The 72,089-nt window shown below is 46.5% G+C and overlaps 2 long non-coding RNA genes across 2 annotated transcripts; both read right to left on the bottom strand.

The window, feature by feature from the left end:
• Window positions 1-21,935: 21,935 nt before the first annotated feature.
• On the bottom strand, window positions 21,936-42,269 carry LOC116437459. The gene is made up of 3 exons (XR_004237310.1): window positions 42,259-42,269; window positions 29,742-29,747; window positions 21,936-22,337 (listed from the first exon to the last, which is right to left on the bottom strand). It is a non-coding gene; the product is annotated as an uncharacterized LOC116437459 (long non-coding RNA).
• A 14,437-nt stretch (window positions 42,270-56,706) lies between these two features.
• LOC116437437 lies at window positions 56,707-62,682 on the bottom strand. The gene is made up of 2 exons (XR_004237300.1): window positions 62,027-62,682; window positions 56,707-56,875 (listed from the first exon to the last, which is right to left on the bottom strand). It is a non-coding gene; the product is annotated as an uncharacterized LOC116437437 (long non-coding RNA).
• Between the last annotated feature and the right edge of the window lie 9,407 nt (window positions 62,683-72,089).

The raw sequence follows: 72,089 nt of genomic DNA, 5'->3' as shown, positions 1-72,089 counted from the left end.
GTCCGACTCGATCCTGTCAGGGGTGCCATGTCTCCACAGGACTTGCTTTTCCAGGCCCAGGATGGTGTTCCGGGCTGTAGCATGAGGCACAGGGTAGGTCTCCAGCCATCCAGTTGTCGCTTCAACCATGGTCAACACGTAGCGCTTGCCTTGGCGGGTTTGGGGAAGGGTGATGTAATCAACCTGCCAGGCTTCCCCATACCTGTACTTTGACCATCGTCCACCGTACCACAGAGGCTTCACCCGCTTGGCCTGTTTGATTGCAGCACAGGTCTCACAACTGTGGATGACCTGTGAGATGCTGTCCATGGAAAGGTCCACCCCTCGGTCACGGGCCCATCGGTATGTTGCATCTCTCCCCTGATGACCAGAGGCATCATGGGCCCAACGAGCTAGGAGTAATTCTCCCTTGTGCTGCCAGTTCAGATCCACCTGTGATACTTTCACCTTGGCAGCTCGGTCCACCTGCTCGTTGTTGCGATGTTCTTCATTAGCCCGACTCTTGGGTACGTGCGCATCCACGTGTCGAACCTTCACGGTCAGCTTCTCTACGCGGGCGGCGGTGTCCTGCCAAATCTCAGCGGCTCAGATGGGTTTCCCTCTGCGCTGCCAGTTGGCCTTTCTCCAGCGAGCCAGCCAACCCCACAGAGCATTGGCTACCATCCATGAGTCGGTGTAGAGATAGAGCCTCGGCCACTTCTCTCGTTCAGCAATATCCAAAGCCAGCTGGACGGCTTTAAGCTCTGCAACCTGACTCGATCCACCTTGTCCCTCGGTAGCTTGTGCAACTCGTTGTGTGGGGCTCCATACTGCAGCTTTCCACTTCCGGTTAGCGCCTACAATTCGGCAGGAACCATCAGTGAAGAGGGCATAACGTCTTTCAGTCTCCGGTAGCTCATTATATGGTGGGGCTTCCTCAGCACGAGTCACTTGCTCTTCCTCTTCTTCAGAGGATAATCCAAAAGTCTCACCTTCAGGCCAGTTTGTTATAATTTCTAGAATCCCAGGGCGATTCGGGTTTCCAATACGGGCACGCTGTGTGATGAGGGTGATCCATTTGCTCCATGTGGTGTCGGTGGCATGATGCGTGGAAGGAACCTTTCCCTTGAACATCCAACCCAGCACCGGTAGTCGGGGTGCCAGAAGCAACTGTGCTTCAGTGCCGATTACCTCTGAGGCAGCTTGGGCTCCTTCATAGGCTGCCAAGATTTCCTTCTCTGTGGGAGTGTAGTTGGCTTCAGACCCTCTGTAGCTTTGGCTCCAGAATCCCAGTGGTCGGCCACGAGTCTCACCAGACACCTTCTGCCAAAGGCTCCAGGACAGACCATTGTTCCCGGCTGCAGAGTAGAGCACGTTCTTCACCTCTGGTCCTGTCCTGACTGGGCCAAGGGCTACTGCATGCGCGATTTCCTGCTTGATCTGGGCAAAGGCTTGCTGCTGTTCGGGGCCCCAGTGGAAATCGTTCTTCTTGCGGGTAACCAGGTAGAGAGGGCTCACGATCTGGCTGTACTCGGGAATGTGCATCCTCCAGAAACCTATGGCGCCTAGGAAAGCTTGTGTTTCCTTCTTGCTGGTCGGTGGAGACATCGCAGTGATCTTATTGATGACCTCGGTGGGAATCTGACGTCGTCCATCTTGCCACTTTACTCCCAGGAACTGGATCTCTCGGGCAGGTCCCTTGACTTTGCTCCTTTTGATGGCAAATCCAGCTTCTAGGAGAATCTGGATGATTTTCTCTCCTTTCTCAAACACTTCCTTTGCTGTGTTTCCCCACAATGATGTCATCGATGTATTGCAGATGTTCTGGAGCCTCACCCTTTTCCAATGCAGTCTGGATCAGTCCGTGGCAAATGGTGGGACTGTGTTTCCACCCCTGGGGCAGACGGTTCCAGGTGTATTGCACACCCTTCCAGGTAAAAGCAAACTGGGGCCTGCATTCTGCTGCCAAAGGAATGGAGAAGAAGGCATTGGCAATGTCAGTAGTGGAGTACCACTTCGCTGCTTTGGACTCCAGCTCGTACTGAAGTTCCAACATGTCCGGCACAGCGGCACTCAATGGTGGCGTCACCTCATTCAGGCCACGGTAGTCCACCGTCAGCCTCCATTCTCCACTGGACTTACGCACTGGCCATATAGGGCTGTTGAAAGGTGAATGGGCCTTGCTGACCACCCCTTGGCTCTCCAGTTTGCGAATCATCTCATGGATGGGAACCACAGAGTCTCTGTCGGTGCGGTATTGCCGGCGGTGCACTGTTGCTGTGGTGATTGGCACCTGTTGTTCTGCAACTCTTAGCAGTCCCACGGCAGAGGGGTCATCTGAGCGGCCAGGCAATGTACTCAGTTGTCTGATATCTTCTGTCTCCACAGCAGCTATCCCAAAAGCCCAACGATGTCCTTTTGGGTCCTTGAAATATCCATTTCTGAGATAGTCTATGCCGAGAATGCACGGGGCCTCCGGGCCAGTCACGATGGGGTGTTTCTGCCACTCGTTCCCAGTTAAACTCACTTCAGCTTCTAGTACAGTCAGCTGCTGGGATCCTCCTGTCACCCCAGAAATAGAAATGGGTTCTGCTCCCACATACCTTGATGGCATCAGAGTACATTGAGCACCGGTGTCAACCAAAGCCATGTATTTTTGTGGGTCAGATGTGCCAGGCCATCGGACCCACACAGTCCAAAAGACCCGATTGTCCCTTTCCTCTACCTGGCTAGAGGCAGGGCCCCTCTATTCCTGGTCATGTTGCATGTTGCTCCCTTCCGGTGAATACGTTCCTGAGGTCCCTTCAAGAGGATCGGTCATATTATCATTCCGGTACCGTCTGGAGTTCTGTGTGCGGGAGACCGGAGCAATATTGACTCTAGATGCGCTTCTTGTGGTAGTTGTCCCTCTTTTTAGTTCACGTACCTGAGCTGCTAAGGAGGAGGTGGGTTTTCCATGCCACTTACTCATGTCTTCTCCATGTTCCTGAAGGAAAAACCAGAGGTTACCTCGTGGGGTGTATCCTCTCTCCCTGGTTGGGGGACGCCAGCTCCTAATGGCAGAGACTCTTGTTGGTTCTGGCGAGATCGGGTAAATGTCTGCCTTAAGTTCCTTTTTCAATTTCTGATGGCCTTCTTCAATCAAGCTCCTGACTTGCTCAGCCAAAAGACTTGTTTCCACGGATGAGACATGGGTGCGAAACAGGGTTGTGACGGTGTCCTTGTAAATCCTCAGTTCGTTCACCAAGACGCCCACCCTGTCCTCGCCTTCCCTCCATTGCAGCTTTGCCAGGTAAAGGGAGTATATCTCTGGTCCAAGGCATGCGAACCTCAACCACATCTGTGCCGTGCACTGGACGCCATCTGGGCTCTTAGGAAATCTCTCGTCTTCTGAGAAAATGATCTCCAGCACAGCCAATTCCCTCAGACACCGGATACCTTGTTCCATTGTGCTCCATTTTCCTTGGTGCACCTGGAGGTCTTCTTTACAAAGGTACCTGTCCCTTACACTTGTAAGCAATCGCCGCCAGAGGCTGAGAGCTTCTTGGGTTCTCCCGATCCCCTGGTCAATGACCACATCCCGGGACAGAGATCCCAGTTGCCTGGCCTCACTTCCGTCCAGAATGGTGTCATTGGCTGCAGCGTCCCAGATGCGGAGCAGCCAGGTCAGGATAGACACGTTTGTCTGGCGGGTGAATTCCCTCCGCAGGTCACGCAGCTCACCCAGGGATAGTGACCGAGTGATGATCTCCGGCTCTGCCTCTTCTGCTGGGTGCGAAGGTCCTGCTGCATCCTCGTCAGTCACTATGCGGACTGATTTGCTTTTTGATTTCTTCTTCTGCACGGGGGCAACTGCAATCGGTTTAGGCTGTTCTGGTTCAGTGATGGTTTGCATGGGGACGCTGACAGTGCTTTTGGTTCCCTTCTCCTCTGTGTCAGTCTGCGTGGACGTGGACGCTGTTGTCCTCTGTCTGGGTTCTTTCTCCTCTGTGTCAGTCTGCGTAGGCATGGTGTTTGTTGCTCTGCTCTTTTTCCCTCCCTCATCCTGAGGATGCTGTGCCATAGCTCTGATTCTAAGCATGGTGTACATGGTGCAGGCTGTACAGAGAAGACAAAGCAGAACTGACAGCAAGTTTATGCCGTCTTTGACATCCAGAGGGAATTCAATATTTTCAAAAACTGCTGTGCCTGGCCTGAAAGGCTGGAAGAAACCACTCTCTACTCCTCCCACCAGGGGCTGGGTGCGATTGCTGAGGAGATCCCAGACATAGGAGCCCAGCCTAGGACAGCCAAACAAAACTGAGTATATACTCTGAATGGTATTCATCGCCTCGCAGGTTATTATGCTGTAGACATAATAAACCATTAAAGCAATTCTCATACCATTCCCTGGTTTTAACAGGAGTAATACTACAGGCAGGTAGTTCCCCATGTGAGGAAAAATATAGAGAGCAAGATACAGTACCCACGTAGACAAGCTGAGCACCATGGTGAATAGGTTTCCGTTAACACAAAATTGTAATTCTGACTTTCTCTCAGAGCTGCCCCACATTGGGTGCCAAATTATGTACTAGTTTGAAAACAAACCAAGTCAGAATAACAATTTAATGGGGAAGTTAAAGAAAAGGAAAGAAAAAAACTAAAAGAAAACACTGGTTCAAACTGACAGAGTCAAGATACAACCTGAGTCCCTGTTAGGCAGGGTGGTGGTAGCAGTCTGGTAGAATGGTGGCTGCAGTCCTCTGAAGCGGTGATCCTGTAGAAAAAAGGGTCTGCTCTTCCTCAGAAGGTCCAGTGGTGGCTGTGTAGCTCCTGTCCTCTGGAAATCCAGTGGAAAGGCGTTGTCTCTGGTGTTCAGCCTCAGCTTATATCCACGATGGGATGCTTGGTTCCTCCCTCTGGGTGGAGCATCTCACAATGGAGTAATGAGTCATGAGGCCAAGTGTTGATTAGGCTCATTAACAGAAGATAGTCCGGAGGGAGTTATCTCTGAGTCATGCGGCAGGACAATGATGGGCAATTAACAGCAAGATAGTCTGGGGGGAGGAGGCCAGGAAACACTGCCCCACCTGATTTCAACACCTCATGAGGATGGTGATAGAATACACTGCAACCCAGGACAGGCTGGATATGCAAGACAAGGAAGGAGTAGGCAGGGCAAGGCAAAGCAAGGGAGTGATATGCAAGGCAAGGCAAGGGATGGTCAGGCATAGCAGGGGAATGCAACTTTGGGTAGGCAAGGCAAGGCAAGGCAAATGAGGGGTAACCAAGGGAAGGCCAGGAAGTTGTAGGCTAGGAAAAGCAAGGCGGGGGAGAAGAAGGTGTTACAATCCACCCCAATCACAGAGGAGCAAAGAAAACTTTCTGTGAATAAGGCGGGATGACCTCTGAGGCTCGAAATATTCCCCAAAACAAGATAAAAACCACACAAGGTTAAATGTTGATACTAAAAAATGGATATATTTTATTTAAGAGTAAAAGAGGAAAAGAGAAAGAAAAGTAAAGTTAGAAAAAGCTAAGATTACTTTAAAAAGCATAGGATAGCTCACCACCACACTGTTGCTACCTTTTTTGCTGCTGAAATGGGGGGGGGGGACGACAAAGCAGTTTGTGCCATTTTTTCTTTTCTTCTGCCGTTTGAAGCATCTTATCTGCCTTTTCCAATCTTGGGAGCAGCTTGGCTGGAATGCTGCTGCCCATCCTCAAAAATGCAGGTGCGGTGCTAGATCCCTGCAGTCAAAGCCTCAGTCCACTCATGGTACTCTCACCACAGAATGCAGGAGCAGGGATGGGAGGGGTTTTCACAGCTCAGTCATGACTTTGGTCCAAGGATGCAGGATTGGGGAATATTCCTCAAGCTGGAGGTGTCTGCTCCCAGAGGCCCCAAGGTGTCTCACAGCAGGCAATGGGGGGGGGGGAGGCAAAGGTCAGAGATTCTGCCCTTCTTTTTCCCCTCCACACTTTTGCACGGCTTTTGCCTTCCTTTATATGGGCCTCAAGGCAGGTTGCTAACGGTCCATTCCACATGTTTTCAGGTGTTCAAAAGAGATTATGATACGCAGACATAATGATGAAGCACTTTTTGAAGCCCTTCCCTTGTTATCAGGTTCTTATATCCCACACCATGATCCAACATTATTTCGTGTGACATCAATTTACCTTTCTTCAGTGGTGGTGATATGAATATAGTGAACAGAGTGAGAGAAGGAAACGAGCAAATATTTTATCATGCATTTAACCAGGCCAATGCCAACAATTAGGAATATTACTGTATCCCGCAGCCATAGGGAGGAGGAGAGAAGATCCAACAGGCAGGAATTGTGCAGCAAGATTGATTTATTTAATTATTTTACAAACTCTTTTATAGACTTTTTTCTTCATAGTCTTATTGGACAAAGGGTCAGCCACCCCCTGGGTGGATTGGCTAGAAATCCTAAACATCCATTGTCAAAATATTTTTTTACTGTACCATAATCATAGTTCTACAAGGTCACAGGTGTTCATAGTTTATAGAACTTCTGCTAATCTCTTCATGAGAGAGAAAATTATCCCACGGGCTTAGAAAGAAGCAAGAAAATTCTTGCTAGCAGCAATATTGTATCCACATAGGAATACAATTCCAATGACAACTGTTATTCCAATTTGGGCTAACCATTTTCCCCATCCTGTGAGTCCTAAAGACTCAAGGATGGTAGTGACTCATGAACCATCAAACACTTCTCGCAGTTGCATTGCATGAAACAAATTTCTAGTATGATTACTTATTTCTTTCATCTTAGCTTGCGCCTCCTCAGTGGAGGTAGAGCATTATGAATTATTATACTGTATTCAGTCTCTGTCAAATTTAACATTCCACAAACTCCTTGTTCCTTTAACATTATCATATATAGGGATAATCTATTTTTGAAAGTCATTTTAGTAGTTTGCTGGACTTGGGTGTTTAATTCTGCAAATTCATGTAGTGTCCAATTGCTTAATACACTTAATGTCTGGGTAATATCTTCTAATACAATTTGGAGTCTTTTTAAGGAGACAAAGGAGGCAAAGAAATGTTCCAGGAATAGGGATATTTTTTGTCCAGTGGTGTAGTAATCTGGAAAGTAGATTCCCTTAATTGCCCATTCTGGTCTTTGTGTTGCCTCTGAAGAGGGAACACTGTGATAGTGGCATTCTTTGGACACTTTAGTGAAAGACACATCTGGGGCAAAGGGAGGTAATCCCAATTCCACACCTAAGTCCAGCATGCTGTTCTAATGACAAATGTGAATAAAATTTCCCATTAGAGCATCCCCAAGCCATTCCAAGAAGGGCTACATACTTTTCAGTTTTACAATTAGTTTAATCTGCATAATCAAGGATGGTGATTTTTGGCTTAGTATTTATCGGGGTACCATGGACTGGGTAATGGGTATAGGTTGGGATAACAGGTGTTGGTGTAAGGAAAGAGTTAAACAAAGACCAGTGCTGGCAGCAGCAGCAGCATCTCTCTGGACAGCTTGTACCTGAGACAGAGCTGGACAAATGAGTTTCTACTTGTACTACCACATAAGAACAGGACCCTTTTCTTACTCTACTGGCCATGTCTTTTGAGAGAACAATAGAAGATGTCAAGAGGACAGATTTACTGTAGAACTGTGATTAAGTCTGTAAGCTGTAACCAAAAAAAAAAGCTCTTAGGAGTAGAGATATATATATACTGATGCTTCCAAATAAAACCTCAGAATCACCCGCATCTCTTTGCTGGTGTATCTCATCCCTTCAGGTATCACAGGTATAAGGAACTCTGCATTGGTTCAGAAGATATTTGTAGGTGGAGTTACAGGAACCATCTTGATTTCTCTATCCTTTTGAGGGGTATCCCCAACAAGTACTCATATCTCTTATTAATGTTCAAATTCTAAGTGAAAACCACCTTTCTGGAGGATTTCCAGGTCCTTCTTTGCATGTTATAACCTTTGACCAATTGAACAGAGGTATTACTGCACGCCTGGGCCTAGGGTATATCACCGTGTCCCGCAGCCATAGGGAGGAGGAGGAGAGAAGATCCAGCAGGCAGGAATTGTGCAGCAAGATTGATTTATTAAATTATTTTACAAACTCTTTTATAGACTTTTTTCTTCATAGTCTAATTGGACAAAGGTTCAGCCACCCCTTGGGGTGATTGGCTAAAATCCTAAAACATCCATTGTCAAAATATTTTTCTACTATACCATAAACAAGACTTTTCAAGGTTGCAGATGGCTTGGTTGTTTACATTCCCTGATACCTCTTCTGCGTGAGAGAAAAGAAGTCTTTTACGGACTTAGAAAATAGCAAGAAAATCCTTGCTAGCAGCATTTTTGTATCTACACAGAGGACCATCTTCTACTTGAGGCATGGTAAATTTGAATTCTGTAAATTTGGCTTTAAGAAATGTTTGTACAGACCATGCCCACCTTAAGTTTTGTCAGTCAGTTGGAATTATATTCGTTATGTTAGGAAGTTGCACACACCAGGAGGGACCAAAAACTGTAGCATAATTACTTTAGTATACATCTGGTGTGTATAACGGGTCAAATAGTGTATCCCACGAATAAATAAGGCAGGGTTGCCTGACATTATAATCCTCAAAGGTTATTGTCTCAGGACCAAATTTACCTTTACTTGATTTGATGGCTGGATGAAGGGATTCAGTTTGAGATAAGATGGTTACATTTATATTTGAATGCATAGTTTTACAATATTTATGGTGTAACAACCATTCACAAGGTGTATCAGAAGGTGGGTTATAAGTCTGGTAAACATCATGCACTATAGGGCTCCATTTGTCTTGTCCACTGTTCAGGTGGGGGTAATGGAGCTGTCACACTAGCCCTATTAAGAACAAAAGATAAATTCAATGGTATCATAAAAAAACCACAATCCTTGTTCAGCAGACTCAGGTAAAGTTACTCATACACCTTGATCACTATGATTCCATAGTTTTGCAAACCCTTTAACTAGTTTCCAGGCAAGGTTCCTTTGATTCTCGTCTTTAACAGTTTGCTCTGCTGAGGACATGCACAAGGTAAATAATCATACAAACATAGCTAACATGTTATAACCACAGTTACCAGTAAACTGAAGCATAGTCCAAATCTGAGGTTTTTCATTCACAGTTCTGAATGCTTTTTCTCCATTGAACAGTTACCTGTAAAAGAAAAGAAAAAGTCTGTCCAGCCCCTTTTAGGGCTAACATTAAAATGTAGGAACAATCCATCATGAACTTATTTTGTGTTCCTTGCCATAAGAACCATTTGCTTTCCAGGCGTACATGTTTAAGGGAGTAGCAAGTACCATGGGTACAGCTCCTACAGTAAGCAGTTCTGCCAATACAGGTTGTCCTGGGAAGGGAGATGGTTTTTGATTACCTGTAGGTTTTGATGTTGCTGGTATTAAAGAGGGAGGCTGTGGATAAAAAGCTGTGAGTCTGGGACATCCATTTGCTCCCCATCAGTCATTTACTATTTTTACAGCATCCTATAGTCATTCAGTCCAATTAGAATTCTGAGGTTTCAGAAATTGCTAAAGCAGGCCATTTGTCCTCTCAACTATGCCATTTGCTCTCTCAGTTATGCCATTTGCTTGTGGATAATAGGGTGTGTGAAATATCCACTGGATTCCTTCTTCTTTGGCCCATGCCTGGACAATGGTAGCTGTGAAATGCGACCCGTTGTCCGACTGGATAGCTACAGGTTTTGGAAAGAAACTGAACCACAATTTAAGAGCTTCTAATGTGTTTGTACTAGTTGCCCAAGGGAAGGCTTCTGCTTGTACTAGTCCTGATCTAACTTCTACTCCTACTAACACATTGTTTTCCTTCAGACTTTTGAAATGGTCCAATATAGTCTACTTGCCATGTGTCCCACAGTCCTTTCCTGTCTCTGATATGCAAGGGGGGTTGTTCTAAAGGGTGATGCTCTAGTCAGGTTCTGCACTACTTGCATGAAGATATGCAGGTATGGCACATCTCCCGAGTCACTGGCCACCCTCAGCATACTGCGTCTTTGTATAGGTCTTGTGCCCCTGTGTGCTGCCACTTGAAGTGCAACCATTCCAATAATTAGTCCCAGTTTTCTGCTGGAGTTTTTGCACTTAGTGGGGTGTTGGGGTTTTAGTATAGTCTTAGTTTTTCCTGTTAAAGGAATTTTTTCCCATAGGCATGTTGCTAGGGGACAAATAGCTGTACTTAAGAAAGACAAAAAGGGGAGTGGGGCGGGCCTGGCTACTCCTTTGTCTACACCTGGGTGTGGGGTCAGTTCGCTCTGAGCGTCCGGAGAGAGAAGCTGCAGAGAAAGGAGCTGCTGCTTCTTTCTTTTTGGCCGTTCTTTCTTCCTGCTGGAAACAACGCCGGGACCCCAAAAGCCGCTTTCCCTGTCCTGCTGGAGGCCGAGCTGTGGCTGCCCTGCCCCGCTGCTGCTTCGAGCTTTTGCTACGCTGTAGCCCTGCTCGCCCTGCCTGCCTGGGCCTCCGTGGGGTTCTCCCATCTGGATACATCTCGCCTGCCACCCGGGATTTGCGTTCTTCCCTGCCGCTCCAGCCTGCCGTTCCAGCCTGCCGCTCCAGCCTGCTGTTCCTGAGAGTCCGGGATCGGCTGCCCAGGGGTTTGTGAAGCCTTTGTTCCATCCCTTCCCGGGATCCCAGGCCACCAGTGCTGCGTGTTTCCCGAGATCGCTGCGGAGCGCCCCCTGCAGCCGCGGGGGAACCATCGCACCTGCCCTGCTCACCGGGAGCCGCCAGCGCCCCTGCCGGCTGCAAGCAGAACTGCACCCGAGGGGAAAGGGCCTGACAGCCGAGAAGGCTGGCACTGGGTTTGTGATTGTTTGCTGTTACTGCCATAGTTGTTGTTTTGTTTGACTGCTTATATGCATATATATATAGAGAGAGTAAAGAACTGTTATTCCTATTTCCCACATCTTTGCCTAAAGGCCCTTGATTTCAAAATATAATAACTTGGAGGGAAAAGGGGTTATATCTGCTACTTCAAGGGGGGCTTCTGCCTTCCTTAGCAGACACCTGTCTTTCAAAACCGAGACAGATCTTGGTGCCCAACCTGGGGCCTGAGGGCATTAAGAGAGAGAGGTGAAAAAGGAATAACAGTTCCTGGATAACTTTATTTTGTGTGCCTGATATAGGAACCTTGTTAGGCAGCACTATGTGGTCTAGTTTACCCTGGTTCGGATGGCATGTGGCCGTGGCTATATTCTTCCCCTTTGCAGCTCCTTACTTAAATATGGGTCCTCTGACTAAGGCTACCATTGCTGTTATCCAGCTTGCATTATGGGTCGAGAAGGTGAGGAATTCATGGGTTTTTAACTTCCTCCGGAATGTGGGCACGTGGATAAACGGCTATCACACACTGAGCACATGTTTTTGGGGTTATGTTAACAATGGTACCTTCTGTGAGGAGATGACACCAGGGGAAGTTTTCCCCCAACCCCTCAACCAGTTCTTTGGGCCCACCCCATCAATTTTCGAAGGGTTTAAATTCCCTCTGAATACTAACCATCTGCTGCTGATAGGCCTACTCTATTTAGTACTCAAGGATAAGTTGAGATTGGCTTGGATATCTACCCGGACACCAGCCCCAGAGACTAGAGATCCTGCCCCAGAACCTGACATGGCCCCAGAGAGTAGAGTTCCTACCCCAGAGCCTGATCCTGCCCCAGAACCTGACACGGCCCCAGACACTAGAGATCCTACCCCAGAGCCAGAGCCTGCCACAGCCCCAGACACTAGAGATCCCGCCCCACAGACTGATACCGCCCAACAGTCCACCTCAGAAATGGACTACCCAAATTGGGTGGGGGTACTGGCAAAAGGGATGCAGGAGATGTGCCAAGAGATGGGTCAGGTGCGCCAGGGGATATGCCAGGAGATGGGCCAGGTGCGCAAGGAGATGTGCCAGGAGATGGGCCAGGTGCGCCAGGAGATATGCCAATTGCTAAGGGAATACACCTCCTCAGCTAGTGAAAAACCCTCTCCCTGCCCCAAAGAGGGTGAGTCCGATGGTGCAGCAGTGGAACCCACGGATGTTACAACCGTCCAGGCTTCAGCTGAACCACAAGGACAACCACAGCCAGCAGCAGTCGCCCCTGTGCAAAGGAGGAAGTGTAAGACCAAATCAGTACGACCAGTTAATGATGATGGGGAACCAGGGCCCTCACAACCAGCAGGAGAGCCAGAGCCAGAAATCATCACTGAGTCCCTGTCGCACGACAGTCTCCGTGCTATGCGAAACGACATTGTGCGAAGGGGGCGTGAGCCTTATACCACCTGGCTGCTTCGGGTTTGGGACCTTATGGGCACAAGTGTGCAACTGGATAGTGGCGAGGCAAGGTATCTGGGATCGTTGACACAGGACCCAGGTGTGGACCAGATATTTGTGAGGGAGCCAGGGCCCCTCTCTCTCTGGGAGCAGCTCTTAATGAGTGTGAGAGAAAGGTTCATTCACAAAGAAAGAATTCAAGAGTACCATCATAGAATGCAGTGGAAGACACTCGAGGAGGGGATCCAACAGCTAAGAGAGGTGGCAGTATTAGAGGTACTCTTTGGGAAGGATGGACAGCATGATAATGACCCCGATAAGGTCAGGTGCACAGGACAGATGATGTGGAACCTGGCAAGGCTAGGGCCATCACAATACACCACCTTTATTGCAACAATTGATGCTGACAATACCCGAGAAACAGTGGGCTCTGTTGCCAACAAGCTCAGGCATTATGACAGCATGATCAATGGCCCGCTGAAAGCTCATGTCTCTGCTGTGGTCCAGGACCTCAAAGAGGAGATGAAGGAGATGAGGGAGGAGATGAGGGAGGAGATGAGGAAGGTCAGTGTGGCACCAGTGCGAGTCACAGGCCCCCAAGTCAGAGCCCATCGTCCCCCCGCTAGAGAGAGAGGGTACACCCCACGAGCTGAGCTGTGGTTTTTCCTGTGTGAGCATGGGGAAGACATGAGAAGGTGGGATGGGAAACCCACCTCTGTCCTGGCAGCACGGGTGCATGAACTCAAGGAGGGAGGCACTAACCGAGGGGGTTCCGCTAAGGTGAAGGTAGCCTCAGCCTCCCGTGACCGAGCTGCCAGGTATTACAGAAGGGAGGATGATATGTCGGATCCCCTTGAAGGTACCTCGAGCATGTACGCCCAGGGAAAGAATGATAACCAGGGCTAGAGGGGCCCTGCCTCTAGCCAGGAAGAGGCACGGGAGAACCGAGTTTTCTGGACGGTGTGGATCCGATGGCCTGGCACATCAGAGCCACAAAAATATGATGCGTTGGTTGATACTGGGGCACAGTGTACTTTAATGCCATCGGGACATGTGGGGGCAGAACCTGTATCCATCGCTGGGGTGACCGGGGGATCACAGCAGTTGACCCTTTTGGAAGCTGAGGTGAGCCTGACTGGGAAGGAGTGGCAAAAGCATCCGATTGTGACCGGCCCAGAGGCCCCGTGTATTCTGGGCATAGACTTCCTCCGGAATGGCTATTACAAAGACCCAAAAGGACTCAGGTGGGCATTTAGGATTGCTGCTGTGGGGGCAGAGGGCATTAGGCAATTGAACACCCTGCCTGGACTATCAGAGAATCCTTCTGCAGTTGGGCTCCTGAAAGTGGAAGAGCAACGAGTGCCAATTGCCACCTCGACAGTGCACCGTCGGCAGTATCGGACAAATCGAGATGCTGTGATCCCCATCCACAAGATGATCCGCGAGCTGGAGAGTCAAGGGGTGGTCAGCAAGACCCACTCACCCTTCAACAGCCCCATCTGGCCTGTGCGCAAGTCTGACGGGGAATGGAGATTGACTGTGGACTATCGTGCCCTGAATGAAGTGACTCCACCGTTGAGCTCTGCCGTGCCAGACATGTTGGAGCTCCAGTACGAGCTGGAGTCCAAAGCAGCAAAGTGGTACGCCACCATTGACATTGCCAATGCATTCTTCTCCATTCCTCTGGCAGCAGAGTGCAGGCCTCAGTTTGCCTTCACCTGGAGGGGCGTGCAGTACACCTGGAACTGACTGCCCCAGGGGTGGAAGCACAGTCCCACCATCTGTCATGGACTGATCCAGACTGCACTGGAAAAGGGTGAGGCTCCAGAACATCTGCAGTACATTGATGACATCATTGTGTGGGTCAACACCGCAACCGAAGTGTTTGAGAAAGGAGAGAGAATAATTCAAATTCTCCTGCAAGCTGGTTTTGCCATCAAGAAGGGCAAGGTCAAGGGACCTGCCCGAGAGATCCAGTTCCTGGGAGTAAAGTGGCAAGATGGACGGCGTCAGATTCCCATTGAGGTCATCAATAAGATCACAGCAATGTCTCCGCCGACCAACAAGAAGGAAACACAAGCTTTCCTAGGCGCTATAGGTTTCTGGAGGATGCACATTCCCGAGTACAGCCAGATTGTGAGCCCTCTCTTCCTGGTTACCCGCAAGAAGAATGATTTCCACTGGGGCCCTGAACAGCAGCAAGCCTTCGCCCAGATCAAACAGGGCTCACGCCGTAGCCCTTGGCCCAGTCAGGACAGGACCAGAGGTGAAGAACGTGCTCTACTCTGCAGCCGGGAACAATGGTCTGTCCTGGAGCCTCTGGCAGAAGGTGCCTGGTGAGACTCGGGGCCGACCACTGGGATTCTGGAGCCGAAGCTACAGAGGGTCTGAAGCCAACTACACTCCCACAGAGAAAGAAATCCTGGCAGCTTATGAAGGAGTCCAGGCTGCCTCAGAAGTAATCGGCACAGAGGCACAACTCCTCCTGGCACCCCGACTACCGGTGCTGGGGTGGATGTTCAGAGGAAAGGTTCCCTCCACGCATCACGCCACCGACGCTACTTGGAGCAAATGGATTGCCCTCATCACGCAGCGCGCCCGAATTGGAAACCCAAGTCGCCCTGGGATCTTGGAAATAATTACGAACTGGCCGGAAGGTGAGACTTTTGGGTTATCTTCTGAAGAAGAAGAGGAGCAGGTGACACGTGCCGAAGAAGCCCCACCATATAACGAGCTACCAGAGAGCGAAAGACAATGCGCCCTCTTCACTGATGGTTCCTGCCGAATTGTAGGCGCTAGCCGGAAATGGAAAGCCGCTGTATGGAGCCCCACACGACAAGTTGCACAGGCTACTGAAGGAGAAGGTGGATCGAGCCAATTTGCTGAGCTCAAAGCTGTCCAATTAGCTCTGGACATAGCTGAAAGAGAGAAGTGGCCAAAACTCTACCTCTACACTGATTCACGGATGGTAGCCAATGCTCTGTGGGGTTGGCTGGAAAGGTGGAATAAGGCAAACTGGCAGCGCAGAGGAAAACCAATCTGGGCTGCTGAGGAGTGGAAAGACATTGCCACTCGGGTAGAGAAGCTATCCGTGAAGGTCCGTCATGTAGATGCTCACATCCCCAAGAGCCGGGCTAATGAAGAACATCGTAACAACAAACAGGTAGATCAGGCTGCGAAAATAGAGGTGTCCCAGATAGACTTGGATTGGCAACATAAAGGAGAACTGTTCCTAGCTCGATGGGCCCATGATGCCTCAGGCCATCAGGGCAGAGATGCCACCTATAAGTGGGCATGAGACCAAGGGATGGATCTAACCATGGACAGTATCTCCCAGGTTATCCATGATTGTGAGACATGCTCTGCGATCAAGCAGGCCAAGTGGGTGAAGCCCCTGTGGTATGGTGGGCGGTGGTCTAAATACAAGTATGGGGAGGCCTGGCAGATTTATTACATCACACTGCCTCAAACCCGCCAAGGCAAGCGCTGTGTGCTCACAATGGTAGAAATCACCACTGGATGGCTGGAGACCTACCCTGTGCCTCACACTACAGCCCGTAACACCATCCTGGGCCTGGAAAAGCAAATCCTTTGGAGGTATGGCACCCCTGAGAGAATCGAGTCTGACAATGGGACTCATTTCAAGAACAGCCTTATAAACACCTGGGCTAGAGAACATGGCATTGAGTGGGTGTACCACATCCCTTACCATGCACCAGCAGCTGGGAAGGTTGAGCGGTGTAATGGACTGCTTAAAACCACCTTGAAGGCACTGGGTGGGGGGACTTTCAAAAACTGGGAGATGCATTTAGCAAGAGCCACCTGGTTAGTTAACACTTGAGGCTCCACCAGCCGAGCAGGCCCTGCCCAATCCGAACCCCTGCAAACAACAGATGGAGATAAGGTTCCAGTGGTGCACATGAGAGGTATGCTTGGAAAAACTGTTTGGGTAAAGTCTGCCTTGAGCAAAGACAAACCCATCCGTGGGGTTGTTTTTGCTCAGGGACCAGGTTGCACCTGGTGGGTGATGCAAAAGGATGGAGAGACCCGATGCTTACCTCAAGGGGACCTTGTTTTAGGGTGAACTACCCATGGCTCTGTACTTGTATCAGTATCAGCATGTATATATGTATATAATTCGGGTGATGCATGGATTTATATGGTTAAAAAATTTAAGTTTCATGTAACATGTTAGTATGGGAAAAAACTCGGGGTGGATAATGTTGGGGTTTTAGTTTAGTCTTAGTTTTTTCCTGTTAAAGGAATTTTCTCCCATATGCATGTTGCTAGGGGACAAATAGCTGTACTTAAGAAAGACAAAAAGGGGAGTGGGGTGGGCCTGGCTACTCCTTTGTCTACACCTGGGTGTGGGGTCAGTTCGCTCTGAGCATCCGGAGAGAGAAGCTGCAGAGAAAGGAGCTGCTGCTTCTTTCTTTTTGGCCGTTCTTTCTTCCTGCTGGAAACAACGCCGGGACCCCAAAAGCCGCTTTCCCTGTCCTGCTGGAGGCCGAGCTGTGGCTGCCCTGCCCCGCTGCTGCTTCGAGCTTTCGCTACGCTGTAGCCCTGCTCGCCCTGCCTGCCTGGGCCTCCGTGGGGTTTTCCCATCTGGATACATCTCGTCTGCCACCCGGGATTTGCGTTCGTCCCTGCCGTTCCAGCCTGCCGTTCCAGCCTGCTGTTCCTGAGAGTCCGGGATCGGCTGCCCAGGGGTTTGTGAAGCCTTTGTTCCATCCCTTCCCAGGATCCCAGGGCACCAGAGCCGCGTGTTTCCCGAGCTCCCTCCGGAGCGCCCCCTGCAGCCGTGGGGGAACCATCGCACCTGCCCTGCTCACCGGGAGCCGCCAGCGCCCCTGCCGGCTTCAAGCAGAACTGCACCCGAGGGGAAAGGGCCTGACAGCCGAGAAGGCTGGGACTGGGTTTGTGATTGCTGTTACTGCCATAGTTGTTGTTGCTTTGTTTGACTGGTTATATACATATATATATAGAGAGAGTAAAGAACTGTTATTCCTATTTCCCACATCTTTGCCTAAAGGCCCTTGATTTCAAAATATAATAACTTGGAGGGAAAAGGGGTTATATCTGCCACTTCAAGGGGGGCCTCTGTCTTCCTTAGCAGACACCTGTCTTTCAAAACCGAGACAGGTGGGTGTTACTTATACCTGAAATTTGGGAAATTCCTGAAGAAAAGTGAGAGCAAGAATTGCGCTTATGTGCAGTACGGTTTGCATGGAAGTGGGACAAGCAGCGTAAAGAGGGCAAGACCGGGTTGGCCTCTGCACCTGCCTTAGGTATAGTCTGGCCACGAGCAGCAACCTTGGAGGGCATGAGACAAGGGGGTATATGCCATACCGGACCTCTGATTACAATCGTGGCGATCATAATTATCGCATGCATCCTTGCATGGGTAACCCCAAGCAATGCAAATCCATCAAATCCCTGCACCAAGTGTAACTCCCTTATACGATGGGGCAGTCGTGCTTCTTATCTAACCTGGCACACGACAGTAAATAATGAATGTTATTATGAAGCATCCCTAGAGACTTGTAATTATTGGAAACACTCGCTATGGGTAGCCAAGTTAAAATCCTCAGGGGGACACCAGCCTGGACCACCGTGTCCGAAGGGACAGTATGTTTGTTTTGTCAATGCAGAAATGTGGGGCATTTCATACGGTGTGGGTGCACAAGACAAAATTTAAAAGGAACAAAGAAAGCAGCGAATGCAGACTCCTAAAAGCTTCTCGAAACAGACTCAGTCACCCCCAACTCTTTCAGACTCCCTCTACAAGACAGTTAAAGAGCAGCTAAAAGAAACACTACCTCTCCTGCTGGTAGGCGAAAATCTGTTTATAGATTTAATGGAATGAATAGCACAAGCATTAAATGTCAGCGACTGTTGGATATGCGGAGGTGCATTAACAACAGAGCTATGGCCCTGGAAGGGAATTAGCCTAAGTGTCCGCGAAATTCTTTTTTGGAACAAAACCAAAATACCAAGAGAACACGGTCCTGAAGGATGGATGCTAAATTCAGGAGTAATGGGTGAAGAATGCATCGGGAGGGAAGGTAAATTAGTGTAACCTGGGTAGGAGTAACCCCGTGTAAAAGAACTCTACTCACAAATGTGACCCATCGTTGGTGGTCACCAAAAACCCCTAATGGCTATTGGAAACTGAATAAATGACCAAATGAAAAATGTAGCACACGGAAAAACATTACCTTATTCTGGTGTAAGAGTAGCAATGATGACTTTATCAATCCCTTTGCAGGCATGGCAGAGTTACATAATTACTGGAGCCGCAGTAGCAGTGTTAATATGCCATGGGATGCCCCTGATGGGCTCTTTTGGATTTGTGGGAGAAAAGCTTATACTAAAGCTCCCAAAGATTGGAGAGGAGTTTGTACAATTGGAACCATTCAGCCGGGATTTTTTCTATTGCCAAAGGCAGTAGGGAAAAGTTTAGGCATTCCAGTTTATGAAGATTTACAAAGACAAAAGCAAAGCTCAGTAGAAAGTATCTGAAAATGGAGTGGTAATATAGGAAGCACTCAAAGGTGGAAAAATGATGAGTGGCCACCTGAAAGAATAATAGAATATTATGGCCCAACCACCTGGGCTCAAGATGGATCATGGGGATATATGCTAAATAGGATAATAAGACTCCAAGCAGTGGTGGAAATCATTAGCAACAAAACGGCCTCAGCCTTAGAATTAATTACTGAACAGTTATCTCAAACCACTGCAAAGACTTATCAAAACTGTTTAGCCCTTGACTATTTGCTAGCAGAGGAAGGTGGAGTATGTGGCAAATTTAATTCCTCCAATTGTTGCCTGCAAATAACTGATAACGGTCAAGCTATACTCGATACTGCTACTGGCATACGAAAGATTGCACATGTACCAGTTCAAAAATGGGAAAAAATACTAGAAGCTAGCTGGTGGGATAAATTCTTAGGAGCTGCATGGTGGAAAAAACTATTTTTTTCCTCTTGTATGTGACCACTGGGCTGATATTCCTTCCTTGTTTAATTCCCTACTTCATCCGGCTAATCACAAGTGTCGTCCAAGGTATGCAGGTAATTACCATGCCTATGGACTCGGAACAAGCTACTTCTGGAACAGCACAAAGGATAATGATACTGAAGAAACAAACCAGCTCTGGAGCCCCCTTGAAGAAGCCAGGTTAATCTGTAGAAATTTCGAACGCAACTGAAGTTTAAATAAAGATTGTAGCTCAAGCCAACATAATTGACAAAAAGGTGGTATTGTGATAACTGAGTGAATGATGAATGTCTTTTGCATATATGATTTTAACATTTATAAGCGATGATGGACTATGTAGAAATAGTGTTAAGGTAAAATGTAGTTAAGTAGAAACGAGATTAAGGTAAATTGTAACTTTGAAATAGTTGTAATATGTTAAGAAATGTAGTAATAAACACATGGTAATAAATGTCTTTTGAATTGAGAAACGACAGAGCCAGGAACCAAGATATCTTAGAGAAACAAAGAAGATAAACCGTATGCATCCCAGGAAGACTGTTATCTCATTGAATCAGGGGGAGGAGGGGGAAGTAGAGGTTAAATGATTTTCTAAGAAGCTGTTTGCTTAAAGCAATGCATGCAGCTTGCTCAACACTTATTGTGCCTACCAAAGCAGGATGAGAAGATAGAAGACTATTGATAAAGGGAAAGAATCTTGACCAAAGATCCTGTTTTCGAACCTAAAACTAGCTTAAACCAGCCTTGAAGTTTGGACTTGGGCCAGGGACATAAAGAGCATGCGCAAGGAAGCAAGGTGAAAAGTTCAGAATGAGGAAGACCCTTTACTTCATCCCAGAGACCCCTGCCTACGACCACCAGATGACACTGCACAAGCGCAACGTGGAGGTAAATGACTTTTGGGCTCATTGTAATACAAGGCGAGGCTACATGGGGCTAGGTAATGAATATGTATAGGTGTATTGGGAAACTTAATGAATATAGAGCTTGTAACCCGATATATACCAAGCTGAATGCAGCTGTTGGTATGCATGACTTTGGAGGAACTATCCCCCATGCGTCCCAGTGCTGGAATAAACATACCTACTTTACTACTTATTCTAGTAGTGGAGTCTTTTCCACATATCATTTTTGCAAGCCAGCCAGGAGAAACTCTGTCCGGCTGCAGGATCGGCTGAGGACCGGACGTCCTAGGCGCCCCGGGGCTTTCCTGGAGGAGTTCTGCCCCTCGGCTCATTCACTGCAGAGGCAGAAAGCAACCTGCTGGGACTGCGGATAAACGGTATGTTCTGGATTTAGGGCGACTGTAAGTCGTATGCGTGGTCAGGGCTGCTGGTAAGACACGTGGAGACATCCTGCGCACAGTATAGTCCCTGTGTGGGTGAAGTTAGAGCTTGCAAGCAGAGCAGCCGGCTACGGGAGCTGGGTTAGGCAGACGGCTACGGAAGCCAGCAAGGGGAATCACCGACCGATAGAGTGGCTGTTAGCAATCCTGAGAGCAGATCGGATGATTCTGGGGGATTTCTGCCAGAACTTGTTGAGGATCCTGTTAGGGAAAATAAATAAGCGGGACCCTGAAGTTATTACAAGTGAGTGTTATGAATATTTTGGCTACTAGTAGCTAGTTTGAATGTTGTTGAGTCCCTTATATGTCTGTGAGGATATTGGTTGTTGTTAGACTGCTTTTACATGTATCTGGCTGTATATTAACTCGCCTGTTTGTAGATCGGAGATGTGTATGTTGCCATGTGTTGTTTGAGCATGTTGCATTGAAGCATTTGTTTGGAGCGATGTGTAGCGGGTTCCGTTCATAAACCGGGCGGAAACACCAATTAAGTGTAGTGGTTTGGTTCAAAATATCCATTACTTACTTATTTTTCTTCTGTGAGATAAGAATTAAGAGAAAGCAAAACAGGCTCAAACTTAAACGGCTGCAGTACAAAGAAAGTTTTATTACTAATAGAATTAAAAGTAACAAGAAATTAAAGCAAGCCCTCCCCCCCTTCCAGCACTTCTCTCCTTTTATACCCAACTCGCACAAAGGATAACAGAACATGGGATTTTAGTCAGTGTTGCAGTCTTGAAAAGTCTCTCTCTTATGCTTAAGGAAAAAAAAGGGTTTTCTTCTTCTTCACATGGTTCCCAAACTGCCACCAACAGCAGACCCGTCTGGAAAGAAACAATCTGCTGTGGTGTAAAACATCTCTCCCATGAAAAAAATCTCACAGTTCCTTCACACTGCAAAACATGAGCCATCACACGGGGTTATTAATCTTTTTAAGGATGAGTTATTTTGGCCTGAACACAAAGGCTTTCTTCACCACAAGTCTCTAAAAGCCTCTGACTGCTTCTATGTAGCCTGGCATAGGCACTCTTCACAATCTTCATGGGCCACATGTGAATTCTCCATCCCCCCATGTACTTCAAATGGATTAAAGAGACAGTTTGTGATATTACAGTTTCTTACCACGGCATACAAGAAGTTTTTTAAGCTACGTGCAAGAAACGTGGCACTGCCCTCTTTTCTCCCATCGCCATTTTCAGCTTCGTCTCACATGACTCACTTTCTCTCTGACTCTGAAGCTGCCATGTTGAAAAGTGTTCTTGTTCAGGCTTTACTATAGAGAAAGCCTCACTCCCTTTGTGCTGCTGGCTGCATGGTGTCTTCTTCAGTTTGGCACGAAGTGTGCTGGCTGCAGACAGGAGGCTACACCGGCTCCTGTTGAATCCGCTGGCTCCGCGTGGAGAGGAAAAGGACCCGCCGGTCCCAAGAAGCCGCGCTGGATGGGTTTAGCTGTGTGGCAGTCCATGGCTGGTTTTAGCTGCCTGCAGCTCTGGGACAGTTGCCCCCCCAGCGACCCAGGGTCCGTGCTGTGGCGTTGGGAAAGGGCGGAGGGGGGCAAGGGCCCTGGCCCGGCCCGGCAGAGCCCGGAGGCTCAGAGGCCCCCCCATCTTCCAGCAGGCGAGCTGGAACGAAAGGCAATTCCCGCCTTTTCCGGCAGTTTAAATATGTAAGTTGTGAGAAGCGTCATTAGTCTAAAAGACTGTCCATCAACTCAGGTTCAACCTACTACATGATGCTAGATTATTGATCTTTGTGCTAATAGAATTAGAACTGTGGCTAGGCAAGAGGTTAGAAGAACCCCTCCCCCTCAGTAGTTTAGTCCTTATTCTTGGGAATTTGTAAATCCAATAAAACATTAGATAGAAAGAAGAGGCGAACGAGTTCCTTTAGGGACAATATATAGAACCTCTGCAGGAAGATTAGTAGCTTTAGATTGGGAACAACCAGCAGCAGACGATTTAGGTTTTGAAAGAATACATGGAATAGCTTGTTTTTGTAGATGCATTAGAATTTTTCGTTCAGCAAGAGAGTAGCATGTTGCGTAAGTACCTAACACAGTTTAAAATTTATATGAAGAGGTGGTACTGTTCTTCTGCCAAGCGACAGAGCTTATGCTCTCAGTGTTATCAGAGGCACTCTAGTGAAGTTGATTTTGAGACTGAGATTTTAAAGTTTGTGTGCAGGAAGTCACATTTGGTACCTGAGGTTTGGAAGGTTCGGGAAGAAAACTGGGAAAGAATTGTGAGAGAAAGCGGTATTGTAATGTAAGAGTGAAGAGAGAGTGGCAGAGGATAGTGAGAAATTTGAGAGGAACTGGTTAGAAGAGATGAAGAAAAAGCAAAAGCAGAGGCAAAGGTGCTGGCAGAAGTTGTAAGAATTGTAGACGTTGTGGTTAATAGATTTAAGTGTTTAGTTCCCTTTTCTGCTTGGTGTTTTATGTGGAGCTGTAAAGCTCCTGTTATGTGGTGCTTGTGCAGAACTGAAAGGCTCCTGTTTGGAGGAGACCCATGCCCCTGTGCCTTTTGTTTTGTTATGAAAAGCCAAAATTGGCAGGTTTCAGTCCTGAAGCCAATCCGGAGCTCCTATCTTGTGGGGAACCCCCCCACCAGTCTGTGGTTTATTGTGGAGAACTATAATTGGCAGGTACTAATCCTGAAGCCAATTCTGCAGCCACAGCCTTGTAGAAATAGTGCTGTCCCTATGCAGGCCTAGGTATTTGTCATGCAGCCTCGTCTGTGGGGACTGTAGAGAAACTTTAAGGGAAAATGCCTGTCCTGAGTGACCAGTGAAGAGAAAAAAAAAAAAAAAAGCAAGAAATTCAAATGCCTGATTCACAGACTGCAACTCTTGCAAAACTTTTTAAGTAGTCTCACTCCCTCTGCTGAAGAATCAATTAGAGGAAACCCCACTGAAAAACCTGTAGGAAACAACAAAAGTGGTGCAACAAGCACTTCATAGAATAAAAACTAAAACTCCACTTGAATAAGTTAATGCAATTAACAACTTGTTTCACTCAGACATATTTTTCATATTTTTTTCAAAGCAGTTTGTTTCTTTTCTCTTTTCTAAGAATGCCAAACATCCCAGCATTGAAGATAAAGCAGTTTGAGAGCAAAAAACTGCAAGCAGCAAAATCACACCTAAATGTGATAACCATTGTTTCATTGTCACTTTGTGTTAGCCCCAAAAAGTTTTACTTCTTTTTTAATAATTGGTCTAGTGGGCCAAATTTTCACTTTTCTTTTATAAGAATCTACCAGCACATGAGATGGAGCTGTATGAAAACCAATGAAATTTAAAGTGTCACCATAATTGTTTGCATTGTCAGTTAGTTAATGTTTGTAATTTGTTTGTGTTTTCATTGCAAGTGACTTGGTGAAGGATCGAATAGAAGTTAAGGAGTTCTACATATTCTTGAGTTTAACTTTTTTCTAACTTGTTTTGTCTTGTTGTAGCTAAGGTCTTATAAATGTATAATTTGCCTCAATTTTATCCTGAGAGTTGGTATAAGAATTTATACATATTTTAAATCCTACAAATATGGACTAACCTTCCCAGCTCTGCCTCAGAAAGCTTCAAAATTATTATAATTTGGCTAAATTTTTTAGATTTTCTAATTAGTGAATTAAAGAATCTTGACAAAACACAAGCAAATGCTACATGAGAAATGATTGGATCCCCCTTCCTAAACCAAGAGGGGTAGCCATAGACTGCAGATAGGACATAAATAAAATACAGAAAAGCCTTCTACCAGCTCTCAAACTAATGTGCTGTTGAATCTCATGCCTTATGTCTTAAGAGGGTATTTTAACTTTGCCTCATGTCTCCTATTTATAGCACATTCTGCAATCTCAGTTGTAGGTGCAGAATGTGATGAAGGCAATTTATGTTTTACATTTAATGTGTCTGAATTCTAATCTTAATATAACATTTTAAAGGTGGTGATACATGTGAGTATCTTCTGTCCAGTGAGAATTTCTTGGAGAAAAAGTATAGCAACCTCACAGTTGTATGATGCATAAGAATAAAAATAGTGAAGCAAAAAAATTGCCTCATAGACAAACGTGTTTATAGGAGATTCTAGAATTTGACAGCTGTTCTATTCATTTATAAAACTCATAAACACTCAAGTCAAAGAGAAGGAAAAACAACCAGTTAGAATTAAATAGTACCCCCTCAAAAAAAGAAGACAAAGAAAGAATTAGCCCAATAATTGAAAAATTCTTACAGTTAAGACTGTTAAAAGAGTGGCAGTCTAATTTTAACACTCCTATCTTGCCGGTCCATAAACCTGATGGGTCGTACCAGGTGGTACAGGATTTACAGGCTGTTAACAAGATAACTGAAGATCTCTATCCTGTGGTAGGGAATCCTTACACTCTGTTAACATGCTTAACACCAGAGCTCACTTGGTTTACCATTTTAAATTTAAAAGATGCCTTCTTTTGCCTCCCTCTCCATGAAGTCAGCCAGAAAATTTTTGCATTCGAATGAAAAAGCCCTAAGAGTGGGCGCAAAACCCAGCTCACATGGACAGTGTTGCCTCAAAGATTTAAAAACCAGTCCCACCCTGTATGGAGAACAACTTGCAAAAGACGTAGAGTCCTGGGAAGCCCCACCAAGAGAAGGGAAGCTATTGCAGTATGTAGATGACCTTTTAATAGCTACCCGAACAAAAGAAGCTTGCGTAGCTTAGACAGTAAGCCTCTTAAACTTTCTGAGACTCTGTCTTGGTTTGAAAGACAGGTGTCTGCTAAGGAAGGCAGGAGCCTCCCTTGGAATGGCAGATGCAACCCCCCTTCCCTCTGAGTTATAATTTTGAAATCAAGGGGCTTTTAGGCAAAGATATGGGAAATAGGAATAACAGCGCTTTACTATTATATATGTGTACAACAAGTCAAACAAACAACAATAACTATGGCAGTAACAGCAAACAATCACAAACCCAGTCCCAGCCTTCTAGGCTGTCAGGCCCTTTCCCCTTGGGTGCAGTTCTGGTCACAGCCAGCAGGGGTGCTGGCGGCTCCCGGTGAGCAGGGCAGGTGCGATGGTTCCCCCGCGGCTGCAGGGGGCGTTCCGGAGCAAGCTTGGGGAGCACACGGCACTGGTGGCCTGGTATCCCAGAGAGGGATGGGACAAAAGCTTCACAAACCCCTGAGCAGCTGATCCCGGTGTCTGGCCGGACCCTCAGTGACACTGAACCGTGCCATAAATCAAGTGCCTCCTGATGGGAGAGAATTTTCTAAAAGTCCTGGCAAGGAGTTTCAAAGATAAACCGAGACTTTTCCTTGATTTTCAATGCTTCCAGATAGTTGTTTATTCAGTCTTATCAGAGGAACAGAGCCACTAGCATTACCCAGATACAGCATAGAGCACAGAAAGCAGGAGTGAAGTCTCTCTTTATCAAGATTTACACAGCCTTTTAATGACAATTTAACCAATAGTTGCTAAACACGTATATTATTTTTACTTTCCTAACAATTATTCAGTAACACAGCCAGGAACTGCGGAATTCTCTATCCAATCATTCCAATCTACTTTTACTGCAGAACATGGAGTAGTAAAAGAAGGAGAAGAAGGTTTAGAGAACAACAATCCTCCATTGTGATATTTTTTACTCTTATCTATGTACTACAAAGAGAAGCCCAAAACCTCTAAATTTTTCACTCTGTGACAATCTTACATAGTAGTCTATCACCTAATTCACACCACTGTATTTTCTAGTTCTTGTCTGATCGTTGGTAATTTTTTCCAAGGTTTGAGGTTAAAACAGTGTTGTTCAGGGGGGTAAGAACCCTTAAAAACAGGAAGATAAATATTCTCAGCACTCTGGGTTCCTACACTCGGGGACAGCAGGCTGGAATGGCAGAGACGAGCAGAAATCCCGGGTGGCAGACGAGATGTATCCAAACAGGGAACCCCCCGGAGGTCTGGGCAGGCAGGGCAAGCACAGCTACAACGTAGCGAAGGCTTGAAGCAACGGCGGGGGCAGGGCGGCCACAGCCCAGCTCCCAGCGGGGCAGGGAAGGCGGGCTTGGGATCCCGGGGTTTCTCTGGCAGAAGGAAAAGCAGCCGAAGAAAGCAGCCTCCCTCTCCGTCCAAACACCGGGACCGACTGTCCGCACACCCAGGTGAAACAAAAGAGTAGCCAGATGCACCACACCCCAATGGCTAGCTCTTTTGTTTTTCTTAAATACCCAGCATTTTGTCCCCCTAGCAACACGTATGGGGAAAATTCCTTTAACAGAAAAAAAACCCCAAAAAAACAGGAGAGCTCCTAAAACCCCAACAGACTCCAAGGGTATAGGGTATTACCGCAGGCCTGGCCCCTAGGGTATATCACCGTGTCCCACAGCCATAGGGAGGAGGAGGAGGAGAAGATCCAGCAGGCAGGAATTGTGCAGCAAGATTGATTTAGTTAATTATTTTACAAACTCTTTATAGACTTTTTTCTTCATAGTCTAATTGGACAAAGGATCAGCCACCCCTTGGGGTGATTGGCTAAAATCCTAAAACATCCATTGTCAAAATATTTTTCTACTATACCATAAAGACTTTTCAAGGTTGCAGGTGGCTTGGTTGTTTACATTCCCTGCTACCTCTTCTGTGAGAGAGAAAAGTCTCTCACGGACTTAGAAAACAGCAAGAAAATCCTTGCTAGCAGCATTTTTGTATCTAAAACTCCCCCATTTTGTTTGATAAGATAACAACTCTACTATTAATCCTAAATAGAAATCTACATCAATAATTAACTCTAAATATGTCCTTAAGGCTTTAACTATCTAACTTCATAACAAGAAATTTAAAGTTCAGTCTCTGCTTGTGGAAGGACCATCTGCCTGATGGTTGACATCTTGGCCATCATCAGAAGAGTCATTAGGCTGATGATTTACATTCTGGTCGCCATTTGGATGGTTGGCGTTCTGGTCATCATTTGGAGGTTGCCTGCTCTGCCTCTGGTGCCATAGGTCAGGGCGAATGCATTTTGAAGGTAGCCACCGTACCCCAGTATCTGTGGAAACGCAAGCATACCCACGACCCCAAACGATAAGCTCATGCGGGCCTTCCCACTGGTTAGTGAGTAAATTCCATACCCAGACTTTTGCCCGGGTCAGTTGTGTCTCACCTGAAAACTGCAATGAGAAGAAATGATTCATAATAACAGGATTATTTGAATTTTGTGGTACTGTGAGGTGATTAATTGTATACAAAGCTTTTTCTAGTCAGCTTCAGTAACCAAATTCAAAGGTTCCTGTGAGAATCATTGAAAAGCCATGATAATAGCCCTTAATTCAACTAACTGAGCAGAGCCTGACTCGGATTGGTGTGTTAATCAACCACCGCAAAGGCAGTGTAGGATACTGTGCGCCCTCATGCACAGTGACCCCGGCTAAAAATTTGTCCCAATCCGTACGCCCCAAGCTGCCAACACGTCCTGCCCCCAAAGGTTAAGGGAAGTGGTAGTAACATAAGGCCTCATTGTTGCTGTGTGCCCCTCTGAGTCCTTCACCACCACAGGCCATTCGCTTAAATAGCTCTGTGTGGTTCCTCCTACTCCTGCGATGGCGGATCCCACAGGGGCTAAAGGCCATGAGGGAGGCCACTCAGAGAAGGAGATGATAGTTACATCAGCACCCGTATCAATCAAACCTCGAAGCTGAGTCAAGGGCGAATGGGCGTTCGGCAGGATCAGGGTACAGGTCATCTGTGGCCTTTGGTCAGAGATGCCTGCAGTCCAGAAGGCCTGCGGAAGTCCCATAGATCCACTGCCGTTATCTTCGTGAATCTGTTGTTCTATCCTGGGGACACAAGACTTAAAAGGCACTAATTTAGCAAGGCAGGTCTTTTCAGGAATAGTTACAGGGGGTTTTTGCATGGACACCATAGTGCAAATCTGTGGGTTTTGCCTTCTTCTTTTTGTTTATTTTTCTTTTGCTTCGGCACTATGACTGAGCTTGCTGGCTTGGCTTCTTTTGCTGCTCTGCTGTCAGGAAGCCCAAAGCCAGTGCGTGTTCTGCCAGGACCCGGGAACACCCTCGTTTTCCTGTGGGGGGGGTCTTCCCCCCCACCCTCCGCACAGCCCGGACACGAAGGACCAGCTAGCACCGGTGAGAAATCCCAGGGAGCCTTTTTCCTATAGTGTTTGGGGACTGGGCTGCTGCTGCGCAACCCCGCCATACCTTTGCCATTGCTCCGTGTTTGTGCTGCACTAGCTTTTCACTTCCTGCCTACTGGGAGGTCCTGCTGTTCCCAGCTGCAGAGTTTCTGCTGCCTCTTCCTTTCTACCTCCGGGTGAGCCCACCCTGCTGTTCCAGTTTGCTTCTCCTGAGGTGCCTGCTGATGCCTTTTCCTGGTCTTAAAATCAAGAGTCATACACGGTTATAAGGGGAAAAGGGATTTTACCTTGGTATTTATTTTAAGGATCCTTAGGTGCACACGTCCAGGTCATATGCATCGAAATGCACACCGCAAATGCCCACCCCAAAAGATCGGGTATAACATTATAGGTTTTACTAATTAGCATATTTATCAAAGATTCCCCAATGAGAGGCTCAAGTGAGCCCCCCTCCCCAAGGAGCCTTCCCCTGGATGGTTCTATCTTAGTTTACAGAATGTGTTCTGTAACCTTGGGGTCTGGGGCACACTGATCCCTAGCTACGAAGCTTCTAAAATGTTTAGTCTCTTAGCTTGACAAACAAGTCCAAGAATGTAGGCAAAAAGCACTAAGAATACAGAAGTTGTAAAAAAGGTATAACAGGGGTATAAAAGAAAAGGCAAAAATCTTCATGGCATCATTTCCCCCCTTTTAGAGACTAACAAAACTCTACCTTGTCTAGTCTCTACTTTACTCTACTCTTTACCCGCAGAACTGGTTTACACAACCGGCTGTTCCACAGGCAGTTACACAGATAATAACTACAATTACAGCTATTATGAATATTTCTTTTACCCAGGCCCACTTTGGTAACCATGAGGTGAGGGTATCAAAAATAGGATCAAATTTTAAGGTGTTATTTCTAGAAGTTACTTCATGTAGAATTTGAGTTCCCTTCCAAATTTCTTCCAAATCTTTCTTAATTCTTCCATTTTGGTCCACATAAGAACAACAGGTGGTATTGACAATAGCACATACACCTCCTTGTGCAGCAAGTATGAAATTGAGAGCTATCCTGTTTTGCATAACTGCACGGGACAGACTGTCAACTTCCTCCTGTCTGAAACATCTAGCAAGAATCTGTCTGTCCATATATATTTCCTTTCCACGGGACTCCTGGTTTGATATATGCGTGTTGCAGTATCCCCACTGCAACAAATGGTGGTGAATTGAGAGCAGAACGATCCCCGATCCCTAAGCGACTGATTTGTGTGAGTAAACCCTGGAAACTTTGGATTCCTCTTCTTGTTTTTGCTTTGCTATTCCATATCTAAACTATGGAGGAACCGTGGGAAGACTCTTGGCTCTCAGAGCCGCATATGGACATTTATCTTAAACTTAAAAATGATTCTTGAACAACGATTTGTAAATTTTAGCTTGATTCAAGCTCAAAAAGAACTGAAACACTTCCTGGCATGGTTGTTTAAGAACTTTTTCTATGTTTCTTGGGATTTAATTCTTACCAAGGGCTTTTGGAAAACCGTTTGGACACAGTTAATACTGGAGTCAAAATATATGCTGATGGAAGAATATTTTCGTGAATATTATTTAGTTACCGAGACTGTTGAGCAATGTCAGCTGTGTCCTGGCGAAGGGAAGCCTGGCGCAGGGACCGTGTGGCCCACGCCACGTGCACCGAGCGCTCTGCGAGCAGCAGCGAGGCAGTTCCCGCGTGCGGGCGGAGCCACGCGAGCCGCAGTGTCGGTGGTGGAGCGGGGAGCGGCGGGAGCGGCGGGACCCGGCGGTGCCCGCCCGGCCCTGCGCAGCGCGTGGTGGAGCGAGCCCTGGGAACGCCCGGCCGAGAGAGGCGGCGCGCAGGCGGCGGCTGGCAGCGGTGGCGGTGGAGCGGAGCCGCGCCGAACCGAAACACGCGCTGGAGCAGGGCACGGGGGGGGTCGTCGCTCGGGGGCCCGGCCGAGATGTGGGTGCAGCGCCCGGCAGCGGCAGCGAAGCTGCGACCAGAGGAGGTGACGCACGGAGAACTGAGCAGTGCGGCCCGGCCCGGCCAGCGCAGCCCCGAACGCGACCCCGGGAAGAGCGCGCAGGCACCAGCAGCCCCGACAATTCCAACACGGGAGTGACCGAAAGAGAGAGCAAAGACGCAGCGAGACAGAAAACAGCAGCCACTCGGAAAAAGGAAAAGATCATAGTACCTAAGATCTTAGGGATAGTAAAATGGTATAATGTTAAGCAAAATTATGGTTTTATAACAAGGTGTGACAACCAGCAAGACATATTCGTGCATAGAACTGCTATTAAAAAGAATAACCCTGAAAAATGCATCCCAAGCTTGGGAGATGGAGAGGTGGTGGAATTTAAAATTATACGAGGTAGAAAATGGTTACAAGCATTGCAGGTCACTGGGCCTGATGGTGTTCCTGTAAAAGGCAGTATATATGCAAAAAATCGTAGTCATGTTAGACAGTATCTCTATTGTAAAACCCCCCTACAGTCTCCCTTTCCTAATCCCACCTTTCCCTTTTACCCTATGTCCTATTACCCCCAGTGTATTCCCAATCCGTTTTTTCACCCATGGTTTCCCTCACAAAACCATGCTTTTGCCAATTGTTTCCCCAAAAATCCCTTTCCAATGCCGAGTGGGGGATGAAAAGGGGGAGGGAAGAAGTTAAACCCTCTCCTGCCTCAGTTTCCCCACAAAGCATGCTCAGAGAGTTCTGTCTCCCTTCTGTCAGCCCTAAGATGTTCCACAGAATCTGTTTGGACATTTAAAGACTCAGGAGGGTGGCTTGTTTTGTCTTGAAACTGTTCTTGTAATGTTTATCCAGTTGTTTTCATTCTCCTTTTATTAAAATAAAACGGGTGAGGTGGTGGGGTCCCTCCCCCGCCGTGTAGCCCTGGGAGAGGGGCCCTGAGGGCACAGACACGGGGTTTCCCTGCCCCTGCTCAGCCTCGTTCCCATTGGTTGGTTTGTGTTCCCTGCGCGGGCAGAAGGACCCTTGGTCCCGTGACTGGAGCAGTTCCTCGGCAGAGCTCCGGCCATGCGGCTGGAGAAATAAACACCTCTGAAACATCTAGCAAGAATCTGTCTGTCCATATATATTTCCTTTCCACGGGACTCCTGGTTTGATATATGCGTGTTGCAGGATCCCCACTGCAACACTCCTGTAAGGCTGAAATTGCATCTGCAGTATGCTGCTCAATACGTTCAATGACAGCTGAGATGTTTACAATTGCTCTCTCTAGTTCAACTACTCCATAAGCGGGTACAAGGGCTCTGATTATGCTATGAAAAAGTGTGGGACGTTCAATGAGGGGATTAAGAGATCTTTTTCTCCTCTCATTTGGTTTTTCAAGATGGTCAAATATTGTTCTATTTGGGACCACAGCCCCAATAGCACAAGCCTGGTCTTTGTTCACGGGCATAACTTTCCATGCCTGATCACCACATATCCAATGCAACCCCATCCCAAACGGCTGAGCCAGTCTCCACCCTGTCAATTTCATCTTTGCCACAATTCTTGGGTCTATTATTTCTCTGAAATGGGTCTGATGACAATATGAAGGAAGAACGGCTTTTCCTGTGGCGTTTACAATTGCACAAGGAACCTTATAGTTTGCACGCCCTACCAGGCCACTCAGGGTAATGGGAGGCAGAAGGGTGCTATTAATTGGTTCCCACGTTTCAGTGCGGTTTTCTTCCATTAAAATGCCAATCAATGGCCAGTGACCCTTCCCATCTAGGGTTGGTAACTGAGTACAGATCCAGCAATCGCTCTTATTAAGAATTTTGGACACATTTTGGACCACAGTCCTATGCAAATCATGGGGTGAACCCTGAACCATGGTTACCAGTTGGGCAAACAGCAAACATGTAAAAAACAGTTTAAACTGCATCTTTCTGATTTGCCTCAGTCTCTGTCTTCTTGGTGATTTCGGGAGCAGAAGCTTTCTTCACCCTAGTGAATCCACGGCCCCTTGCCAGCAACCTTGACCGCAGTAAAAGTGGTCAGCAAAACTTGGAATGGTCCCTTCCACTTGGCTTGCAAGGGGTCACTGTCCCGCCACTTGATGTAGACCCAGTCTCCAGGATGGAATGGATGAGCAGCTGTGTCCAATCCTATTGGTTTGGATAACATGACAAATCTCTGGAGCTTCTGCAAAGTGGAACTCAGAGCCATTAAATACTTTTGCAAATCATTTTTACCTCTCATATGAATTTCCCCTGGAATATGTGGAACCTGGTATGGCCTGCCATATAATATTTCATAGGGACTGATGTTGTCCCTTCGCCTTGGCTGTATGCGGACTCTCGGCAAGGGCTTGAACCCATGTCATGGATGTCTCTTGACAAATCTTGCAAATCTGGGTTTTGAGGGTCCCATTCATGCGTTCAACTTTGCCACTTGCCTGGGGCCTGTATGGTGTGTGCAGGTCCCAGGTAAGTCCCAAAATCCTGCTAACTTCCCCAACCACTGTTGCAACAAAATGTGGTCCCCTATCTGATGACATTCCCAAAGGAACCCCAAATCTTGGTATTATATGATTAAGCAAAGCTTTTACAACTTCTTTTGCTGTGTTGCTGCGACAGGGGAAAGCCTCAGGCCATCCACTGAAGGTGTCAACCAGTACCAGTATATACCTGCATCCCTCTTTGCGTGGCATCTTAGCAAAATCTATTTGCCAATAATCTCCCGGGAGATCTCCTGTCTTTATCACTCCTAACACAACTCTCTTGCTTGTGTCAGGGTTGTTTTTACAGCAGGTTTCACATTTGCTTTTTACAGATTGTACAATATCAGACATCCCTCTCCCTATCACTACTTTCCTTAAATGTTTTAAAAGATTTTCTGTTCCCCAATGAGTACTTTCATGCTCTCGTTGGGCTATTTCCCGAAGGATCAGGGGTGGAACTATGACTTGTCCTACTGGGGTAACAGCCCACCCACCTTCTTTGATTTCAGCCTTAATTAATTTGCGATCCCTCTGATCGTATTTTGGGGTAAATGATGACAAATCTATCTCTTTCTGTGGTACCACTACAAAAATGCCTTTTTCTGCAATCCCCCATGCTGTTTCATCAGCAAAACAATTTCCCAGTTCAGGGGCTGTTTTCCCTTTTTGATGACCCTTGCAATGCATGATAGCCACTTCCGTAGGCTTCCAAATGCTCTGTAAAAGTGCAAGAATCTGTATAGCATGCTTAACCTCATTACCTTGAGCAGTCAGCAGGCCACGTTCCTTCCAAATAGCTCCATGGGCATGCACAACACTGAAGGCATATTTGGAATCAGTCCATATGTTCACCTTCTTCCCCTCGCTCAGTTCTAGAGCTCTCGTTAGTGCAGTGAGTTCAGCTTTCTGTGATGATACATCTGGAGGCAAGGCTTTTGCCTCAATGATTTTATCTGAGGTGGTTACGGCATAACCGGTCATCCTCCTACCATTTTTCATGAAGCTGCTTCCATCAGTGTACAGTTCCCAGTCTGGATCTTTCAAAGGAACATCTTTCAGGTCTGGTCTGCTGGAATAAGTTTCCTCTATTGTCTGCAAACAATCATGCTCAGGCACACTGTTAAGTAACGTGGATGATAAAAACATTGCAGGGTTTACCACAGAAGTTGTCTTTAGAGTAACATCATCTTGTTCCAACAACACAGATTGGTATTTGAGCATCCTGCTAGGGGAGAGCCAGTGTCCCCCCTTTTGCTCCAGCACATTTATCACTGCATGGGGTACATACACGACAATGTGCTGCCCAAGGGTGAATTTACAGGCCTCCTGTATCAGAAGGACTGTTGCTGCCACAGCTTTCAAGCATCCTGGCCAACCCTGGGCTACATTGTCTGGTTGTTTTGAAAAATAGGCCACAGCTCTTCGCTGGTCTCCAAGGTGCTGTGCCAGTACCCCCAGAGCAACATTCAGTCGCTCATGTGTAAAGAGTTCAAAAGGTTTAGTCAAGTCCGGCAGCCCCAGAGCTGGGGCTGACATCAAGGAATGCTTCAGCTGTTTAAATGCAGCTCTGGCATTCTCTGTCCACATGATTGTCCCCTTTTCAGCTGCTTTAAGGACCTCATATACCAATATACCGTAGTTTGATATCCATAGGAGACACCAACCGACCATCCCCAGGAAAGCCTGCATCTCCCTTAAGGTATGGGGCTCTGGAAGTCGACAGATGGTTTCTTTCCTTTCTCTGATGAGTTGTCGATGTCCACAGAAAATTTCCAGGCCCAGGTATACTACTGTTTCCCTGCCAACCTGTGCCTTCTCTTTCAAGACCTGATACCCACTTCAGCCTAAAAAATTCAACAGACTTACAGTGAACTGGATGCAGTCATCTCGCGTCTTGGCCGCTATCAAGATGTCATCAACATACTGGAGAACTGCTCCTCCTGGTTCTTGTTTCCTCCAGTCCTCAAGCTCCTTTGACAGCTGGTTTACGAAGATGGTTGGGCTGTTTTTGAATCCTTGTGGTAAAACTGTCCAGGTGAGCTGGGTCTTCCTCCCTGTTTCTGGATTCTCCCTCTCAAAAGCAAAGAGTTCTTGGCTATTCTTATGCATAGGAATGCAGAAAAAGGCATCCTTGAGATCTAAAACAGTGAACCACTCTAATTCATTTGTTAGTGTTGCCAAAAGTGTGTAAGGATTCGCTACCACTGGGTGTACGTCCTCTGTTATCTTGTGGATTTCCCTCAAATCCTGTACCAACCTGTAGCTTTTACCATCAGCTTTCTTTACTGGCAAGATTGGTGTGTTGTATCTGGATACACATTTTACTAACAACCCAAATTTGAGAAACTTTTCAATCACAGGTACTAATCCCTTGCGAGCTTCTAATTTCAGAGGATATTGTCTTTGTCTTACTGGTGTAGCCCCTGCTTTGAGTGTAATACCCACAGGTTCCGCTTTTTTGGATCTCCCAGGAGAATCATTGGCCCACACTATTTGAATGACAGCCTCTTCAACTTCTTTGGGAATTTTTCCATGGCATTCCTGTACAAGTATAGCAGCTGCTTCAATAACTTTAGATTCTGGGATTATAACTTTTACTCGTCCTTCCTTTGAAAACTTAATTTCTTTTTCTAATTTTTCCAATAAATCTCTGCCCAATAATGGCATTGGGGAATTTGGCATATACAGGAACTGGTGAGTGACCCAGTGTTTTCCCAATTTAAATTTTAAAGGTTGGAGAAGAGGCCTTGTTTCATTTACCCCTGTAGCTCCAATCACATCCACAGAGTCTTTACTCAGTTTACCTTTTAAAGTATTTAACACAGAATATGTTATTAACTCAACAACCACCCATTTCTGGTATTGCTTCAGCTTTTCCATCTGTTCTGGGACATTGGGATCCCAGCCAGGGTTTGCTGGGGTATAGATGTCATGAACTGTCTCTTGGAGACTCCCAGTTGCAATTTGAGTTTCTATAGCAGATATAGCAGCTTTGTTGACCATTTCTCTCTCTGTTTTATCCAATAATTCATCTAGCATAACATTTAGATCACCCCAATCTGGGTTTTGAGATTTTATGGCCATTTCTACACACATAGCTACTCTCTCTGGGTTGTCCCTGTACTTCCCAATTGAGTTTTTCCACTGCTGTAATTCTCCAAGGGAAAACTATGTCTTTATATAAATGACTCCGTGACTTCCCACAGCCTGTCTCAGAGGTGCCTCTAATGCAAGTTCTTCCTCCCCCTCTTTACCTGCTTTGGACCTTGTGTGTTTAGCGACGGGACTGACTGCATTCATAGCTTCTCAGGCTATCCTGCCCCTTCTTCTACCGCCCTCCCCGTGAGAACCATCTGTATCAAAATCATCCCATTCACTTTTAATTGTAATTGCCTCATTGGTTTTAAAGATTGTTCCAGCCGAATGTTGATCAGGAACTGTCTTGCTTTTTGCGGCAGTGGAGGGGTAGGGAGGCAGGGGCTGCAAGCAGGTTCTCCCGTCCCTAGCTCTGCAAGAGCCGCCTGGGTTGGGGCCATCCTGTCTGCCCTCAGCTTTAACATTGGCCGCGCCGCAGGATGGGGAGAGCGAGCGGCTCCTCCTGTCTCTGGCTCGGAAACTTGCAGTTCTCTGTATTGGGGAATGCCGCCGCAATTGCCCGTGTCCATTTCTGCCTTCACTTCCGTGTTCGGGGTACTCAGGGAAAGGTAGCCTGCTTGCCCCTTCCCCTCCCCCTTCCACATCTCTGCCTCTGGAAATGTCAGGGGGCGATGGCTAGTCCACCCCTTCTCTGTCTCCGGGGCGGTCAGGGGGCGGTGGCATGCCTGCATCTCTCCTACCTCCGCGCCCGCCCTCCCCCCCTGACGAGGCTGGGGGCAGGGAAGCCCCGCACTCCTCCTCTGGCTTGGAGCCGGCCGCTCGCCCCTTCCCCTGCCCCCGCTCGGACAGCGGCGAAGACAGCGGAGGCGGCGGCGGAGCTGCCCCCACCCCCACTTGTGCGGGGTTCCCCACCGGCGGAGGCCGCAGCGGCGGCCGTGGTGGAGCCACCACTCCCCCACTCCCCGCCCCACCTGTGCAGGCTGCCCCGGCGGTTGAACAGGGTGGGGAGACCTCCTCCCATTGTCGTGCAAAGCTGGGCCCATCATATCTAGATCTGTCATATCGATTTTTCTGTCCGTATTAGTATACGAGCTAGCTTGCTGCAGCTTTTTCTTTCCCTTTCTCCTCCTCAAAGTCATTTCCATATTACTTTTCTCTATTACACGTTCTTCTTCTCTGTTCAGATACATAGTAAAAAGTTCTGCATATCTGAGTTCATCAAACCTACGTAATGATCTCAATTCTACCATCAGGTCATTAATGATGTTATTTTCCAAACTCCCATAGCGAGGCCAATTTCCTTGACTTAATTTTAAAGTCGGCCAAACCCGTGTGGACAGTCTGATCAATTCTCGGGTGTCCAAAGTAGTTTTTCGCCCTGTCAGCCATCTCCAGTGTTTTATTATCAGCTCTAATGGGCTGTTAGGAGGGATTTTTTCATTCACACCACCCATGTTTGCTCACAGACAGGAAAACTCTGCCAGAGGGAAGCTCTTAACTCCAGAATTCAGCCTGCAATCTGGCCTCGGAATTCCAATTTCCCAGGCAATTTATCTAGCTTACTACACAAACACTTCAAAACAGTACTTTAAAATACTAAAAAGCAACTAGTTTTAGCAAACAGTAAATGCGCGTGCGTGTGCAAAAATCTGGTCTCAAAAGGATTCGAACCCACAACTTCCCGACGTCCCAACCAACCAACCAAGCAACATCTGAGCCACTCCTGCGGCTGCATAGGGTGCAGCCTCTGGGCTCCTGTGGACTCCACAGAGGGCATCCCCTCCTTTCCACAGTTTGCAGGGGAAAAGTTTAAGCTTTCCCCTTTCGTGGGCTTCTATGCCCCCAACCTTTCCAACCCCTTCGGAGATCTCCTTTTCACTCACCTCTTTCCGTGCTTCTGCCTTTCCGTGCTGGGTCCTAAAGTCCTGGTCACAGTCTTAGATTGTGGCTCCGGCCCCTCTGTAATTTGCTGGCAAAGAGAGGGGCAAAGCAAGATGTGTTCCAACCCAAGACTGCGAATTTCAAGGTCTTTAGGGTCCCTTCGTAGTTGCCAGCAACTGATCCCTTTTCTTGGTCTTAAAATCGAGTCATACACGGTTAGAAGGGGAAAAGGGATTTTACCTTGGTATTTATTTTTAAGGATCCTTAGGTGCACACGTCCAGGTCATATGCATCGAGATGCACCCTGCCGAGTATGCCCCCAATGATCGGGTATAACATTAGAGGTTTTACTAATTAGCATATCTATCAAAGATTCCCCAATGAGAGGCTCAAGTGAGCCCCCCTCCCCAAGGAACCTTCCCCTGGATGGTTCTATCTTGGTTTACAGAATGTGTTCTGGAGAGGACCTTGGGGTCTGGGGCACACTGATCCCTAGCTACGAAGCTTCTAAAATGTTTAGTCTCTTAGCTTGACAAACAAGTCCAAGAATGTAGGCAAAAAGCACTAGGAATACAGAAGTTGTAAAAGGTATAACAGGGGTATAAAAGAAAAGGCAAAAATCTTCATGGCATCAGGATGACAAGGGGGTCCTGAAGCTCTGAGTCTCTGGACATGGCTCTTAAGAAACATGAGGGAAAGATACCTGTGCCGAGAAGATCTCCAGCTGCAGCAAAAGCCCTGGAAGACCATGGAACGAGGGATTCAATGCTTGATAGAACTGGCAGTGATAGAGATCATTTTCTCAGATGACCAAACAATTAGGAGCCCAGACATGGTAAAATGTACACCAGTGATGTGGCTGAAATTTGCACGACATGCGCCACCAGAATATACCCTTGCTTTAGCAATGATGATGTGGAATGATGGTGACAAGACAGTGAATACTATGGTGAGGAGGCTCTAGGCGTATGCAGACACTCTGCACAGCCCAACTCAAGCAAGAATCTCAGCTGTGGAAACAAGTCTGTCAGAGCGCATATAGAAAATGGAAAACAAGATTGAGGAGACCCATCAGAAATTCAAGAACAAGATTAAGGAGGACCTTCTCCAAAACTCATCAGTATAGACCAGGGGCCCTGCTATCAGAAGCAGATGTCCCCCAGCTAGAGAGAGAGGGTACAGCCCACGAGCTGAGCTGAGGTTTTTCCTGTGTGACCACAGGGAAAATATGAGAAGGTGAGATGGAAAACCCAATTCTGCCCTGGCAGCACAGGTGTGTGAATTGAAGGAGGGCAATACTCAGAGAGGGAGTTTGACCAGAAGGGAAGTAGCTCCAGTTTTGAATGATATCCAGGGCTAGAGGGGCCCTGCCTCTAGCCAGGAAGAGGCATGGGAGAACTGGATCTTTTGGACTGTGTGGATCAGATGGCCTGGCACATCAGAACCACAAAAATACGAAGCCTTGGTTGACACTGGTGCACAGTGTACATTGATCCGATTGGGACATGTGGGGGCAGAACCTGTTTCTATTTCGTGAGTGACAGGGAGATCACAGCAGCTGACCTTGTTGGAAGCCGAGGTGAGCCTGACTGGAAAAGAGTGGAAGAAACATCCTGTTGTGACCAGCCCAGAGGCCCCGTGTATTCTGGGCATAGACTTCTTCCACAGCGGCTATTTCAAAGACCCAAAGGGACTCAAGTGGGCTTTTGGAATAGCTGCTGTGGAAACAGAGGGCATTAAGCAATTGAACACCTTGCCTGGGCTGCCCAAGAATCCTTCTGCCATTGGGCTTCTGAAGGGAGAAGAGCAGCGAGTGCCAATTGCCACCTCGACAGTGCACCACCGGCAGGACTGGATGAATCGAGATGCTGTGATCGCCATCCAGAAGATGATGCATGAGCTGGAGAGCCAAGGGGTGGTCAGCAAGGCCCACTAACCCTTTAACATCCCCATTTGGCCTGTGCGGAAATCTGACGGGGAATGGAGATTGACTGTGGACTATCGTGCCTTGAATGAAGTGACTCCACTGCTGAGCGCTGCCGTGCCGGACATGCTGGAGCTCCAGTATGAGCCGGAGTCCAAGGCAACGACGTGGTATGCCACTACTGACATTGCCAATGCATTTTTCTCCATTCGTCTGGCAGCAGAGTGCAGGCCTCAGTTTGCCTTCACCTGGAGGGGCGTGCAGTACACCTGGAACCGACTGCCCCAGGGGTGGAAGCACAGTCCCACCATTTGCCATGGACTGATCCAGAGAGCACTGGAAAAGCATGAGGCTCCAGAACATCTGCAGTACATTGATGACATCATTGTGTGGGGGAACACTGCAACAGAGGTATTTGAGAAAGGAGAGATCATCCAAACTCTCCTGGAAGCTGGATTCGCCATCAAAAAGAGCAAAGTCAAGGGACCTGCCCGAGAGATCCAGTTCCTGGGAGTGAAGTGGCAAGATGGACGGCGTCAGATTCCCACTGAGGTCATCAATAAGATCACAGCAATGTCTCCACCAACCAACAAGAAGGAAACACAAGCTTTCCTAGGTGCCATAGGCTTTTGGAGGATGCATATTCCTATGTACAGCCAAATCATGAGTCCTCTCTACCTGGTTACCTGCAAGAAGAACGATTTCCACTGGGGCCCTGAACAGCAACAAGCCATCACCCAGATCAAGCAGGAAATCTCTCATGCGGTATCACTTGGCCCAGTCAGGACAGGACCAGACGTGAAGAATGTGCTTTACTCTGCAGCTGAGAACAATGGTCTGTCCTGGAGCCTTTGGCAGAAGGTGCCTGGGAGACTCGAGGCTGACCACTGGGATTCTGGAGCCGAAGTTACAGAGGGTCCGAAGCCAACTACACTTCTTCAGAGAAGGAAATCCTGGCAGACTATGAAGGAGTCCAAGCTACCTCAGAAGTAATCGGCACAGAAGCACAACTCCTCCTGGCACCTCGACTACCAGTTCTTGGTTGGATGTTTAATGGAAAGGTTTCCTCTACCCACCACGCCACCGATGCCACATGGGGTAAATGGATTGCCCTCATCACACAGCGCGCCCATATTGGAAACCCAAATTGCCCTGGGATCTTGGAAATAGCCACAAATTTGCCTGAAGGTGAAAGCTTTGGTCTTACTGACGAAGAGGAGCAGGAGCAAGTGACGTGCTGAGGAAGCTCCACTGTACAACCAACTGCCAGCAGAAGAAACATGCTATGCTCTTTTCACTGACAGTCACGTTGCATCGTAGGGATGAACTGGAAATGGAAAGCAGCTGTATGGAGCTCCACACGACAGGTCACAGAAGCTACTGAAGGAGAAGGTGGATCAAGCCAAGTCGCTGAACTCAAAGCTGTTCAACTAGCCCTGGACATTGCTGAAAGAGAGAAGTGGCCAAAGCTCTACCTTTACACTGATTCATGGATGGTAGCCAATGCTCTGTGGGGTTGGCTGGAAAAGTGGGAAAAAGCTAATTGGCAGTGTAGAGCAAAACCAGTCTGGGCTGCTGAAGAGTGGAAAGACATTGCTGCCCGGATAGAAAAGCTACCTGTGAAAGTCCACCACGTGGATGCCCATGTCCTCAAAAGTCAGGCTAACGAGGAGCACCGAAACAATGAGCAGGTAGATCAGGCTGCAAAGATAGAAGTGTCCCAGATAGACTTGGATTGGAAATACAAGGGAGAGTTGTTCCTAGCTCGATGGGCCCATGATGCCTAAGGCCATCAGGGCAGAGATGCCACCTATAAGTGGGCATGAGACCAAGGGGTGGATCTAACCATGGACAGCATTTCCCAGGTTATCCATGACTGTGAGACATGCGCTGCGATCAAGCAGGTCAAGTGGGTGAAGCCCCTGTGTTATGGTGGGCGATGGTCCAAATACAAGTATGGGGAGGCCTGGCAGATTGATTACATCACACTGCCTCACACCCGCCAAGGCAAGCGCTATGTGCTCACAATGGTAGAAGCCACCACGGGATGGTTGGAGACCTACCCTGTGCCTCACGCCACTGCCCAGAACACCATCCTGGGCCTTGAAAAGCAAGTCCTTTGGAGGCATGGTACCCCTGAGAGAATTGAATCTGACAACAGGACTCATTTCAAAAACAGCCTCATAAACCCCTGGGCTAGAGAACATGGCATTGAGTGGGTGTACCATATTCCCTATCATGCACCAGCTGCTGCTAAAGTAGAGGGATACAATGGCCTGCTTAAAACCACCTTGAAGGCACTAGGTGGGGAGACTCTAAAAAACTGGGAGATGCATCTAGTGAAGGCCACCTGGCTAGTTAACACCCGAAGCTCCACCAACCTCATTGCCAGAAGAAAAGGGAGTTATTGAAGCCCTTTCTCTTTAGAGGAAACGCTCATTCCAGGGCGCTTTCTCCTGAAATTTGTCTTGAAATGGAGACACCGTGGGGTTTGGGACATTTAGTAATTTTGTATCTAGTGATTATTTACTGATTTTTTTTTGCCTGATGCTGTTTCACTTGTTAGAAAACTGTTATTTTTTCACTTATATCTACTTGAATTTTGTTTCTCCTTATTGGTGGAAAGGGATTTGTTAAAACAAAGGGGGAGAACTCATTTTAGGGTGTTTCCCTTTAATTGTCTCAAACCAAGACAAGAATGTATCCACAAGTGATACTGGAAGAGAGACTGGGATGCTGATGGATCTAACATTCAGGGGGCAAATGGCCAATATGCAAAGTAACTGGCCACTGCAGAGTGTGAGCACACCCCCCACCTCAGGCTACAGCTGGGTGTTGAGGGAGATAAGGAAAGAGGCAAACCCTGTGAGGTGGGTACTGTCTTTTGTCTTTACTCAAGTGAACTCAGCTGTGATAACTTCCCTACTGGGTAAGTACCAGGACATTCACACTTAACCTGAAGGTGTTCCTCTCTGCTGATGGGCCATAATGGGCCATAATTGATTTAACTGCGCTGATGTAATAGGCATTTGTATCATCTTAGAAGGTGTCAAAGTCTCCTGAAGTGTCCCATTATAGGAGAAAGTTTCACGAAGGATGTCTGGACTTCAGGCGGCTCTCTTGAAAGCTGTTTATTGCATAAGCAAAGTTACAGCATTTCAGGGAGTGGGTATCCCGAGCCAGCCCTACAGCTGCCAGCTCCAGCTGTAGGCATACCTGAAGCCGCTTTCTGTTCAAGTTACAAAGCATTATATACTTTTCTTTGCTGAGTATCTTAACACATAACAACCAATAAGCACCATACACAATACCTTTACATTTGCCTATAGCCTATCATAACTACTACCATCACCATATTATAGTCATTATTATCCAATCACAAGAGTAAGTAAGTTACAATTTAAGCTTACAGTGGAAAATTCTTAGACCTTTCTTCTTTTTCCTACATCAACATTTCTTGTTTGCCTGTGATATCTCTCTTTTTGGTAAATACATGTTTTCTATTTACTTATGCTCTTCTTGAGACTTATTTACTTGGTGAAAAACATGTCTTTGTTTGTAGTCACATACCTTTGTCCTACTCCTAAAAATCTCCTTCCAACTCATCTCCAACCTTTGCCTTCTCAGTTATTCAGTGATCAGTGTTTCAGCAAAACATCTTTTACTCTATATCAAAACTTGCTTTCATTTCTATCTCATCCCCAGTTTCTACATTCAGAGATCTTTCTGCCAAGCCTACATACCAGGGCATAGGCAGCGATATGGGATACACATCATAAGGTCACCCCAAGACAAACAACAAACAGGAAAAAAAAGCAGGGACCCAACAGCCTTCTCTCAGCTGTCAAGCACTTTCCCCTTTGGTGTAGTTATTGTCACAGCTGGCAGGGACGCTGTTGTCTCGCAACCAGGCAGCGGAGATGCAATGATTCCTGGGCGACTGCAGGGGGCACTGTGGCGCGGGCTCAGCTGCCTCCCCATGCAGTTAATGGTGGGTGAACCGGTGAAAGAGATAGAAAAGGGGCTTCCTTTACAAACTCACAGGGGCAGCTGGTCCTGGCGCCCCTCCAGATGGTGAAATGGACTGTAGCAGGAACCTCGGATCAGCAAGCTGGGACAGCAGAGGTGAGCAGACCTTAGGGTCGCAAACAAAATGTAGCAGAAACTCCTCAGCCATAGCAGGAGCCATGGGGGTTTGGGCAGACATAGGGTATCAGGTTAAAGTCTACCGAAAAACCCAAAGCAGCGGCAGAAGACAGTGGGACTGAGCAGCATCAGCCAAGCTCCCGCAGTCAGCTGCCGCACGCAGAGGGAAGACACGCCCTCTGGGAAGGGGGAGGGCCTCAGGGTCCCCTTCCCAGTTGATATGCAGTGAGGACTCTACAACTCGAAGGTTGTAAAGTAGGTATGTTTATTGCAGCGCTGGACACATGGGGGGTCGCCCCCAAAAACCATGCGTGCCAACTGCGGTACTCAGCTTAAAATATATCTGGTTATAAATTGCATATACATTAGGTTACACAATACGCCTATACATATTCATTGTCTGTCTCTGCTTCGTATTATAATTAGCTCAGCATCCTATTACGCCTGCACATTGCCGCCGGGTGGTCGTGGGCCGGGGTCTCTGGGATGAAGTAAGCAGTCTACCTCAGATTTGAACTCTTCACCTTGCTTCCTTGTGATGCCATGAAGATTTTTGCCTTTTCTTTTATACCCCTGTTATACCCCTGTTATAGCTTTTTACAGCTTCTGTATTCCTAGTGCTTTTTGCCTACATTCTTGGACTTGTTTGTTAAGCTAAGAGACTAAACATTTTAGAAGCTTCGTAGCTAGGGATCAGTGTGCCCCAGACCCCAAGGTCCTCTCCAGAACACATTCTGTAAACCAAGATAGAACCATCCAGGGGAAGGTTCCTTGGGGATGGGGGGCTTACTTGAACCTCTCATTGGGGAATCTTTGATAGATATGCTAATTAGTAAAGCCTATAATGTTATACCCAATGTTGGGGGGGATGAGGAGACACGGGAAGAAGAGAGACACAGAGACACAGGGAAAGACTCGGTGGGGTACATGTTGATGCATATGACCTGGACGTGTACACCTAAGGATCCTTAAAAATAAATACCAAGGTAAAATCCCTTTTCCCCTTCTAACCATGTATGCCTCTTGATTTTAAGACCAAGAAAAGGCATCAGTTGCTGGCGACCACGAAGGGACCCTAAAGACCTTGAAACTCGCAGTCTTGGGTTGGAACACATCTTGCTTTGACCCTCTCTTTGCCGGCAAATTACAGAGGGGCCGGAGCAACAATCTAAGACTGTGACCAGGACTTTAGGACCCAGCACGGAAAGGCAGAAGCACGGAAAGAGGTGAGTGAAAAGGAGATCAGTACCACTGAGACTGTGCTAGCACTAGGAAAGGAGGTCTCCGAGGGGGTTGGAAAGGTTGGAGGCATAGAAGCCCAAAAAAAGGGAAAGCTTAAACTTTTCCCCTGCAAACTGTAGAAAGGAGGGGACGCCCTCCAGGAGCCCAGAGGCTGCACCCTACGCAGCCGCAAGAGAGGCTCAGAGGTTGGTTGGTTGGTTGGTTGGTTCAGACGTCAGGAGTTGTGGGTTCGAATCCTGTTAAGATCAGATTTTCGCACGCACGCATTTACGGCTTGCTAAAACTAGTTGCTTTTTAGTAATTTAAAGTGCTGTTTTGAAGTGTTTGTGTAGTAACCTAGATAAACTGCCTGGGAAATGGGAATTCCAAGGCCAGATTGCAGGCTGAATTCCAGAGTTGAGAGCTTTCCTCTGGCAGAGTTTTCCTGTCTGTGAGAAAACATGGGTGGTGTGAATGAAAAAATGCCTCCTAACAGCCCGTTGGAGCTGATAATAAAACACTGGAAATGGCTGACAGGGCGAAAAACTACTTTAGACACCCGAGAATTGATTAGACTGTCTACATGGGTTTGGCCGACTTTAAAATTAAGTCAAGGAAATTGGCCTCGCTATGGGAGTTTGGAAAATAACATCATTACTGACCTGATGGTAGAATTGAGATCATTATGTAGGTTTGATGAACTAAGATATGCAGAACTTTTTACTATGTATTTGAACAGGGAAGAAGCATATGTGGTAAACAAAAGTAATATGGAAATGACTTTGAGGAAGAGAAAGGAAAAGAAAAAGCCGCAGCAAGCTGATTCGTATGTTAATACGGACAGAGAGATTGATACGACAGATACAGATATCGTAGCACCAGCTTTGCGCAATGGGGGGTCTCCCCGCCCCCTGTTCAACCGCCGGGGCAGCCCGCACAGGCGGGGGGTGGAGGAGCGGCGGCGGCGCCGTCGCCGCCTCCGCCTCCACCACTGGGGCAGCCCGCACGGGGGGGGGCGGGGGAGCGGCGGCTCCACCGCCGCCACCGCCCCCGCCGCCGCGGCAGCCGCCTCTGCCTCCGCCGGCGGGGCGGCTTGCACAAGTGGGGGCGGGGAATGGGGGAGCAGTGGCTCCCCCACCACCGCCGCCGCCGGCTCCACCGTCGGGGCAGCCCGTGCAGGTGGGGGTGGGGGATGGGGGAGCGGCGGCAACGCCGCCGCCGCTGCCGCCGCCTCCGCCTCCATCGGCGGGGCAGCTTGCACAAGTGGGGGCGGGGAATGGGGGAGTAGTGGCTCCCCCACCGCCACCGCCACCGCGGCCGCCGCCGCCTCCGCTGTCCCCGCCACTGTCCGAGCGGGGGCAGGGGAGGGAGCAGGCGGCCAGCTCCAAGCCAGAGGAGCGGCGCGGGGCCCCCCCACCTCCAGTCTCTTCAGGGGCGGAGGGCGGGCGCGGAGGCAGAGAAGGGGTGGATTGGCCACTGCCCCCTGACTTTTCCAGAGGCGGAGAAGGTGCAGACTGGCCACTGCTCTCTGACCGCCCCAGAGGCGGAGAAGGGGTGGATTGGCCGCCGCCCCCTGACCGGTCCAGAGGCAGAGACAGAGAAGGGGGAGGGGAAGGGGCAGGCTGGCCGCCTTTCCCCGAGTACCCTGAACACAGGAGGGAAGGTAGAAATGGACACGGGCAATTGCGGCGGCATTCCCCAATACAGAGAACCGCAAGTTTCCGAGCCAGAGACAGGAGGAGCCGCTCGCTCTCCCCACCCTGCGGAACAGGCAGTGTTAAAGCTGAGGGCAGATGGGATGACCCCGACCCAGGCGGCTCTTATAGAGCTAGGGACGGGAGAACCTGCTTGCAGCCCCTGCCTCCCTACCCCTCCACTGCCGCAAAGAGCGAGATGGTTCCTGATCAACATTTGGCTGGAACAAGTTTTAAAACCAATGAACCAATTTCAATTAAAAGCGAATGAGATGATTTTGATACAGATGGTTCTCACGGGGAGGGAGGTAGAAGGAGGGGCAGAATAGACCGAGAAGCTATGAGAGCAGTCAGTCCCATCGCTAAACACACAAGGTCCAAAGCAGGTAAAGGAGGGGAGGAAGAACTTGCATTAGAGGCACCTCTGAGACAGGCTGTGGGAAATCAAGGAGCCATTTATATAAAAGTACCATTTTCTCTCGGAGAATTACAGCAGTGGAAAAACTCAATTGGGAAGTACAGGGACAACCCAGAGAGAGTAGCTATGCGTGTGGAAATGGCCATAAAATCCCAAAACCCAGACTGGGGTGATCTAAATGTAATGCTAGATGAATTATTGGATAAAACAGAGAGAGAAATGGTCAACAAAGCTGCTATATCTGCTATAGAAACTCAAATTGCAACTGGGAGTCTTCAAGGGTCAGTTAATGACATCTATCCCCCAGCGAACCCTGACTGGGATCCTAATATCCCAGAACAGATGGAAAAACTGAAGCGATACCAAAAATGGGTGGTTGTTGCGTTAAAATGTGCTGTTCCTAAAGCAGTGAATTGGGCTAAGTTATATGAAATTAAACAAAATCCAAATGAGACCCCCACAGAGTTTCTAAATAGGCTTAAAGAGGCTGCACAAAAATACACTACCTTAGACCCTGACTCACCTGAGCAGCAAATCCACCTGGCCTACCTGTTTATAGGTCAATCTGCTAATGACATCAAGAGAAAGCTGCAAAAGATAGATGGGCCACCGGACATAAGTAAATTGTTGACTGTAGCCTGGAAGGTATACCAGAACAGAGACTTAGCAGACAAACATCATAAACCCCACTACAAGAAGAGGTATGATAAGGAAAAGTCATTTGAGACATCAAAAGGGGGTCCCCCTTTTCCCCTATCTGAGGACCAATGCGCAATTTGCAAAAAACGGGGGCATTGGAAAAATGAGTGTCCATCGCGAGCAGAAAAGAAGCCCCCAGTTTCGGAACTAACTGTAAATACGGACTGACGGGGACCGAAGGTAACTACCCCAGCAGAGCCTTCGGTTGTAGCTAAGCTGGAGAATGATGATGTTGAATTTCTGGTTGATACAGGGGCAACGTATTCTGTGTTAAATACTTTAAAAGGTAAACTGAGTCAAGACACTGTAGATGTGATTGGAGCTACAGGGGTAAGTGAAACAAGGCCTTTTTTCCAACCTTTAAAATTTAAATTGGGAAAACACTGGGTCACTCACCAGTTCCTGTATATGCCAAATTCCCCAATGCCATTGTTAGGCAGAGATTTATTGGAAAAATTGGAAGCAGAAATTAAGTTTTCAAAGGAAGGGGGAGTGAAAGTTATAATCCCAGAATCTAAAATTATTGAAGCAGCTGCTATACTTGTACAGGAATGCCATGGAAAAATTCCCAAAGAAGTTGAAGAGGCTGTCATTCAAATAGTGTGGGCCAATGATTCTCCTGGGAGATCCAAAAAAGCTGAACCTGTGAGTATTACACTCAAAGCAGGGGCTACACCAGTAAGACAAAGACAATATCCTCTGAAATTAGAAGCTCGCAAGAGATTAGTACCTGTGATTGAAAAGTTTCTCAAATTTGGGTTGTTAGTAAAATGTGAATCCAGATACAACACACCAATCTTGCCAGTAAAGAAAGCTGATGGTAAAAGCTACAGGTTGGTACAGGATTTGAGGGAAATCCACAAGATAACAGAGGACATACACCCAGTGGTAGCAAATCCTTACACACTTTTGACAACACTAACAAATGAATTAGGGTGGTTCACTGTTTTAGATCTCAAGGATGCCTTTTTCTGCATTCCTGTGCATAAGAATAGCCAAGAACTCTTTGCTTTTGAGAGGGAGAATCCAGAAACAGGGAGGAAGACCCAGCTCACCTGAACAGTTTTACCACAAGGATTCAAAAACAGCCCGACCATATTCGGAAACCAGCTGGCAAAGGAGCTTGAGGACTAGAGGAAACAAGAACCAGGAGGAGCGGTTCTCCAGTATGTTGATGACATCTTGATAGCGGCCAAGACACGAGATGACTGCATCAAGCTCACTGTAAGTCTGTTGAACTTTTTGGGCCAAAGTGAGTATCGGGTCTCAAAAGAGAAGGCACAGGTTGGCAGGGAAACAGTAGTATACCTGGGCCTGGAAATCTTCCGAGGACATCGACAACTCAGCAGAGAACTGAAGGAAGCCATCTGCCGACTTCCAGAGCCCCATACCGTAAGGGAGATGCAGGCCTTCCTGGGAATGGTAGGTTGGTGTCGCCTGTGGATATCAAACTACGGTATACTGGTGAGACCTTTATATGAGGTCCTTAAAGCAGCTGAAAAGGAGACAATCATGTGGACAGAGAATGCCAGGGCTGCATTTAAACAGCTGAAACATTCCTTGATGTCAGCCCCAGCTCTGGGGCTGCCGGACTTGACTAAACCTTTTGAACTCTTTACACACGAGCGACTGAATGTTGCTCTGGGGGTACTGGCACAGCACCTTGGAGACCAGCGAAGAGCTGTGGCCTATTTCTCAAAACAACTAGACAATGTAGCCCAGGGTTGGCCAGGATGCTTGAAAGCTGTGGCAGCAACAGTCCTTCTGATACAGGAGGCCCGTAAATTCACCCTTGGGCAGCACATTGTCGTGTATGTACCCCATGCAGTGATAAATGTGCTGGAGCAAAAGAGGGGACACTGGCTCTCCCCTAGCAGGATGCTCAAATACCAATCTGTGTTATTAGAACAAGATGATGTTACTCTAAAGACAACTTCTGTGGTAAACCCTGTAATGTTTTTATCATCTACATTACTTGACAGTGTGCCTGAGCATGATTGTTTGCAGACAATAGAGGAAACTTATTCCAGCAGACCAGACCTGAAAGATGTTCCTTTGAAAGATCCAGACTGGGAATTGTACACTGATGGGAGCAGCTTCATGAGAAACGGTAGGAGGATGACCAGTTATGCCGTAACCACCTCAGATAAAATCATTGAGGCAAAAGCCTTGCCTCCAGATGTATCATCACAGAAGGCTGAACTCATTGCACTAACGAGAGCTCTAGAACTGAGTGAGAGGAAGAAGGTGAACATATGGACTGATTCCAAATATGCCTTCAGTGTTGTGCATGCCCATGGAGCTATTTGGAAGGAACGTGGCCTGCTGACTGCTCAAGGTAACGAAGTTAAGCATGCTAAACAGATTCTTGCACTTTTACAGAGCATTTGGAAGCCTACGGAAGTGGCTATCATGCATTGCAAGGGCCATCAAAAAGGGAAAACAGCCCCCGAACTGGGAAATCGTTTTGCTGATGAAACAGCCAGGGGGATTGCAGAAAAAGGCATTTTTGCAGTGGTACCACAGAAAGAGATAGATTTGTCATCATTTACCCCAAAATATGATCAGAGGGATCACAAATTAATTAAGTTCCTTAAGGCTGAAATCAAAGAAAGTGGGTGGGCTGTTACCCCAGTAGGACAAGTCGTAGTTCCACCCATGATCCTTCGGGAAATAGCCCAACGAGAGCATGAAAGCACCCACTGGGGAGCAGAAAATCTTTTAAAACATTTGAGGAAAGTAGTGATAGGGAGAGGAATGACTGATATTGTACAATCTGTAACAAGCAAGTGTGAAACCTGCTGTAAAAACAACCCTGACACAAGCAAAAGAGTTGTGTTAGGAGTGACAAAGACAGGAAATCTCCCAGGACATTATTGGCAAATAGATTTTGCTGAGATGCCACGCAAAGAGGGATGCAGGTATATACTGGTACTGGTTGACACCTTCAGTGGATGGCCTGAGGCTTTCCCCTGTCGCAGCAACACAGCAGAAGAAGTTGTAAAAGCTTTGCTTAATCATATAATACCAAGATTTGGGGTTCCTTTGGGAATGTCATCAGATAGGGGACCACATTTTGTTGCAACAGTGGTTGGGGAAGTTAGCAGGATTTTGGGACTTACCTGGGACCTGCACACACCATACAGGCCCCAGGCAAGTGGCAAAGTTGAACGCATGAATGGGACCCTCAAAACCCAGATTTGCAAGATTTGTCAAGAGACATCCATGACATGGGTTCAAGCCCTGCCTATAGCCTTGCTGAGAGTCCGCATACAGCCAAGGCGAAGGGACAACATCAGTCCCTATGAAATATTATATGGCAGGCCATACCAGGTTCCACATATCCCAGGGGAAATTCATATGAGAGGTAAAAATGATTTGCAGAAATATTTAATGGCTCTGAGTTCCACTTTGCAGAAGCTCCAGAGATTCGTTGTGTTATCCAAACCAATAGGATTGGACACACCTGCTCATCTGTTCCAGCCTGGAGACTAAGTCTATATCAAGTGGTGAGACAGTGACCCCTTGCAAGCCAAGTGGAAGGGACCATTCCAAGTTTTGCTGACCACTTTTACTGCGGTCAAGGTTGCTGGCAAGAGACCGTGGATTCACTACTCCAGGGTGAAGAAAGCTTCTGCTCCCGAAATCACCAAGAAGACAGAGACTGATACAAATCAGAAAGATGCAGTTTAAACTGTTTTTTACATGTTTGCTGTTTGCCCAACTGGTAACCATGGTTCAGGGTTCACCCCATGATTTGCATAAGACTGTGGTCCAAAATGTGTCCAAAATTCTTAATAAGAGCGATTGCAGGATCTGTACTCAGTTACCACCCCTAGATGGGAAGGGTCACTGGCCATTGATTGGCATTTTAATGGAAGAAAACCACACTGAAACGTGGGAACCAATTAATAGCACCCTTCTGCCTCCCATTACCCTGAGTGGCCTGGTAGAACGTGCAAACTATAAGGTTCCTTGTGCAATTGTAAACGCCACAGGAAAAGCCGTTCTTCCTTCATATTGTCATCAGACCCATTTCAGAGAAATAATAGACCCAAGAATTGTGGCAAAGATGAAATTGACAGGGTGGAGACTGGCTCAGCCGTTTGGGACGGGGTTGTATTGGATATGTGGTGATCAGGCATGGAAAGTTATGCCCGTGAACAAAGACCAGGCTTGTGCTACTGGGGCTGTGGTCCCAAATAGAACAATATTTGACCATCTTGAAAAACCAAATGAGAGGAGAAAAAGATCTCTTAATCCCCTCATTGAACGTCCCACACTTTTTCATAGCATAATCAGAGCCCTTGTACCCGCTTATGGAGTAGTTGAACTAGAGAGAGCAATTGTAAACATCTCAGCTGTCATTGAACGTATTGAGCAGCATACTGCAGATGCAATTTCAGCCTTACAGGAGGAAGTTGACAGTCTGTCCCGTGCAGTTATGCAAAACAGGATAGCTCTCAATTTCATACTTGCTGCACAAGGAGGTGTATGTGCTATTGTCAATACCTCTTGTTGTTCTTATGTGGACCAAAGTGGAAGAATTAAGAAAGATTTGGATGAAATTTGGAAGGGAACTCAAATTCTACATGAAGTGGCTTCTAGAAATAACACTTTAAAATTTGATCATATTTTTGATACCCTCACCTCATGGTTACCAAACTGGGCCTGGGTAAAAGAAATATTCATAATAGTTGTACTTGTAGTTATTATCTATGTAATTTCCTGTGAAGCAGCTGGTTGTGTAAACCGGTTCTGTGGGTAGAAAAGTAGAGTAGAGTAGAGACTAGACAAGATAGAGTTTTGTTAGTCTCTAAAAGGGGGGAAATGATGCCATGAAGATTTTTGCCTTTTCTTTTATACCCCTGTTATACCCCTGTTATAGCTTTTTACAGCTTCTGTATTCTTAGTGCTTTTTGCCTACATTCTTGGACTTGTTTGTTAAGCTAAGAGACTAAACATTTTAGAAGCTTCGTAGCTAGGGATCAGTGTGCCCCAGACCCCAAGGTCCTCTCCAGAACATATTCTGTAAACCAAGATAGAACCATCCAGGGGAAGGTTCCTTGGGGAGGGAGGGGCTCACTTGAACCTCTCATTGGGGAATCTTTGATAGATATGCTAATTAGTAAAGCCTATAATGTTATACCCAATGTTGGGGGGGATGAGGAGACACGGGAAAAAGAGACACAGAGACACAGGGAAAGACTCGGTGGGGTACATGTTGATGCATATGACCGGGACGTGTACACCTAAGGATCCTTAAGAATAAATACCAAGGTAAAATCCCTTTTCCCCTTCTAACCGTGTATGCCTCTTGATTTTAAGACCAAGAAAAGGCATCACTTGCACATGCTCTCTGAGGTCCTGGTACAGGTCCAAACCCCAAAGCTGGTTCGTGCTGTAATAAATTCCGAGGCTCAATCTGCTAATTACAATTTTATTTATTAACAGCAAGCAAGCAAGGCAAAAGCAATTACAGCGCTGGGCGGCAGGGGAGTCTCCGCTCCACCAACTGCCGCGCCTTTCGCCACTTCCAGTTCCTTCTTATACAGTCTCTTTTCCGGTTAACGTGTCTTTTTCATGGTATTCTGCGCATGTGTGACTTGTTGCTAGGGGGTCTTTTTTTTTTTCCTCCTGGTGGTCGCAGGATGAAGGCTAGTAGTCATCCTCCGGTGTCTTTTGGTTGACCCCTCCTTATATGGTCATTATGCTCAAGGTCCTGGAACTAAAAGCTGATTAAGCAAGTACAGATAGGGATTAGGCAAGCACATATTTGTCTCTGGCTCTTATCTAGGTATAGGCAGCTGGTTTCCTGCTACTTGATATTTAGTGAACAAAACATCCTGTATCCTTCACAATCCTCCATTTCTCTTCTTTATTCATTTTTGTTCACTGAATCTTTGTAATTCTTGTTTAGCCAGTTCTAATGTTTCTAAGTTTTCTTCTTCAAGTATTCGTTTATACTTAGCTCTAACAAGCATAAGGTATGCTGCTTCTAAGTGGCTTCTTATTATAGAAATTAGTTTATTAAATATACATGGTCCAAAGGTGAGTCCAAGCACTAACAAAATTAATGGTCCTGCAATGGTTGAAAGCAATGTAGTCAGCCAGGGGGAATGATTAAACCAGTTTTCATACCAGCTTTGGTATGCTTCTTTGTCTCGTTTCCTTTGTTCTAGCTGTTTTCTTAATTCGTTCATGGTGTTTATTACCACTCCGGTGTGATCGGCATAGGAGCAGCATTCTTCTTTGAGTGCTACGCAAAGACCCCCTTGTTGTAAAAACAGTAAGTTTAGTCCCCTGCAATTCTGTAGGACCACTTCTGACAGTGACCTGACTGACTTGACTAATTTGTCAATTGCTTGCTCTATTTTACTTAAATCTTCGTCTACAGAGATCCTTAGTGCTTTAAACTCTTTTTGCTGGCTAATTAGTGAGGTTATTCCTGTTCCAGCTCTCACTCCTCTTACTGTTAAGAGGGTTGCTATGGTTAGGGCGGTGAAAGGTTCCCTCCTCATCAAGTGGTGTTCAGGGGTGATATGTTGCTTGAAAACATAGACTTTAGGGTGGTAAGTGATTCTAGGTATGATGGTTACCTGAATACAATAGTCATGAGTATGATTAAAAACTTCAAGGGACAGACAAGGAGTTATTCCTATGCTTTGGCAGATCCATTTGGTATTGGCGGCCGGGATTAACCATGCTGCTGGCTGTCTCTGCTTCGGATTTTTCATTGTGATGTTGCATAAATGTTTTTTTTCTTTGGGAACAGTACCTACACATCGTCCTTGTCCTGATACTTGGGAAAGTGTTATCCCCTGCTCACTCACTTTGTTCTTTTTCCAAGAGCACTGTTTTGGGTTGCTCTCGTTGAGTCTTTGTGGTTTACCCGTTATTCCGACAGCCTCATAAAAGAGAGGCCTGATATTATAGCATAGCCAACATCCTTCTGTCAGTTCTGGGCTGGTCTTATTTAAAATGCCAAAGCTGGCTTGCATTACTTTCCATAAGGTGCTGTATTCCCTCAATTCCTTTTGGTCTGATTCAGTTTGATTATAAGTAGTCGGTGTTTGAGCAGTGTGGTCTTCCTCTGCCGCTCGATTACCCTGTGACTGAATTTCTATAGGGGGGTTAATAACTATGTTGGGGCCTATGGCTTCAGCACTCGGTGGTATCTCTTCCCTTTTTATCAGAAAGTGCCCACCCCGATCTGTACTGGATTCCCATAATCTGGCTCCCCAGGTTTTTCCTATTGCCCATCCGGAATCCATTTTATTGGTCACATTTATCTGAATTCCGTGACAATTTCCGCCCTGCTTTATTCCTGTGTCTGACCCTACCTCTGGGGGCTGACACCTGCTGGGCTTCCACTTGACTTTGATATATTTGTCTTTTTCTCCTCCAGGGGAAAACCCAAAGGTGATTGTTTCACAGCCTTAGTATGCACAGTAGTAGTGTCCAGGCCAGTTACAATAGGCTTTCCCTGGGTTAGATGCTGGGCAGAAATAAAATCCTTTTTTGTTCAGGCATGGTTCTACTTGTATAAGATCACAGAGTTGACAACTAAAGCTTGGGTTACTTGGCGTAGTTACTGTTTGTATAACCTTCTGATCCTCCCACCATATTAATGACCATTTAAATGGTTGGTGTGATAGGGATTCTGTTGCGCTAGCTTCATTTAAATACAATGTAAGCACAAGAAGGGTAATATGCCGGGGCAAGCAACGAGCATCACTAAAGGCATGGGGAGTACAAAAGTATGTTCGAGGATTCCTCCAATTTACACACTGCGACCTGCCCTCCCTCCAGGGATCCTTGCTCTTAATCCCACTCCTGAGGCATTTCCATGAGCATAGTTTTATTATCCCATTCTGGGGGTTCTTTCCTCCACAGCTTTCTACTCTTCTGCCTCGCTCGTCGACTCGGTTGCTTCGAGCCACGAGGGGTACCATCTTCTCGGCAGCAAGAGTATTCTTCAGGAGACCCCTGGGGGCAATTCTGTCACTCTTTTTGCCTCTTAACATAGGAGTCCCAGTTACAGTTCTTAACCTGAGGTGTATCACACCGGATTCCCTTTAGGTGGGTACGACAGGTGCAATGAATAATTTCAACTATAAAGGGGATTGGCTCATTAGGATGATAGCAATAATATTTTGGCTCAATCCCGTATGCAAAGATCTTCCACCATTCTTCAGATTCTTTTTTATTAATCCTTCATGCATCACCTTATACTTTAAGGTCCAATCAGTTAAGTTCCGCTGGAGCATCCAGCAAGGATTACAAACCCCTCTAGGGGGAACCCCTCGCCTACAGTGACGCCACCACTTGTCCCCGCATACTTTACAGATGTAGCATACAAACAGATAACAGTGACACTTGGGGTCCCCACACCTTATTTTAACATCCGCGCTACGAATTAGTCCTTCCTCAGTATAATATGGTTCTGGTGCATATTCTACCCGATGTTTGCTCATGAATGATTTTTCTTCTGAATCTTTAATGTCAGGTCTCCGGGGTGGCTGGTCACCTGCCACTCGGGGGTTGGTCCTGTCACTGGTCCTTTGATTCTGCTAGCATGCGTCCATCCTTTTTCTGCTGTCCTAACTGCAGTCTCTGTGGTAAGTAATACAAGATAAGGACCTTCCCACAGTGGGAGTAGGGTTGCTTCCTTCCAGGATTTTATCATCACCCAATCTCCTGGCTGTACCCGATGTAGTTTCAGGTCTAATGGGGGTCTCTGGGCTAGCATTCCCTTTTTCCACAGATTCTCTCTATACTTCATTAAACTTGTGATGTACATATTTATATTCTGATCTCTTAGGCTTGGGTGGTCTTGAGGCTCTTCCATATTATAGGGCATTCCATATAACATTTCGAAAGGAGATATTCCCATGTCTGACCTAGGTTGGGTTCGAATGTTCAATAATGCTAGAGGTAGACACTTTACCCATGACAATTTGGTTTCTATCATAAGTTTTGTCAGTTGCTTCTTGATTTCCCCATTCATTCTTTCCACTCTCCCCGAGCTTTGGGGGTGCCAGGGAGTATGGTAGTCCCATTTTATCCCCATTACTGTCATGATTTCTTTGATCACTCTTGACACAAAATGTGGTCCTCTGTCTGAATCAATGGTTTCTATTATCCCGTATCTTGGGATAATATGTTCTAACAAGGTTTTAATTACTACTTGCGCCGTTGCTCTTGCAGTCGGGAATGCCTCTACATAATGGGTTAAATGGTCCACTATTACCAGTAGGTACTTATATCTTCTAGTTTTTGGCAACTCAGTGAAGTCTAACTGAATGTTGGCGAATGGCCTATATGCTGTAGGCCGTCCCCCCATTAGGGATTTCCTTAGGTTTGTCTTATTTACCTTTAGGCAAATAACACATCCCCTCACTATTTGTTTTGCCAGATCATTTGCTCCGATACACATATACTTAATGGCAAACTGGTCTACCAATGCCTGTGCTCCCCAATGTGTTTTGCTATGCATTCTCTTCATAATTTCCATGGCTAATGATTTTGGTAGTACGATCCTGTCATCTTCTGGGAGTCTCCATTCCCCCTCCGAATTTTCTCTCAATCCCATTTTCTGCATCTTTTCTTTCTCTTGGGCAGTAAAACTATAAATCTGCCAAATTTTACCGTGGAAAAGACAATGCTTAGCCCTTGGTGTCTCACAGGCGCATTCTATAGCATCCATACCCCAATTGTCCCAACAAGCATAGCAAGGAGGGTCCTGTAGATTTCCCCCGCAAGTATGGCACTTCCTTCTCTCAGCTGCTGGATCCTCTTTGGGAGTAGGTCGTAATGCTAATAGTGCGGCCCTTTTTGCTTCCTGATCTGCTGCATTATTTCCCCTGCTTCTGAAGTCCAGCCCTCTCTGGTGTCCTTTTAGATGTACAACAGCGATTCTTCTTGGCCACCTCAAAGCCCGTAACACTTGTTTTATTAGATCTTGATGGACTAAGTCCTTTCCCTGGGAATTTATTAGTCCCCGTTCTTCCCATATTTTCCCAGAAGTGTGCACAACCCCATAGGCATACTTAGAATCAGTGTATATTGTTCCTAACTTATTTTTTAATAATTGCAGTGCTCGTAACACGGCATAAAGCTCACAGGCTTGTGCGGACCAGGATCTATTCAATGGTCCTGATTCTATCACCTTAAACTCTTCCCCTTCTATTATTGCATAACCGGATACTCTTTTTCCATTGATTACTTGAGATGATCCATCTACAAACAATCTATCCCCTTCTTCTAATTCTTCTTCTTCAAGATCTGGTCTTATTTTAGTTTGCTCTTCTATGGTTAACAGGCAATCATGGGCCAATTTAGCTTCATCGGGCTCCCTATACAAAAACTGAGCAGGATTTTGTAGCGTTGTCATCTCTAGGGTTAATTTCGGGGAGTCTAATAGGATCTCCTCATACTTCAAGAGTCTGGCATCAGTTATCCATTTGTCTGCCATTTGTTGTAGAATTCCTCTAATATTATGAGGGGATAATACCCTTAGTTCTCCATTGAGGGTAATCTTGTTAGCTTCTTCTACCAGGAGAGCACAAGCTACTATTGCCTGCAGGCATGTGGGCCACCCTTTACTGACAGGATCTAACAATTTTGATAAGTACCCCACAGGTTTCTTTCTTCCAGCCCATTCTTGGGTTAGTACTCCATGGGCCGTTCTATTGTCAGCATTTATAAATAGATAGAAAGGTCTTTTTAAATCTGGTAGGCTCAGGACAGGGGCATTGACCAAATCATGCTGCAATACTCCTAGATGTTGGTTATCCTCCTCGCTCTACTTTATTAAACCCTCTTGGCTTAACTTATCATATAAGAACTTAACCTTGTTACTATAGTTCTCAATCCACTGTCTACAATACCCCACTAGACCCAGTAACTGCCTCACTTGTCTTTTGTTCTTAGGGGGTGGTATGGATAGAATCCCTTTCACTCTTTCAGGGTCTATTTTCTTTTCTCCTTTACTCAGATAATGGCCTAAATATCTCACTTCCTCTTCCACAAATTGTAATTTTGCCTTAGATACTTTTAGTCCTTTAACACTGAGAAAATTCAATAGTCTGATGCTTTCTGCTCGTACTTTGTCCTCTGCTCCTCCTGCAATTAAAAGGTCATCTACATACTGAATGAGGACCACTCCTTCTCTAGTCTGATATTCTTGCAGGATTTGCTCTAAGGCTTGTCCAAATAAGTTCGGAGACTCTGTAAATCCCTGGGGGAGCACTGTCCATCTTAATTGCTGTCTCCTATATGTTACTGGGTCTTCCCACTCAAAGGCAAAATAGTCTCTACTTTTCTCGTCTAGGGGGCATGCCTAAAATGCATCTTTAAGATCAATTACACTATAATACTGATTTTCGGGACCTAATTTGCTCAATAAGGTATAAGGGTTGGCCACTACCGGGAAGCGCGCTACTGTTCTTTTATTTATTTCCCTTAGATCGTGAACTAGTCTGTATGACCCATCTGCCTTTCTTACTGGCAAGATAGGGGTGTTAAAAGGGGACATACAAGGTTCTAAAAGACCTTTACTCAGTAGCCTGTCAACTTCGGGTTTTAATCCTCTTTTTCCCTCTGGAGAAATGGGGTATTGTTTGACCCTTATCGGCACCTCAGGATCTTTAATGGTTACCGAGAAGGGAGGTATTTCGAGTCTTCCCACGCTCTCTGGTGTGTACCATACTTCTGGATTAATCTTCTCTTCATCCTCCACTCTCAAGGGGCAAAATCTAACTTTTAATTCTTTATTCACTACTTCTACATTAATGCCTATCTCTATAATTAAGTCCCTTCCTAACAAATTATAATCAGCTTCTGGAACTAATAAAAGGCTCCCTATTCCCATTTTAGATCCTGTTTCTACTAATACATTCTTTATAATGGGGACCTCAAAGGGTTCCCCTTTTGCCCCAACCGCTTGGGCAGTATCCCGGGAAATTTTGCACCCGGCGGGCAATACTTGTATCGTGGACCGTTCCGCTCCAGTGTCTACCAAAAACTCAAATTCCTGCTGCTGAGGACCTATCTTAATTTTTATCAAGGGCTCCTGATGTTTCTGTGCCCCCAGCAAATAGAGCCCCTGACCCCTCTAATCTTCTTTAAACATCCTCACATCCTTCAGCCTTTTTCTGCAGTTTCTCTTAAAGTGCCCTCTATTTCCACAATAAAAACACACATTTACATCCCTTTTCTCTACTCGTGTGTCCCCTCCCCCATTTCTCTGGGGCATTTGACGCGGTCTGCGAGGAGGGGGAGGATCGTTTCCTCTTGTCTCCCTAACTGCCGCCACTATCATTTTTACTTGCTTCCTGTGATTCTCTTCATCCCTTCTAACATACGCTTTTTGTGCTTCTCTCAACAATTCATCTAAACCTCTATCTTGCCAATTTTCTAGCTTTTCCAGCTTTTTCCTGATATCTTCCCATGATTTAGCCACAAACTGTGTCTTCAACAATGCCTGTCCTAGTTGTGTTTCGGGGTCTAAACCCGAGTACATCTGCAGATTCTTTCTCAGGCGCTCTAACCACTCTGTGGGTGTCTCTTCCTTCTTTTGTCTTTCATTGAATGCTTTGTTAATATTCTGCCCTCTAGGCACTGCTTCTCTAACTCCTTGTGTCATGATTATTCTCAGATCCTGCATGTGACCTCGGTCTGCCTGCTGCTGGTGATTCCAATTGGGATCCTGCAGAGGCCACTTAGTATCTGCTAAAGGTCCTTGCGCATGTTGTGCGTCCCATATTCGCATTCCTGCCCTCCTAATCATATTCTTTTCCTCGGCCGTAAAAAGAATATTTAATATGGCCTGTAACTCACCCCAAGTGTATATATTGGGCCCCAAAAACTGGTCTAACCTTTCTGCCACCCCCAGTGGATCTTCCAGGAGGTTCCCCATCTCCTTCTTGAATTCCCGTACATCATTAGAACTAAGGGGTATTGAGATGAATCCTGTTGTGCGTTGAGGACCCGGGCCTCCCATGGGCATTTCCCTTAATGGGTATAAGTTATGTTGTCTGGCCCGGCCCCTAGTCATAGGTCCCTGTTCTTCCTCTCGGGGCTCGGGGTTACCTCCCACCCCCTGGGGCTCCCTTAGAGGCGCATTTGGGGGTTGGGGATCCTGAGGGGGTACATAGGGGGGAGGGATCAAAGGGATGTCTTCTTCCTTATTCTTATCTTTCTTTCGCTTTCCTTCCTTAAGGGGAAACAGGAGCACTTCACCCTCAGGTGTTCCTGCCCAAATGCTACCATAATCACTCTCTTCCTGACTAAAAGGAGTTTTTGTATTCACCCAGATGTTAAGTTTCTGCTTTACCCATCCTTCAGATGATCCAAATATAGTCCAGAAAACACCCTGGGAAATTTCCTTCCCGCCCCATATTTCTATACAATAATGAATCATTTTAGCTTTATCCTTACCCCCTGGGCTAGGGTAATGTCTCCAATTATCTAACATAAACCCCAGTGGGCTATCTCTAGGCACCGGGGGAAGTTTTATGGGTACGGAGGGCTTGCTTTTCCCCTGTCCCATCTTCTGGAGTGCCCTCAAGCGCGTCTGTGGTGCAGATTCACTCGCTTCCCCTGGTTCGTGGCTCACGCCCTCGCGGGCAATGAGAACCGCACTACTGAGGGTCCACACTCGCTTGGAGAATCCGAGCTGCCGGTTCCCCTCTCATGCACACACTCGCAGCACTCCAGGATACCCGACACAGACCGAACGGATCCTTCCGCACAGATACTCACACGTCCTGCGTCTTCGTCCGGACCTTTGTGCACAAAATTTACAGGGTCTGCCGGCTTCCTTTGCCTAATGCCTTGAATTTAGGTTCATCGATGCAACCGAGGTAGGGATCGGGACCACCAGGGCCGCCGACAGATCGGCGGGGCGCCTCCCCGGTAGAGCCGTTACCCCGCCGTACAAGTTGCATCCGAGTCACGGCACCAATTTGTAATAAATTCCGAGGCTCAATCTGCTAATTACAATTTTATTTATTAACAGCAAGCAAGCAAAGCAAAAGCAATTACAGCGCTGGGCGGCAGGGGAGTCTCCGCTCCACCAACTGCCGCGCCTTTCGCCAGTTCCAGTTCCTTCTTATACAGTCTCTTTTCCGGTTAACGTGTCTTTTTCATGGTATTCTGCGCATGTGTGACTTGTTGCTAGGGGGTCTTTTTTTTTTCCTCCTGGTGGTCGCAGGATGAAGGCTAGTAGTCATCCTCCGGTGTCTTTTGGTTGATCCCTCCTTATATGGTCATTATGCTCAAGGTCCTGGAACTAAAAGCTGATTAAGCAAGTACAGATAGGGATTAGGCAAGCACATATTTGTCTCTGGCTCTTATCTAGGTATAGGCAGCTGGTTTCCTGCTACTTGATATTTAGTGAACAAAACATCCTGTATCCTTCACAGTGTCGGTTCCAAGGTCTGAAAGCAGGACCTTTGGTCACGGTTTCTTCCTCTTATAAATGGTCTGGCATCCTATCCTTATTCTCCCCTGCATCCCTCCCCTTTGCCTCGCTGGCATAGCAAATGTTCAGCAAGCAATACATTGTTTAGTAAGCAGCTGCAAAGTTTTACAATACTAGAAGTACCCACAGCAATTAACCCCTGTGCCAGTTTGGCCAAATTTAGAAATATATCCTCTGAGAGAAGGCAGGCCACAAACCACCCCTCCCCCACCAGGCTCGGGAAAAAGAAACTTTTTCCTCAAAGGAAAGTGAAAGAGATAAAAACTATTTATTTAACAAACACACAGGAAAAGGATAATAATGCTAAATAATAAAATCTCTCGCTGTTGAGGAAAACCTGGGAAAGTGTTAGAGTCCTCCCTTTGGTCTCCCTCCTCCTCCTCAGAGCTGGGACTTGGCCCAGGGCCAGGCCCTCTGTGCTCGGTGGAAAGTCCTCCTGATGTGCTCTGATATCGAAGCAGTCCAGCAGAAAAAGGGAAAAAATCCGAAATTCCCGGAAATCAAAGTTCAACTCTCTGGAGGGAAAAAAACCGAAAAATGGCTGAACAAGCAAGCAGGGTGCTTTTTCCGCTCCCGATCTCCCAGCCGCAGAATGCCAAAGCCAAAAAAAAAAAAAATGCAGAGAAAAAGAGTGTATCTCTTTCTGCGTCCTTGAGGGTTTTTTTTCTTCTCTCTCCGCTCGTGCTCAGTTTAAAAGCATAGAAAGGTATATATGTGAAGGATACAGGATGTTTTGTTCACTAAATATCAAGTAGCAGGAAACCAGCTGCCTATACCTAGATAAGAGCCAGAGACAAATATGTGCTTGCCTAATCCCTATCTGTACTTGCTTAATCAGCTTTTAGTTCCAGGACCTTGAGCATAATGACCATATAAGGAGGGGTCAACCAAAAGACACCGGAGGATGACTACTAGCCTTCATCCTGCGACCACCAGGAGGAAAAAAAAAAAAACCCTAGCAACAAGTCACACATGTGCAGAATACCATGAAAAAGACACGTTAACTGGAAAAGAGACTGTATAAGAAGGAACTAGAACTAGCGAAAAGTGCGGCAGTTGGTGGAGCAGAGACCCCCCTGTCGCCCAGCGCTGTAATTGCCTTTGCCTTGCTCGCTTGCTGTTAATAAATAAAATTGTAATTAGCAAATTGAGTCTCAGAATTTATCACAAATTGGTGCCGTGACTCGGATGCAACTTGTACGGCGGGGTAACGGCTCTACCGGGGAGGCGCCCCGCCGATCTGTCAGCGGCCCTGGTGGTCCCGATCCCTACCTCGGTTGCACCGACGAACCTAAATTCAAGGCATTAGGCAAAGGAAGCCGGCAGACCCTGTAAATTTTGTGCACAAAGGTCCGGACGAAGACGCAGGACGTGTGAGTATCTGTGCAGAAGGATCCATTCGGTCTGTGTCGGGTATCCTGGAGTGCTGCGAGTGTGTGCATGAGAGGGGAACCGGCAGCTCGGATTCTCCAAGCGAGTGTGGACCCTCAGTAATGCGGTTCTCATTGCCCGCGAGGGCGTGAGCCACGAACCAGGGGAAGCGAGTGAATCTGCACCACAGACGCGCTTGAGGGCACTCCAGAAGATGGGACAGGGGAAAAGCAAGCCCTCCGTACCCATAAAACTTCCCCCGGTGCCTAGAGATAGCCCACTGGGGTTTATGTTAGATAATTGGAGACATTACCCTAGCACAGGGGGTAAGGATAAATCTAAAATGATTCATTATTGTATAGAAATATGAGGCAGGAAGGAAATTTCCCAGGGTATTTTCTAGCCTATATTTAGATCATCTGAAGGATGGGTAAAGCAGAAACTTAACATCTGGGCGAATACAAAAACTCCTTTTAGTCAGGAAGAGAGTCACAAGAAGCAAATAAAAATGATAGTGGCGGCAGTTAGGGAGACAAGAGGAAACAATCCTCCCCCTCCTCGAAGACCGCGTCAAATGCCCCAGAGAAATGGGGGAGGGGACACACGAGGAGAGAAAAGGGATGTAAATGTGTGTTTTTATTGTGGAAATAGAGAGCACTTTAAGAGAAACTGCAGAAAAAGGCTGAAGGATGTGAGGATGTTTAAAGAAGATTAGAGGGGTCAGGGGCTCTATTTGCTGGGGGCACAGAAACATCAGGAGCCCTTGATAAAAATTAAGATAGGTCCTCAGCAGCAGGAATTTGAGTTTTTGGTAGACACTGGAGCGGAACGGTCCACGATACAAGTATTGCCCGCCGGGTGCAAAATTTCCCGGGATACTGCCCAAGCGGTTGGGGCAAAAGGGGAACCCTTTGAGGTCCCCATTATAAAGAATGTATTAGTAAAAACAAGATCTAAAATGGGAATAGGGAGCCTTTTATTAGTTCCAGAAGCTGATTATAATCTGTTAGGAAGGGACTTAATTATAAAGATAGGCATTAATGTAGAAGTAGTGAATAAAGAATTAAAAGTTAGATTTTGCCCCTTGAGAGTGGAGGATGAAGAGAAGCTTAATCCAGAAGTATGGTACACCCCAGAGAGCGTGGGAAGACTCGAAATACCTCCCTTCTCGGTAACCATTAAAGATCCTGAGGTGCCGATAAGGGTCAAACAATACCCCATTTCTCCAGAGGGAAAAAGAGGATTAAAACCCGAAGTTGACAGGCTACTGAGTAAAGGTCTTTTAGAACCTTGTATGTCCCCTTTTAACACCCCTATCTTGCCAGTAAGAAAGGCAGATGGGTCATACAGACTAGTTCACAATCTAAGAGAAATAAATAAAAGAACAGTAGGGTGCTTCCTGGTAGTGGCCAACCCTTATACCTTATTGAGCAAATTAGGTCCCGAAAATCAGTATTATAGTGTAATTGATCTTAAAGATGCATTTTAGGCATGCCCCCTAGACGAGAAAAGTAGAGACTATTTTGCCTTTGAGTGGGAAGACCCAGTAACACATAGGAGACAGCAATTAAGATGGACAGTGCTCCCCCAGGGATTTACAGAGTCTCCGAACTTATTTGGACAAGCCTTAGAGCAAATCCTGCAAGAATATCAGACTGGAGAAGGAGGAGATGTTGGGGAAGATGAAACAGGAAAGCCTTATAAATATGATTGCCTGATAAAAGATTTTGGGAATATGAAAACTACAAGCGACATCGAAATGAAAGCCACTTTTGAAATACCAAGTCTTAGTTACTGAACAACTGGAAAACAATGGTATGGCCGACTGAAGGTAATCCCCTCTTGATTGAACAATACCCTCTGCTTGCAGGCAGGTCCAAGGGTCAGAGCAGACCCTACAAGCTCAGCAGAAGGGGTCCAAAGAGTAGTTTTTAGAAGTTAAGATGTAACACTCTATGGTAATATAAGAACTCTTATAGGCTGTATGTAAATGCTATAGGATTTGTATCTTGTATTAGATTGGTTAGTGACAATTAGAATATTCAGTACAGAAGATGATTTATTGTATTGTAACCAGGACTTCACCATTCCATTCTATTCTCATCACTTCTTCTTCACTCTCATTCCTCTCTCGCTCTCTCTCTCTCTCTTTACTTACCCGCTTACTCTCTTGCTCTCTTGGGCCTGCTCAGAGCTGCCAGCTGCAGCTCTAAGCAGTGCCCCTATACCCACGCCCTTTGCAATAAACCGCATGTTCCAAGATCTGCCTATAGAGATCTCTCGTCACCGTCTCCGTCTGTCTCCGTCTACACCCTGTCCAGACTGAACCCAAAGCTCCTACAGTGGTCCTCATTCAGTATGTAGATGACCTTTTAATTGCAGGAGGAGCAGAGGACAAAGTACGAGCAGAAAGCATCAGACTATTGAATTTTCTCAGTGTTAAAGGACTAAAAGTATCTAAAGCAAAATTACAATTTGTAGAAGAGGAAGTGAGATATTTAGGCCATTATCTGAGTAAAAGAGAAAAGAAAATAGACCCTGAAAGAGTGAAAGGGATTCTATCCATACCACCCCCTAAGAACAAAAGACAAGTGAGGCAGTTACTGGGTCTAGTGGGGTATTGTAGACAATGGATTGAGAACTATAGTAACAAGGTTAAGTTCTTATATGATAAGTTAAGCCAAGAGGGTTTAATAAAGTAGAGCGAGGAGGATAACCAACATCTAGGAGTATTGCAGCATGATTTGGTCAATGCCCCTGTCCTGAGCCTACCAGATTTAAAAAGACCTTTCTATCTATTTATAAATGCTGACAATAGAACGGCCCATGGAGTACTAACCCAAGAATGGGCTGGAAGAAAGAAACCTGTGGGGTACTTATCAAAATTGTTAGATCCTGTCAGTAAAGGGTGGCCCACATGCCTGCAGGCAATAGTAGCTTGTGCTCTCCTGGTAGAAGAAGCTAACAAGATTACCCTCAATGGAGAACTAAGGGTATTATCCCCTCATAATATTAGAGGAATTCTACAACAAATGGCAGACAAATGGATAACTGATGCCAGACTCTTGAAGTATGAGGAGATCCTATTAGACTCCCCGAAATTAACCCTAGAGATGACAACGCTACAAAATCCTGCTCAGTTTTTGTATAGGGAGCCCGATGAAGCTAAATTGGCCCATGATTGCCTGTTAACCATAGAAAAGCAAACTAAAATAAGACCAGATCTTGAAGAAGAAGAATTAGAAGAAAGAGATAGATTGTTTGCAAATAGATCATCTCGAGTAATCGGAAAAAAAAAAAAAAAAAAGAGTATCCGGTTATGCAATAATGGGAGGGGAAGAGTTTAAAGTGATAGAATCAAGACCAGTAAGTAGATCCTGGTCCGCACAAGCCTGTGAGCTTTATGCCGTGTTATGAGCACTGCAATTATTAAATAATAAGTTAGGAACAATATACACTGATTCTAAGTATGCCTATGAGGTTGTGCACACTTTTAGGAAAATATGAGAAGAACAGAGACTAATAAATTCCCAGAGAAAGGACTTAGTCCATCAAAATCTAATAAAACAAGTGTTACAGGCTTTAAGAGGGCCAAGAAGAATCGCTGTTGTACTGCAGTTACGACAGCAGAAAAAGGATGGACGCATGCTAGCAGAATCAAAGGACCAGTGACAGGACCAACCCCCGAGTGGCAGGTGACCAGCCTCCCCGGAGACCTGACATTGAAGATTCAGAAGAAAAATCATTCATGAGCAAACATCGGGTAGAATATGCACCAGAACCATATTATACTGAGGAAGGACTAATTCGTAGCGCGGATGTTAAAATAAGGTGTGGGGACCCCAAGTGTCACTGTTATCTGTTTGTATGCTACATCTGTAAAGTATGCGGGGAAAAGTGGTAGAGTCACTGTAGGCGAAGGGTTCCCCCTAGAGGGGTTTGTATTCCTTGCTGGACGCTCCAGCGGAACTTAACTGATTAGATCTTAAAGTATAAAGTAGTACATGAAGGATTAATAAAAAAGAATCTGAAGAATGGTGGAAGATCTTTGCATACGGGATTGAGCCAAAATATTATTGCTATCATCCTAATGAGCCAATCCCCTTTATAGTTGAAATTATTCATTGCACCTGTCGTACCCACCTAAAGGGAATCCGGTGTGATACACCTCAGGTTAAGAACTGTAACTGGGACTCCTATGTTAAGAGGCAAAAAGAGTGACAGAATTGCCCCCAGGGGTCTCCTGAAGAATACTCTTGCTGCCGAGAAGATGGTACCCCTCGTGGCTCGAAGCAACCGAGTCGACGAGCGAGGCAGAAGAGTAGAAAGCTGTGGAGGAAAAAACCCCCAGAATGGGATAATAAAACTATGCTCATGGAAATGCCTCAGGAGTGGGATTAAGAGCAAGGATCCCTGGAGGGAGGGCAGGTCGCAGTGTGTAAATTGGAGGAATCCTCGAACATACTTTTGTACTCCCCACGCCTTTAGTGATGCTCGTTGCTTGCCCCGGCATATTACCCTTCTTGTGCTTACATTGTATTTAAATGAAGCTAACGCAACAGAATCCCTATCACACCAACCATTTAAATAGTCATTAATACAGTGGGAAGATCAGAAGGTTATACAAACAGTAACTACGCCAAGTAACCCAAGCTTTAGTTGTCAACTCTGTGATCTTATACGAGTAGAACCATGCCTGAACAAAAAAGGATTTTATTTCTGCCCAGCATCTAACCCAGAGAAAGCCTATTGTAACTAGCCTGGACACTACTACTGTGCATACTAGAGCTATGAAACAGTCGCCTTTGGGTTTTCCCCTAGAGGAAGAAAAGACAAATATATCAAAGTCGGGTAGAGGCCCAGCAGGTGTCAGCCCCCAGAAGTAAGGCCAGACACAGGAATAAGGCAAGGCGGAAATTGTCACAGAATTCAAATAAATGTGACCAATAAAATAGATTCCAGATGAGCAATAAGAAAAACCTGGGGAGCCAGATTATAAGAATCCAGTACAGATCGAAGTGGGTACTTTCTGATAAAAAGGAAAGAGATACCACCGAGTGCTGAAGCCATAAGCCCCAACGTAGTTATTAACCCCCCTATAGAAATTCAGTCCCAGAGTAATCGAGCAGCAGAAGAAAACCACACTGCTCAAACACCGACTATTTTTAATCAAACTGAATCAGACCAAAAGAAATTAAGGGAATACAGCACCTTATGGAAAGTAATGCAAGCCAGCTTTGGCATTTTAAATAAAACCAGCCCAGAACTGACAGAAGGATGTTGGCTATGCTATAATATCAGGCCTCCCTTTTATGAGGCTGTCGGAATAACGGGTAAACCACAAAGACTCAACGAGAGCAACCCAAAACAGTGCTCTTAGAAAAAGAACAAAGTGAGTGAGCAGGAGATAACACTTTCCCAAGTATCAGGACAAGGACGATGTGTAGGTACTGTTCCCAAAGAAAAAAAACATTTATGCAACATCACAATGAAAAATCCGAAGCAGAAACAGCCAGCAGCATGGTTAATCCCGGCCGCCAATACCAAATGGATCTGCCAAAGCATAGGAATAACTCCTTGTCTGTCCCTTGAAGTTTTTAATCATACTCATGACTATTGTATTCAGGTAACCATCATACCTAGAATCACTTACCACCCTAAAGACTATGTTTTCAAGCAACATATCACCCCTGAACACCACTTGATGAGGAGGGAACCTTTCACCGCCCTAACCATAGCAACCCTCTTAACAGTAAGAGGAGTGAGAGCTGGAACAGGAATAACCTCACTAATTAGCCAGCAAAAAGAGTTTAAAGCACTAAGGATCTCTGTAGACGAAGATTTAAGTAAAATAGAGCAAGCAATTGACAAATTAGTCAAGTCAGTCAGGTCACTGTCAGAAGTGGTCCTACAGAATTGCAGGGGACTAAACTTACTGTTTTTACAACAAGGGGGTCTTTGCGTAGCACTCAAAGAAGAATGCTGCTCCTATGCCGATCACACCGGAGTGGTAATAAACACCATGAACGAATTAAGAAAACAGCTAGAACAAAGGAAACGAGACAAAGAAGCATACCAAAGCTGGTATGAAAACTGGTTTAATCATTCCCCCTGGCTGACTACATTGCTTTCAACCATTGCAAGACCATTAATTTTGTTAGTGCTTGGACTCACCTTTAAACCATGTATATTTAATAAACTAATTTCTATAATAAGAAGCCGCTTAGAAGCAGCACACCTTATGCTTGTTAGAGCTAAGTATAAACGAATACTTGAAGAAGAAAACTTAGAAACATTAGAACTGGCTAAACAAGAATTACAAAGATTCAGCGAACAAAAATGAATAAAGAAGAGAAATGGGGGATTGTGAAGGATACAGGATGTTTTGTTCACTAAATATCAAGTAGCAGGAAACCAGCTGCCTATACCTAGATAAGAGCCAGAGACAAATATGTGCTTGCCTAATCCCTATCTGTACTTGCTTAATCAGCTTTTAGTTCCAGGACCTTGAGCATAATGACCATATAAGGAGGGATCAACCAAAAGACACCGGAGGATGACTACTAGCCTTCATCCTGCGACCACCAGGAGATAAAAAAAAAAGACCCCCTAGCAACAAGTCACACATGCGCAGAATACCATGAAAAAGACACGTTAACCGGAAAAGAGACTGTATAAGAAGGAACTAGAACTAGCGAAAAGTGCGGCAGTTGGTGGAGCGGAGACCCCCCTGTCGCCCAGCGCTGTAATTGCCTTTGCCTTGCTCGCTTGCTGTTAATAAATAAAATTGTAATTAGCAAATTGAGTCTCAGAATTTATCACATATATACAAATTTATGGGCATAGTGCGGCGATAGGGAATACAACATCAAGTTACCCCAAGACAACCCCTAAAATCTAAGCCTCTTATATCACAGTGAGGCTGTGTGTTGGAAAGGTCCCAGTTCAACAGCTGCTCTTGCATGCAAAGGCTCACCCATGGTAGGAGAAGCAATGGGAAGAAAAAAGCTTCACAGTGGCAGCGAATTCTCTGGGCAACAATGGTCTGGCACCAAACCCCACCTGTCTCCACTCCGATTCCGAGAGAGAGCGAGGAGCTGAGCCCAGCCACCTGACACCCCACCCCACCCCCATCCCCAGCCAAAATCTCCCAGTATCTCTGCACTTCCCAAGAGAAAGCCTCCCACCCGAGAGGCTGCAGAGAGCTGCACCCCTTCCCCCCACCTTGGCCACTTCTTTTTTCTCTTAAGTATCGGTCGTTAATATCTCTGTTGGAGGTTAAGATTTTTCCTTTTTTTTCTTTCAGGGAATTTTGTCCCATTTGTTGCCTAAGAGATGATAACGACCGGTACTTAAGAGAACAAAAGATGTGGCTGGGAGGAGGAGGGGGGGAGAATGGTGCAGCTGGCTAGTCTCTTAGCTGGGGGGTTTTCTCTTGGGAAGCGCAGAGATACCGTGAGATTTTGGCTGGGGGGGTGAGGGGCTGGGCTCAGTCCTCTCGCTCTCTCGGGATCAGAATGGAGACAAGTGGGGGTTGGTGCCGGACCATTGCTGCCCAGAGGATTCACTGCCACTGCGGAGATTTTGTCCTCCTGTGAAAAACGAGGTTTACTCTTTGTAAAATTTTAAGAAAAATTTAATAAAAGGGACAATTAGGAGACAACAGCAAAAAGGGTGTTTCAGCCAGGTGCTTTGGCAGAGCCAAAGGCACGCTTTTATGTCCAAAAGATGGTCTTTAAAAGTACATCACTTATTGCATATTCATCACCATCATGCATAATTCATGAATTCTTTGGAGTTTCTAAGTATCATCCCATCAGCCTTATCTTCCTCCTTGGCTCCATTCCATCTCTGCTTCCTCCATCAATTCTTCTCTCTGATTTCAGGTCTTCTTTTTCTCTGATAATGAATCACGCCTCAACCGGGCCAGGAGACACTTCAGAGACAGAGTCAGAGAAGTGGGTATTTGCT

The sequence above is a fragment of the Corvus moneduloides genome, chromosome W (assembly GCF_009650955.1).
Source record: "Corvus moneduloides isolate bCorMon1 chromosome W, bCorMon1.pri, whole genome shotgun sequence".
Taxonomy (NCBI): Eukaryota; Metazoa; Chordata; class Aves; order Passeriformes; family Corvidae; genus Corvus; species Corvus moneduloides.
Note: the sequence above shows the minus strand (reverse complement) of the source record. Positions and strands in the feature narration are given on the sequence as shown.